Source organism: Pomacea canaliculata, linkage group LG3, assembly GCF_003073045.1.
Source record: "Pomacea canaliculata isolate SZHN2017 linkage group LG3, ASM307304v1, whole genome shotgun sequence".
NCBI lineage: Eukaryota > Metazoa > Mollusca > Gastropoda > Architaenioglossa > Ampullariidae > Pomacea > Pomacea canaliculata.
Genome location: NC_037592.1, coordinates 14,676,203 through 14,748,291, shown reverse-complemented (window position 1 = coordinate 14,748,291; position 72,089 = coordinate 14,676,203). Strand labels below are relative to the sequence as shown.

Here is a 72,089-nt window from a genome sequence, read left to right as displayed (position 1 = left end):
GTTACTTCATTGTGCCATGCAAGTATGTAGAGACTGACATTAGAGTTTGGGCGAATAGAGGGAAGATGCTAAAATAAAATGTCCCACCCACGGACTTCGTAAACCACCCTAAACACTTCTCCATCATGTGAAAACCCTCGTTTCCCAAATATGTCTTACTGTGTGTATCCATTCACCTTTATCGTTACTAATCACTCTCTTGCCCTTTCCATTGGCTTGTATATCAAGTTTACAGACCTTCTCGTCGTGAGCGAATACTCGTTTGTCATCCCTAAATACTCGTGTAAACACTATCATCCTGAGCTCTCGTTTATCATCCTTAATACTTGTTTGCCTTCGTCTTGGCAACTGCTAAGCGTCTAGAACTCTTCTTACAGACTGTTAGTCTTTGGTGCTTTGATGGTGGCCACCCGCTCCCTCGCCTACTCCTTTGACAACGCGATCGCGCCAGGTAGTCGTAGTGTATGTGAGAGTGCGGTAGGTGTGTGTGTAGGGGGAGCAAAGGGGGTGAGGAATAGGTGAAGCTGCCACTCATAATACATTTTGTTTTTGCTTCATTTTTACAAAATGTGATGGTCGTCTTCCTTTATTCAATCGTACCCTCCAGATGCTCGTGATGCTGTGCCTAACGATGTCCATCTCCGTCTGCGCACCCGAAGCTCGCGGAAGTCGCGGAAGACCACAGCAAACTTTATTCCAGCTTTTCATGACCATCTGTACAATGAGACACTACAACCGAGTATTCTTGTCCCTGAACTGTCTATGGGGTGAGAGGTTCCTTTGTTCACGACATCTCTACATCTCCGGCCTGACCGGGTACCTGTCCTCCTCACTCAGGGTACATTAATAAGACATTAATCTGTCGGAGAAAGGATTCTCCATTATATCATCGCTAAATGACTCGGGCAGCAGCTGCCTTGAGGTTTATCAGATTGTATTAGAGGGAAATCATTTTCTGGGACTCGTGGAATAGCGGAATTCTCCTGCCCCTGGTTGTGTAGGATCGAACCTCTCGGGTGGCGGCAGTGCTGCACCGCCCTGGCCTAGTCCGGCAATCATTTAAGTTTATCTCCTTGCTTCTAATTTCACTCATGTCGTCCGCTCTTTTCCTCTCCATTTTCTGTCATCGGTAATAAAATATATTTGCAGTTAAATGATAATTATCCACACTGCACTGCGTTGTTGCAGAACATCTCTCAACTCCCTCCTACATGTGTGTGAGAGAGAGAGTGAAAGAAAGAGGAGTGAAGCGAGCTCACCGTTGTTTACTTTGAGGACATATCTGGATATTGCCGGGCAATTGAATTTCACGGGGATTGTGGGAAGATTCGCCAAAGAGGTCGTTGTTTCTTCTGGGCTGATGTAGCAGGCGGCGTGGAACTAATTCCAGTAACACCCGGATCCGTTACAGCCATGCTGCCAGACAGCCGCCAACCACTTCTTCTGTTAGCGCCGGCTTTGCTCGAGGCTTCGTGTGAACAAGTTCGGGGTCGATTCCTAGGACCGCACCCTTTTTGGTACCGCGCTTAACTGGACATGAAAAGGATCTGTCTATTTATCGTTCTATTTTATTTATCCTTCTTTCCATTTCATTCACGAAAATTTGCTCTTTTTCTTCCCTTTTTACTTTATTTTATTTTTTTTATATTTTATTTTATTTTATCTTATTTTATTTTATTTACTTTCGTTTCATTTTGGTTTACAGGTTCTTTTCATTCTTCGCTTCTTGTTTTCGTGTTTTTCTTTCTAAAATAATAAATTGATGAATGAACGAAGATTCATAGCAGCTTAGTAATTCGAAACTGCATGAAAAAAATTTATTCTTATGCTGACCATTACATGAAGGAAATGTTTTAGCCAATTTAACACTTTTCCATATCTTAAGTGCGATTATTAAAAATAATCAACTAGTCGGGTTTCGTTAGATTATAGTTGCTATTGTACTTTTAAGATGTCACAATATTTAGCTGTGTCAAGTGTTATTATTCATAGAGAAAAGTACATCGTGGTTAGAGGGCAGGTTGTTTTATCAGATAACAGATTTTGAGCTTGACTGATACGTTGTCATTATTCTTTTGATAATAAACTGGTATCATGTGCTGATAATCCCAATCAACAAAATAAGAACTCTGTAACCTGTGATAGGAGAGAATAAATAGAGATATTGAGTGAATAACACGAAAAAAAGACGATTAAAGGTCATGAACTGTAAACTTGTGCCAAAGCGATGGGTCAGTCATCTGAGATGTGAAGATCGATGAGGAGGAAGACTGGGAGCAGGCAGGCGGCAGATGAAGTTTCGGCTTGCCGAGCACTTCATACATCAGCAGCTAATGAAACATCTTTACACTGATTGAAACCAGCGCAGGAGAGATCGGAGAAAGAAATACCAAACACCAGCTGTGTATCGGGAATCACACTGGTGAGCAGTGCTCAGTGGCTTCTAGTGCAACATCGCAAACCACAGTCCACTCAGTCAACATGTTGATTTTATTTATTTGTCGTCCATAATCTTTTCCTGGAATGAAACATATTTCTGTCTGACATAAGTCTCAGTTATTGTATGTCGAGTTCTATTTCTAACAGACGATCTTGTTACAATGCTTTTACCTTTATTCGCCAGATGAGAAACATTGGCCTTGGGAAACTGGTCACGTGATAGTTGTTACCGTTCATGTTAACATAATCCTGCAGGGAAACTACAATATTCAAACATCATCACTTCAAATCTCTCCCAACGGCTCACGAACCCCAAACCCTGCTTTTCTCTGTACATGTATACAAGTTGGCTCATCTAAAAGGGCTCCCAGTCCTATTTTATAGTATATTTCAGTGCTGTTAACTCCCGATCAAACCACGAACTTTTATTACTTGACTGCTGGCAGACGATTTTTTTTTTCGAGTTAACTACTAAATTTGAGGCAGTTGTGTACAAAGCTTCCGGTTTATTCACATTTCAGTTAACTACTAAAACGAGGCATGTTTGTACAAAGCTTCCGGTTTAGTCACATTCTTTGTGCACTCCAGCCTAACTCTGGTTTGAATGTTGCTGCCGTCTGCACATTCTTTCCCCGTCTCAGTCTCTTCATTATACAGGTGTACTCTCGTGATGAGGTGAGTAGCAAGTCGGACACCGACAATACCCCTTCCTACGGTCTGTCGTCACTTCCTCATTCGGTCCGCCAGCCATGTTGAGATTTTAGCTTGAACGATTTCCCTGCCCCAATTAAAGTTACCACGTGTTATGTCATTTATTTGTTGTTGTTTATTTTTAATTCGTTATAGATATTTGTTAAATTTTTTGTCAAGGTGACGGACATCTAAGGCTCCAACATTAATAATTTGTCCCCAAACCTATTTTTGAACATTTATCAAAACCTGCATGGTATAAAAGAAAAAATGGTGACCAGGTTTTCCACCTTCTAGTATAGCTGTTGTTGAAGATGCTAGATACTAGATGATCCACATGCTGCTACATTTGTCTAAACACAGCTAACTGCCTGTTTTGGATTTTTTAAAATAATACTATAGTGAGCACATATTATGTTAAAGACTTCCGAGTTATACTCAACCAATTTTTTTCTGAGAAGCTGGTCATGACTGCCTTCAGAAGCACGAGGGTGACCTAGCTAAACAAAAGCACTGAACTAAGCACTGTACAAAAAACATGAAGACACATTGTCTCAACAGCACTATAATCAGAGGATGTAGCTGGGGATAGCATCCAAATCAACTCCAGATGAAATGACAGCAACAAAACCTTTGGTTCAAAATTACTTGTTTTCGTGATGCTCTGAAAATAGCTTAGTGCTTAACAACCTAATCAAAACAACAACACGTATTGACTAGAGAACATTTTAGATATCTTAAAAAATTATTTTTTTGTATTTTAGTAGGGTTTCAACTGAGAGGCGCATGTTGTTTTGTAATCGAACAAATGAGATCAGCTGCAACCAATGGCTTGCAAATTAAAAAAAAAACAGTTTAAACATTTAACGCGCGCGCACAAACACACAAACACAAACATGCATCACAGTCAAATAAGCAAGCAGACATAGGCACAGATTCACTTGCACAACCTGTTAACAGTTTCCTTACTCGTGTGTGCTTCAGCCTCCTCAAAATAAGACTTCCCACACAAGAAAAAAAAAAGGGCTGCTCGAGGGAAACCTGAAGGGACACAGCTCTGCCTTCTTCGCTTCCCATTTCGTTCTTCCCCTAGATAGTTTCCTGAACGCTTGCGTCGGGCCTTCGATTGTCAGTGGGGGGCCAGTGAAGCAGCAAGCTTTAAGCGGAAATGAGTGCGAGATGGGCTGTAAAAAGGACAGAGCCAGGAGAGTCGCTCAGGGGAAACAACCCGCGCCCTGGAGGCGGCCTGTACAGATCGATTACAAAATACCGATACGGCCTAGGACCATTCCAGCTGGTCTACTACCATCTCCCCATCCAGCCACACACCCAGCCACCCAGCCACACATCCACCACCCGCCACGCTGCCGGCGGTCGTAGGAGGTTTCATTACAGCAGAGCCTGACTTGCCAACAAGTTCGGTGGCGAAGGGTTTCCCCTCCTGGTGTCGGGTCTTAAACCCTCGTTGCCAACTGCCAATCAACGTTTTCGACTCACGGCCTCTTCAATCATTCCTCGGTAACGTCACAGCCTCCACGAAGAAACAGAAATGATCTGTCACGTAATTAAGGCAACGTAGTCACCAGCGCTGTGCACTACTGTGACGTAACCTGTGGCCGTGACGCACAGCGAGTGTGACGGAACTGGCAGCCATGTTGTCTTCCTAAAGTCAGGCACTGTCTTAGTCGGTCCCTTTGTCCGCTTGGGGATACTTTCCTGCTTAAAGTACAGGTGTGCCGGGTATGTAGGAGTAGGTGTAGACCAGGTATGCAGAGCTACCGATGTACAAGGTATGCAGGGTTGTATAAATGCCTGGTATGCAGGTGTACACGCTGAGTCGTATGCAGAAGTGTGCACTAAATGTACACACGGACCTGCGAGTAGGATTTTGTCCTTTACTTTTATTTTCTGTTTGTTTTTGTTTTTACTTAGTTTATCTTCCTTCTTGCTTCTTATCCATCTTCTAAATTTATTCTTCGCTGTTTTCCTCCCTCCACAAAATATTTTTGTTTTGTGAAGTCTCTGATCCTCTACGGTTCTAGTCGACAGTTTCCTGGATTATTCTTTATACATGCACTCAACAGTTATTAATGTACATGCACTAGAAATGCTGATCTCCATGGTTTTACTCAGTTCATCTTCTTTCTTGTTTCTTATTCATCTCCTAAACTTACTCTTTCCTAGCTACTGATGCCATCCTTGTATTGTAACCTTCCTTCTCCCCATCCTTCCCTTATTGTTTTGCGAAGTCTCTGTTCGTCGACAGTTTCCTTGATTTTTTCGGGGTACACGCACTCAACAGTTATTAATGTGCCCTCACTAAAAAGGCTGATCTTTGCAAGGATTCATTTTCTGGACACTCAATTAGTTGTCATAAAAAGAATCACAGTTACTACCAGTGCCTTGAGGGGAAAAAGATGCACAGGAAATTAGAGTGGGGGAGAGAGATACACAATAAGAGATAAACAGAAAGATATGACGAATAGAGGAGGGTAGACGAAGAAGAAGGAACTTTGTTGATTAGGCCATCGGGTAATTTCAAAGAGGAGGAGATTTTACAGGTACGTAAACAGATGAACATGAATAGCATAGAAACACCAATAAATACAGAAACAATCTGACAACAGTTACATCAACAATCTTTCAAAGTGATAGTAAGATAGTAGGGAGGGAGAGAGAAAATGAGAAAAACAGAATCATGAGACCGTCGAAAGCCCTCGAGTGATGACTTACAATCACACAAACTGTTCACTGGTTCATACACTCTGCACACTTCCATGTTCAAGTCTCTTTAATTCCTGGTCTAGCTCTGACTCCACTGCAGTCTTTACCACTCAGCCTTCACCGTTACTTATCTGCCTCTTATCAGTTCCGATATTAACTTTGTGATGCACTTATTTGTCCTTATTTGTGCTTCGTGTTATCTGAGATCATTTTGATATCAAACCCAATCAACTTAAAACAAATTATCTACCAGCCTCAGTCGTGCTGATTCTTGGACTGAAGTTTAAACTTCTGACTTTTAATATTTTTTCAAACTCAATGACACAACCCTTCAGGGCAAGACTGTGACTGTCATAATGTGTCTTATTTACTGTGGTAAGTCTGTTAGACGAATACAAGTGTGTATAGCCTGCAAGTTTATTTAGGATTGGTTTGATTGTTCGCTGAATTCAATACTGTTTCTTTTGGAGTGTCACCAGATAGTATATTCCAGTTTATCGTCACACCATCTCTTTTATATAGTAAATATAATTATCAGAAAATAGGAAAGAGAAACAAGGACAAAGAGAAATAGAAATGAAGGGTGAAGAAAGACATACAGAGAAAGAGAGACGAAGAAAGGAAGAGATAAGAAGAGAGTGAGTAGGATCTCCAAAAATGAGACATAACAAGAAAGAGAAACAAAATGTCAAGTAACTAAAGAGAGAGAGAGAACAAGAGAACAAGAGAACAAAAAATTAAAACGAGAAGACATATTTAAAGATAGAGGGAGAGATAAAATAACGCTTTATTTTTCCCAGAGGGCAATTCGGGGAAGGTCCATAAGAAGGCACAAAAGTACCAAAACATGGTATCACAACATATTCATAAACACTCATACATTCACGATTTTGACAGCTCCATTCATTTACACACAGTAACATTCAGAAGTCGCCCGGCATGAACAACAAAGGACAGCCCCGGTCCTACGGGTAGGTGCACAATCGACGACCCCATGGTAGCTGGAAACATTCTGACGATGTCTGTCATCTTGAAGGATTTCAGAAACTTTCAGAAGTGTCTGCCTGTTGTATAGAGTCTGAAGCACTCTGGACTGTCCCAGGTGGATACAACACGATGTAAGCTGCTCTTGTCCTTCACCAATAGAGAAAGGGTGAATAAGACAGACAGAGAGATGAATTAGAAAAATGAGAGATGTCAGGTGGAAGAGAGGATGAGAGAGTAGAGAAATGATTTATCGATATAAAAATGTCAGATTAACAGCCATCAAGCAGTGCCTTGGTCAAACCCTTCCAAGTCTTCAGGGACCATTACTTGGCGTTTGTCTATTTTTGACTAGCCGCTAGAGGAAAGACATCCTCTGTTCTCAGGCCTAGCTTGCTAGTACAGGGCTCTATACTGCTTCCTTGTGGAAGTCAGAGGCCAGCCTTTCAGGGATCAGATGATTTGTGGAAGTCTAAAGAAAACCATTCGGGAAGTAGGCCATGTGATGTCTATGTAATTTAAAATGAACCCTTCAAGGCTCAAGCGATGTGATGCTGACACATTGCTCATTCCAACAGGGAGACAGTGACGGACAAAAAAAAAAAAAAAGAACAAAGTCTGACACTTCTTTAAAAACATAAGGGAAAATATAAAGGTCGGCAGCTGATTTTGCAACTACAGTCGCACGAGCAAATGAGCACTAGACTAGAGAAGTACAGCTACTTCTTGGTCCCTAAGAACCCGTTTCCTTTTATCAAACTTGTCATCATCGTCAACAGCAGTCTCTAGCAGAAGCCTCCTACTCATCGTCATCTAATTCATCAAAGCATCATCAGTGCATGGATCCGCTTGGTTTGCATGTCTACAGGTCAGTAGATGCATGTCTCACTGCAGGTCAGTCAGTGCGCACGTATTAACTATTTATTTCCAGTCGTGAAGACAATAGAAGCTTTTTTATATATATCATGTACGTGATAAATGCGTTTTGTTGTTCTTTGTATTCTTCGGCTGTCGTCAAAAGTCTTTTATCCAGGTGCGGACCTGCATAAGGATTCTTTAACGCAAAAAAAATAAAATATATAAAAATTAAAAAAAAAAAAAAAAAAAAAGCGAAATCCCTGTCGTCTGGACAGACAAGTTAAGAAAGACAACTCCTTGAACTCATTACATAGATAAGGGGAGAGAATCATCCTCCGTCAGCCTTGATGGATGCCGTATTTCCCGATCCATCAGCGACCCCCATTTCCCGTAATGTTTATGGCCACAAGCTTACATCGATCCAAACAGACGACAGGTTCCACCCCGCGATGAGGCATCGAGTATTAATGACGAGAGTGTACTCCCAAACCACTGTTGCCAGCATCCGGATGTCATCTTTGGTTTATTTCGTCTTTCCTCTCCATTAGGGTTGTTAACACAGAGGGATGGAAACAGTCAAGGTACCCTCGATGGTACTCGATGGAGCAGTGCCCACAGAAAGAACTGACTTACGAAAGTCAGACTGGACCTTGTCAGCTGCCGCATCTCTCCATGTGTCCAAACGTCAGGTATCGGTCAACGACAACTGACTGACCTCGTCACGTGCCCAATCGGTCACCATCTGAGCCTTCTGAATGAAAGAGAAGACCGAAGGGTCACAATTACATTGGTTTTCTCCTTTTGCTCCTTAAGGGCAATCTTTTCCACGTTGTTTCTCGGTAAGCAGTGTGTGAGAGAGAGACTATTGGAGAACACAAGGGAAGTAATCCACAAAATGGATACGACCGAGTTACTTTGACTTCGTGTTGCTTCCCTTTAATCGTTGTTCCTTGTCTCTCAGCGATGTGCATGTCGATTATTTTTCGGTTTCTGTCTGAGAATGTTGATAACAGCGAGCAGTCCCTGTTCGTATTTCATTATAATCACAATCAACACACGTTGTCCTTCGAATTATTTTCCTTTTTAGTAATGGCATCCAAAAACATTTAACAGGTCTTTTTTATGGTAACACACGTCGAAAGAAACAGAAGCAAACGCCATTTTTTTGTTGAGGAATATCACGACACATAAATAAAAACCGACAGTCGTTTCCGCTCCACGAGGGCGATATGGTGCATAAGATGGAGAATCTGCCCCCTTATAGATATTTCTAGACTTCTAATAGTGAGATGCTTGTCTGGACCAATAGCACACGTATCAGTGCACGTGCAGACATCAGCCCTTATTGGAGAAAAAGCGTTAATCGGAAAACCATCGACGTACTTCTAATGAATAGTCTGCAAGCACTGCACGCCACTGAAATTTCAAATTGCAGCTTCTGCAGCTGAAACACTTAGCAGCGCCGCTCGATGATAAAAGTTTTCCAGTGATTTTTACGATCTTAAGAAAGCAACGTGTTCGAGTCGCCCGTTGTAGTGGCAATAACCCGGGATCTTTGCCACTATTTTATAACTACAATCGTAAGACTACTGAGACATCTTTGCCCTACATCTGTGGTGTCTGGAGAGGACGAACGTACTTGAGTTTCCCTTTTTGCCCGAGAGCAAGGACTTGCCCTCGCTTCATAACTACGGTCCTGTCCTACCAGAAATTATCGTCTACATCGTTGTGTATATCGTTGTATTATTGTCTCGTGCAGTTGACGAAAAGCAGGCAGAAGACCTCAGGGCAGAAGTCGCTGCTCGTATCGATGCATCGTTACACGAGTGATAAGTGCACGCGAATTTCACTTTAACATTTTCCATTCATGTAACGAGACAACCAAATAATAGACGCTAATAATAATAATAACAGCAACAAACAATTAAGAATGTAGCAGAGTGTTATAATGAGGTTATCGCCAAGCATATTGTCTGAAGCTATTTTAAACTCAGAGCAACGACCTTGAAATATGAACCCTTCGCACGTTTCTGCCCTTGCCTTGACCCCCTAACTGCTTCCCCTCCCTCATCCTCATCCTCGCACCACCATCGAATACAATCAGTACTCGAACACGCACGTGCACTGTCGGCTACTCTCAGGTCTTCTGATCAACACGAAAATCCATAATTACCAAAAATCTTTCATCACGTGAATTTTCGGGGGTCGAGGGCGGAACCAACGACCACGCGCACCCCCCGGCCTGTCGCATGACGAGCGCTCGTAATGCTCGCGAACGTTGTCACGCATATAATGGGCTTTTGACTGAGGTATGTCTGGAATGCCACGAACTGCAACTGTTATGGCTCTGTGCCAGTGCAGTGTGTCACGTGACCCTGAAAACCCAGCTTAGCGACGAATTGTGCATAGAAGCCTGCTAGCGAATAACACCCGGGGTGGACACCTCCCCGACGTCAGGAATCGTTGCCTTTTATTTGTCGTGACCCGGGCGGCTACACACATTTCTAGACTGTTATGAGCTACCTGGGTGATTAGGCAGATTTAGATGATCGACGTACACAAGCTGATGGAGGGCTCTGCTGTCGTCATCGTCACAAAAGGCTACCAAGGGTTGGTTTTTTTTTTTTTTTTGCAGACAGGAGTGAAGGTCGTGCAATGGCAGGCAAAAAGTGGCAATAACCGTTGAGGAATGTTGACATTTTTAAACTGAAAGGAAGTGTGTGACACGACTGCGTGTTTTTATGATGTTTATCTGCTTGTTGACGCCTCTGTTTATCATGTAGTTGTCTGCTGCTTCGCCTGTTGTCTCTCGTGTGCAGGGCATTGATTTTGTATCCAAATGCGCTTCACAAATCATAATCATCATTGTTTTCAATCATTTTGTTTACAAATCGATTGACTAATTATGTTTCGCTTCAAATTGTCTATTTTGTGCGAACTGATATGCTTAAATGATACAACTGTGCGAATGTACAATTTATATGAATAAATTCAGCGTGACCTAATGTTAGCTGAGGATTCATCACTGCAGAGAAGGGTCAAGGGTTCAGATCTCGTGTCCGGACATTGTTCTTACGGCCAGCTGTTGGTATTTATCTCCGGGTACTCCGGTTTCCTACCCTCTTTCTACCCTCATAGTGCTAAATTACCTTTGAGTCACTGTCCCGCCAAAACAAGCAACCAACCAGTTAGTTTTGGGTGAAACATTCAGAAGATGAGGGAAACCCCAGACCTGAGGAGCAGAAATAAAGCCGGGAAATGCAGGCCTGGTGGTGCTTCCTTCACAGGGATGAGACAGGTAAGCCCGGCTTGTAAGCAAAGGCCGCCTTACCTGCCAGAAATCGCAGTTGACATGCAATAACATCTTCGTAGAACGGATGGCAGCTAGGACGATTCACTAACAAAAAGTCTACAAAAGTTAACAACGTGGATTCTGTGCTGTCACATAGGTCAAGGTAAAGGTCGTCCCCTAACCTTTTATTTAAGGGAGTGAAGTCATAGGAACCACACTTTTTTCAAGACCATTTTTTTTGGTGAGACCTCTCTAGCTGCTTCACCTTCCACAACACTCTGTGGAGTCAGGTACCCCTTCCCGACAGCTGGGTCGACTGAATAAAAATCATTGCGCCAGACGGGTGTCGAACAGTGCGCTCTTCGTTGTGGATCTCAATGCTCTTACAACTCGGATATACGCTTCCCCACAATTTTCACATACTTTTTTTCAGGCTTAGCCAAATATATAGACTTGGTAATGTATAACAGCGGTGTGATACATTCATGTGTAGGGTAGAGAAGGCTATCACTACTTTCAAACAAAACAAGTATTTTTAGATTAGCAAATCAATCTTGGCGACAACGACACTTTTCGTAAAATATAGTTCATACAAATTATTGAAAAGTGTGTGTTTACAATGAATATTTGCAATTTTTATTTCTTGTCACTTCACTGGCCCATGAACTGCAAGGGGCTAGAACTCTATGAGAGGAAGGGAGGCAATTACCGTCACACGCTAGCGCCACCACGCTAAGTGTCACCAGCGGTCGCCTAAGCCTGTCGGTGAAATGTTATCTACCAGTCAGGTGCTGAAACCGAGTCCGGGCTTGTGTTGTATCTCACCTTACCATCCTGATGGATTGACAACTAAAGGTGAAAAGGGTGTAGCTATCGGGTATCATCAGGGGAGAGAAAAAGTAGCCGAGGGGAGGTCATCACGCTGAAAGGGACGCGAGATATTCTCACGACAAATGACAAATTTGTTAATAATGTTGACCAGCTAGTGCAAAGTATTTTCCTTGATAATAATTAATAGCTAGGTAATTAGACTTGATTTTTGTGTGGTAACATGTGAAAATTTTAACTGTGACTAGGTGTTCAGATTTAAGTGCAGTTGTGTCTGTAGTAAAGCTGTATCTACCAGTAAAGATAGCAAAGCTCCAAGTGTAAACATGAGCGTGAAACATGAGTGCAAAGGTAGTCATGTGTGAAGTTTCCTCTAAGCTTATTAAGCCTTATTTAAATCTTATCTGGTGAAGCGTCCAAGCGAAACACTTGAGTGTGGCTGTATCTGAGGGGAAACATTTGAGTAGCTGTGTCTATATCTAAAGGTAAATGAGAAGCTATGTCTAGCTGTAAACATCAGACCATGTCCATTGCCGCTGTTGCTGTTGCCGTCCCTGGAGACAGTTGCTCCTTTGAGCATCTTTGTGTCCAATTCACTGTAACCAGATTGAAGTTCGTCTCTAAAGTTCACCTTCAGCCCTAAACTTTGGATAAAACACTCAGCTGCGGTTACTTCAAGAAGAAATACCAACGGTGATGCACTTACAGCAGTAGCCAGTATTGATGACAGAACAACGATGACAGAGCAGGAGACGGCAACGATGAGGAATAAGGAAGCAAGGCCGACGAATTAGAGAAAAAGTCTTTTGTACTCGACCATGCTTCGTGTTGTCGAAGCCAAAGACTGATGAGGGAGGCCTTGCTGTCCCGCTGTATTTATTATCCACGTTCCCGCTGGCTGATTTATGATCGCGACAGGGTCATGAACTCTCGCGTCAGGATCAGTCTTGCGGGGAAAAAATGTGGTCGTGTTTTTTTGCAGTAACGTGAGTGGCTAACCCAAACACTGTTACAAAATGATGAATGTCAGGGGATTCTTTTTATTACTGAAGGTCTGAATTGCTGCTAAACTTAGACTTGCTGCGTCGGTGGACGAGAAAAGGGTGAAACATGCTGAGATCAGCACAATACGATGCGAAAGTTTCTGAAAATGGCTCTTGTTCCGACTTCATCACATCGTCCACCAGCTCATCCCAAGGCAGTGTTTTATCCCCGCATCTGTTTATTCTGTATAATCACAGTTGTCGCAGTAACCACGAGGTAAATATCTCGTCAAATTCTCGGATGATATTGCACTGCTCTTATTAGAGGGTCAGTAGATGCCCCTGGTGTGACGTTGAATTAATTTATTGCCTGGTGCGATGGCATGTTTCTTAGAACATGTAATTTTTGACATTAGTCAGACCAAAGAGATTATCAAGGACAAGAGCTTGCATCTTCTTGTATTCACCTGGTCAAAAGTTATTAGGACAGCCCAGAGTTTCAAACTGTATTTAACAGAAATACATTTAGTGGATCGATGTGGATGTGTTATTATTTTGTCGTGGCTCAAGGTGGCGCTCTGGGATAAATAAATACTTATAAATACTTATCTCATTCCCTTTTTTCTTCCCCATTTCTTTCTCTCTCTTTTTCAATGTTTGCGATTGAAGTTCACACAATACAAAAAGAAACCTTTCAGTATTTATAACTTTATTTCAGTAAATTAAGTTGGAACATGAACATAAACGTTATGCAGCAGATATCACGACCAGTGACACGTACAGACAAACGGAATACGCTTGTTGCGGGGAAGGGTGGAGGTGGGGGCATTCAACAGTAAATGCATGCAACCAGTATAATTGAAAAACGACAGTTCACCCAGATCTGGTATGAAGAAACCGAAATGAAACTTTGCTGATTGTGACGAAGAAAAGAACTTTAGGAAGACTGATAGCTGAGTAACAAAGTCTGGGTTGCGGTGTGTCTGCTGGGGTGGTGGTGGTGAGGGAGACTGAAACCTAAATAAACTAAGTTTTTTAAGTAAAGCAAGGTTTCAGCTGAGCATTTAAAACCAAAAACTAAGTTCAAAATAATTATGATTGGGATCCTCTCTTGTTGAAACCCTTCATGACAGTGTGTAGTTTCGTCTGTAACTGTAGTCCTGTAACAAAAGTAATAACAAAGTAAAGCAGGGCGGGAGGAGATGGGCGGCTACATCGTCAGAAATTTTCTGGCTGCTCCCCCTACTCGCAACACCACCTCCGTCCTCTTGGTGCAACAAACTGAGGCGGTTTTTATTTTTCTCACAACATCGCCAACACTACAAACAATGCCAACACAACACCGCTAAGGTTGCCTTATAATTCGGTCGGCAAGAATACAAAGCAATAACATGGCTGGAAACTAACCACCTATGAAATTAAAAGGGAAGGAACTACTTAAGACATTAAGAAATGTGTTTTGTGAGGAGTCAACAAGCTAATGTTGCGCCATGGCAACGCTGCCGGAGCTGAACAGGTGTAACACAGAACAGCGTGCCGGAGATATTCCAACAGCCGGTCCTCCCTGTCGGTAACGACAAGTGTTGCGCCAGCACTACCTGCCTACATGTAGGGGTAGGACATTCTTACCACTCATATTCCACTTACTTCCTGCCTTCTCCGTTTTTGTAGCCAAAAGAAAGGTACAGATGACGGGAGAGTTATTATTTCTTGTATTCAAATTAAAGGCACACACTGTCAGTACTTGCTAACAGCCATTTTCAAAACTGTTGGTCAACAATTTCGTTAACTTCGGATGTTTTTACTCGCTGCATTATTAATGTATCGAACAACTATCCAGTAAAAACAAAGAAGTTTCCTTCCTTCTCTCTCTCTCCATGTCGGTTTTCTTCCCCTCCCTGTGTTTTGACGCGAGATTCAAGATGGAAGTCAAGATGATTTCGCATGTGTATAATGACGGTATTACGAAATAAATATGTGAAAGCAATATACATCCAGTATGACATAAAATATGCGGAGATGAAGAAAAAAACAACAGGTGTTTCATCAGCAATGAGAAGTACAAATACAATAAAAGAAAACAGGTACAATTCCTTTCTGAAGTACAAGTAAACATCTTTCTCTCTTCCTCGCGCACACGTACGCGCGCGCCAGCACCCGCAATTGTTCGCACGAGAAACAGTCTGTTCACCTTTAACAAACTCTAGCGTCCATATATAAAACGGTAAACAGTCTTTCCAATCACATTCAAGCTTACCAAATGATGAAATATTAATAGTAATTATGCAGAGAAAGCTTACAGCGTACATGTTTCTCTGTTCTGTTTGTAAAGCTTCTGAAACAAGAAGGCACCAGAAGTCGATGAGGTCAGAGGCTACCTGCAGGGCAAACTACATTTCCTATGTACAAAAGTCACGCAAGTCGCCCTTCCACATTTATTTTGTAAGTTCGTTTTCAGATATTAAAAAAGAGAAAAAAAAAATTGCTAAACTCTAGTTAGGAAGGATGGCTGCCGAGACTACAGTATATGTGGCACACGCACTTTCTCGCAAACATTCACGCAAGCACACACACAAACACACTAACAGAGAAAACTTGCATATGTGTTTGTCATTCTATTTCATCTAAGTGTTGCCTACATCCTCGGCTAGCGATCTAAGCCTTCCGCGTCGTTACATGAAGCAGTTCTCCATTTCTCTCTAGTTACTTCCTTCTGTCTCTCCACTTGTGTCTTGAAGACGATAAGATTTTCATTTTTATGCTAGTCTTAGACATTCTTGCAATCATGGTTAATTCTTATCACATTTTTTCATGTCTCTAGACCATTTTTCAAAAACTATTTATCGTGATCTATTACCATAATGATCATTTATCTATTTTCTTTCCGTTGTTTGTGTGTTAGCTGCATTCATTAACTTTTGGGATTCATTGTAGGACTGTTGGCACAGGGTCAGATGATGTCCTCGGTCCTAGAGCACTGGTTATAGATAAAGCTAAGGTACTGTGAGTGTTATTGGTGATGTACTAGTGATGTATAAGTGATGTACGAAGTTAAATTAGCTACCTCAAAAAACAGATTCCGACATTAATCCCCAAACACGCCCTTGTCCAAGGCAAAGACATAACAGTTAATAGTGTAACAATAAATCCCTGATATAACATTACCAAAGACAACCAACAATAATTTTGCATCACAAACAAGCACACTAGAAATTTCCATTGCCTAGTGTCAGAAAACGCATGAAAACAAACTGAAAAACAAAACAAGTACACAAAGTACAAAGTGGACTAAAATAATACAGCATATTTTGTACATGATTTCTGCGTGACACTGGCCTCTGTTTGATAACCACTTTGCTATATTAATTTACATCATTAAAATTGGTTTTAGCTGAAACAAGGGAACGGGGGGAAATATTTGTCGGGAGCCAGTGATGCAAATTTCTGACAGGAGCGACGCCCTCACAGATCATCGGAACAAAACTGTTTCTCTGGACACACACGGGTCACGTGCTCCTTAAACACCACCGTCCGAACACCTACTCGGTCCCCTCCCTCTACCACGTGGTGGGAATAGTGTTCGACCACCTGTCTCCCAGCTTCTGGTGTTCGGCTACCTCTTCTCCTGTCCAATGTTCGCTCCTCGAGTCACAACCTTGAACCTTCATCAGGTCGGCATCACGTGGCGCCATCTGCTGACGGCGGTTACCGGAGATGGACTTTATGAAAACTCGTGCCTAAACATAAATTGTCCCGCGGTAACTTATTTATTAACAGTGAGTAAAATAGGGTTTAAAAATGGTGTCGGCGGTTTTCGAGGGTTTTTGTCTCTGGAGTAACATGCGCTGGGTGGCCAGCGAGTGAAGGAAGCGGTGAGGTCGGCGTTGGAGGATATAAACCAGTAGGTTTATGTTTATGGTTTAGTATCAAAGAGTGGTGCGTCACCTCAACGCGTCACCTACAGCAATACGTGGAATACGGTTTGTAGGATGTAACTGTGCTAATTAAACATTTTGTCCGAGTCGGACTTTGAGATTTCCAACATGCATCTGAGGACTACAGTGAGTAGCATCCTCTCTGATGCCGTGCTTCTCGTTTCATCTTTAAAAAAACCGAACTGGACCAGTTATTCGCAGTCTTTTTTTTAAATGCGAGTAGGATCTATATTGGCTGGGTGAGGGAGCATGTTCCTGATCGAACTACCCATCACACCTATTTACAGAAGAGCTAACATCGCTAAGGGGAAGCTTACCGAGTCAGAAGAACTTTTTTTCGTACACTTTCTCGCAGACTTTCGTTGTGGACAGCTTCCCTGAACAATCAAGTACAGCAGCATTACAATACTGTAAGAAAACGATAGAAATGATAAGAAAACTATTTGCTGTCCAGTACGAGAGAATGTTTATGCACTTTATATAAATTATTGTTTGCGTGTCGCTTCTAAAATATGTAGGTTCGGTGGTTAGTCCACGATCCCTCTCCTCAGCACACATACGTTTGTGCGAACTCCAGTATGGCAATTGAAGGCAAAATGTTCTTAATATCCGAGATGAGACGAAAGATTAACAAGCACTGAGGGTAGGGACAGTTCTGTTTCTTGTACAAAAGTAATGAAAGATAACATGGCCCTTGTAAGAGTCCACAGTAGGCAGGGAGGTGAATGACACTCAATCTTGTTCAGTCAATGTACTCTTCCATTTCCTCCTTTGAAACATACAGAAGTCGGAGTCCTCTTATCGTTTGGTGGTCATTATCACCAATTAGTTTCCTTTTTAAATAATCAGTGCACGCGATAAGTATTTCAGCTAATTGGCTTGCGCGTCGCCTGTCCACAGAATCGGAACACAATCAATTTCTTCAAAGTCCACGTCTTCAAAGGGATGGGAAGAGTCCAAGGCCCTGGCTTAGGAGAAGACCTGGACCTCACACAACACGGCCCCGAAAAGCCTGCTCCAGCCGATCTGGCGGCCCCAGGCCTCGATGAGGACGTAGCGGCCGACTAGGGTCCGCACGCACTGCATCACCACCTTGGGCGCGAAGAGGGCGTTGTTGAGGCTGGAGATGTAGTTGCACATGTTGCCGCTGGCGTATGACTCGTCGTGTTCGTCCTCCTTCTGCTGAATCTTATCATCCACGTACACCATCAGCTTGTCCAGGTTGCTCATGTACTCGCGGAACGACGTGGCCTTTTCTATGGACATGCAAGACAGACAGAGGTCAGAGTGAAATATGCGTTTTGAACTTTTGGACAAATAGAGAAGACCCAAAGAGGGCTCGAAAGGCTCATCTTCAACTATGGTCATAAATGGTGTATGAATAGTTTGAGTGTAAATGTTAAGGATATTAAAACTTTGATCAACATGCTGAAGCAAGTCCAAAGTTGTTTGAAGGTATAGCGGGACTTCAAGTCTGGTGTCAAAGATCAGGCTTCGCCCAAAACATATTCTGTCAAATGTGTAACGATATTTAGGGAAAGGGGTGTACACCCTGTTATAAACAATGTCGAAAGTAAACATATGCCCAACAGTATCTGTCAATGTGAGATAGAGCTTTAGATGATGAAATGAGAGGATGAGAAGGTCCTACCCTGACCATCGCCTTGCCATGTGTAGATGACGACTCCTGACACCCTCTGCTTCTGACCCAGGTCGACGGTCCACAGCGGGTATTTGCCGTACAGGTTGTCCAGGATGGTGCACGACTGCAGCTGCACGTCCAGGTTGCCGTCCACGGCGCGGTCCGCATGTCCCTCGGGCAGCTTGTGACGGATGTGACGTTTGTACTGGGTCTTCTTGTTGATCCACGAGTCCTTCTTGTAGGCCAGGTTCTCGACTACAAACAAGAGTGCGGGCATTATAAAGATAGATATCAAATATTGTTAGTGCTATACTGCTAAAGTGTGAAAACTCTTGTGTATAATTCTTTACCAGAGTGAATTTAATCGTGACTTTTGTTTTAAAAAAGAATATATATATATGCAATACTTACCACAAGGTGTGTCTTCGTTCACTCGCATGAAACCTTCACCGCAGTCGCCTGAAAATGAAATAATATGATGATGTGACATGTAGTAACGACATCCTAGTAGATAACAATTGTTATAATAACAGTCAATGTCATGGTTGATGTGAGGCTCCTAGTTATCGTAGAAGGAGACAAACATATAAATTTTTAGGTTGGGTTCTGCTGGTATGTGACTCCATGCACGCCTGCCATAAGTTTCTCCAAACGTACATTATCGTACATTATGTACACATAGTGCAGCGACACGAGGTGCGAGTCGACAAAAGACAACTACGAGTGATGTCTGCCGCGGGAGCTGCAGGGGCACCCGACACAACGGTCGTCTTTGTTCATCCTCTCCATGCAAATCAACCGCGTGGCGGCATGCACAGCACCTCAGCGCCGTCAGGACGCTAGAGGTCGCGACGACGACTGGCGACAACTCCGTCAGACAGGTCCAGGTGTCGTCGCGCTCGACGTGCGCCATTCGTCTTCCGTTAGCGATGTCAGGTGTGCGCAGCTTCTACCTCCCAGGGCTGTGGTTGTTAACAACTCCTTCCCTTCCTACAGCATGCACACCAGACTCGCATCGCGTTCGTTATCGACTGGGACGGTTGGAGAAAAGCTTGAGTGACATCTCATTCTTACCTGTGTTTGTGGTACTGGGGACTTATAAAGGAAGACATCTTTCTCTGCCAACAGAGAATAGGGTCTAGGGTAACTGGGTTAATTAGGTGTGTGTTCATCAGGCGTCTGCCAAGAGAAGGAATTGGCGAGCGTTTGATCCTATGATCTGTAGTATCGTATGTGTGTATTGTGTGCTTGTATCTCTGTGGTCACCGACTCGTACTGACAAAACATTGTTAATTAACTTTCAGCCTCATCTTCTGATCACAAACGCATTCCAATGTTTAAAGACAGACAGAAAGAATGAATTGCAATCGCAAAGAATGTGAGTCCCATGATCATCGCATTTAGAACCACCAAAAACCTAAGACATCGTATCGGTCACAAAATATTGTTGTAAAAATTAAGAGAGAGATGAATGTGATGCCCTCAGCTTGTAAGAACGTCTTTGTCAACAGGCAGTAATCACAGATCACGTGACTGTTGAAGTCAGTGAGCTTCCCATCGCCAAGTCCTCTGAGAAAGAGTTTAAAGGAGTGTGTTGGGGGCGGGGTGGAGTGTAGGCGGGTGCCACAGAGTTTGTTGGAGGTTTTTGGATGACGTAAGAGGTTGCGAGGACTAGCCAAAACACTCGTGAATACCCACCGCGAACACACACACGACCACGTGTGAATGTCGACCACACTAGGTGTCCGCAGCTGGGACACACAAGGGTTGACGAGGAAGTCGCCCTCCACCATAATACACACAGGAACTTGTGCTTAAACAGCAAGAGGTCAACGGACGCCTACATGGTGGCGCCACCTGCGGTACTTTGCCAGAACAGACCTCACCCCGAGACGGACGCCGCCCTGAAGTACCGACCTGTACCTACATGATTCTCTACAACAGCTTCGGACCCACACCATGCAGTAAAACACGGTTGGGTGGGTGTGGATGTGTGTGGAGGAGAAATTCCGGTATGTACAGATGATGAGAGAATTTATTTATGTAAAGATGTGGTTGTTGGCGGGGTAAGGCAGCACAACAAACAGTTTGTAGAACCACAGACAATAGTTTTTTTTTTAAACGACTGTTGAAAGTCTGCAGCGACCAGTTCACAACCCGTCGCGAGATAAAAAGCTGTCAGGAACTTAACAAAGCTTTTGAAAGGTACATCCAGGTACATGTTAAGTAGAGGATAGATCGAAATTAATGTTGCCAGCGATATACTTACTTAAATTAATAGTTTAGTTATTTTAGTATTCATTACATATTGGCAGAAGTCATTGAGGTACAAGCCTCCTTTCATTTCTTTTCTGTGCTCTTACTTGGTCTCAAATCAGAAAACTGAACACATAACTGTCAATAAAGATTGACATGTTGCATCTCCAACGATTTTTGAAACCGGAAGATCATTTGAGAAAGCCTCGTTCTGGGAATAGTCATCTGTTATCTATCTTTATATATATAGTGCTAGTTAGAACTCACCTGTGAAAGGACACCCGAGAAGCCCGGCGCGCATGCTGATCTTCTTGCGCCATTCCACAGGTATGAAGCGCACGTAGCGAGCCACGAAAGGTGAGTTCAGGAAGTGAACTCGCTCCGTCTCTTTGTCGGAGTTGCCGCCAAACAGCTGTTGAGGACGATGACGTCACGAGCGCAGACAGGTGAGGAGGAGATGACGTCAGGAGGTCGCCAAAGAGCAGAACAGAGGAAAACAAAGACCTGTTAGCATCACTCGACACTCGCTTTCAAACAACTGCGCTCGTGCTTTTTTTTTTTTTTTTCTTTTTAGTTTTTAAACCGAGACAGCGTGCAAGACGACACACTTACGTCACAAGCCCTTCTACGCAGGCGTGGTGAGGGTGCCAACAAAATGTACTTCCGGTGACTAACCATGCCCTCTACTAGTGCCGTTCTGTTGTTGTTCGGAAATGACGAACTGCGCATGCCTACCCGTGCTGATAACGGTGCGAAGGTTCAAAGTCAAAAAAGAAAAGGTAATACAGCGAAAGCTTCAACATGACAACAATTGAAGTGATGGGGGAAGGGGTGGAATTAAAAGGGTGGAGTGCACCCGTGCCTCTCGTGCAGGGACCAAGTGCTGAGCTGAACTGCTGCTAGACCGTGCGACCTGACAGGAGGGTAACAGTAGGGATGGGGAGGTGAGGAGTGATAGAGCAGTAAGGGTGTATAGAAGGTCAGAGGTCAGCCATGCAAAACTGTTGTATGCCACATGGAGGAGAGTGAAGTGTTAGGTAAAGAACAGGGCCGGGTGGGGACAGAACACGACAGGGGAGGTAAGTCTGTTAAAAAAGGCAGGTTGGGTGGGGTCATAGGGTCGGGTGGATCAGTGTGTTTGGGCGATTAATACCACAAATATGTCGTTATTATCTTTCTCATGCAGTCAGTAAAATAAAGAGACAGATTACTCATGCATGGCATTTTCTGCTAGTGCGTTACGACAGGTAAGTAGGTAAAAAAAAAAATAATAATAAACATGCGTTGTTTACATTAATAACCTTGTAAATAACATTCAAATAGAGCGAGCAAGTCTACAGTAGTTGCATAATAACTTCATAGCATCAGTGGACTGCAAGCGTGTGAAGGCACTCAACTTTACAAAATGCAGATAGGTAAGCAGATTATGCAAATTAGCTGTGCATCAACAAATACACAATGTCTCACAGTACCTCAGGCAAAGGCTGGCTAAAGCTTCAAAAAAAAAACACGGCGAAGAAGAATTTTATCTTTAAAGGACCTCCTCATGACACAGTCTAAGGTTCTTCTCGCACCGTTGGTCTTCTAACAACTAGACCAACGGATGCTGCCGGCCTTTGCTCGAGATGCGTGGACACGGTGTTCTAACGAGCATTAATATTAATACTCCACAGTTTGCATAGTCAACTGTTCTACATCGTACGATGGGCATTAATACATCCACAGCGAGTCTGACCAACAGCCATGCTCAGTGAACACATGTAAACTGTAGCAGTCAGTAATAACACACGGTTACAATACAAACCAATATCACACGCTTGTGTCGCGTGGCCCCTGGGGTCTGACAGTGAACACTACTCACTCTACTCAACCTGGTAGATGACTACTCCTAGCTAACAATATTTTCACTCGCTATCAAACGGTCCTCGGCTCATGTCACTGGACTACTTTATTTTTAAATGTTTGGCTTTAAAAATAAAAACTGTAATAAAAAGATTAATTAAATGTCCAATATATATATATTTTCAACGCAGCAATGACATGAGCTGACAACCTCATAGCAGGACAGGTAGCTAACCAGACTAAGATTTTAAGAATGTAAACTCTTACCTCTCCTAGTCTTCAAGAGTTGTCAACATTCTCCAGAAAAAAAGTTCTTACTATGAAGGCTTGAACCGCTACACGGAAGTCTGATTTTTTTATTTTTTTTTTTTTTGGTGGTTTTGTTCTGCAAAATGTCCTCTACATACAGAAACGAAGTCTACTAAAGCAGACCTAGCTATCCACTGAGTCTCCGAGAGGTACATTGGCAGTAGAAAGCCGGGGTTACAGTCTAGCCAAGCTTTTACTCTCTACCGCGGTCAAGGTGAAAGGTCACCTCCATTGCTGCAGGACTGTTGGGTTGCCTTAAAGCCCTCCTATATGCCAGCTCATTATGATTAATGTTACACCTGAAATTACAAAGCGCAATGTGTTTTTGCATTGTGAATACAGTGGTTAATAATAACAAGGTTAGCTCTCGATACAGAAACAGTGTTAGACAACTTCTCGTGACTGGACGGACGCCATGTTGGCGATGTAGCTTTACAAGCCACCAAATACCCGAAGCTCAATACGTTCTCGGGTAAGGGTACTTGTATGAAAGAGTTCGGTTGGGGTTTTTCCCCCAACCACGGTTGTCAGGGAAGTGTTAATCCCGCAGGTGAGTGAAACGTTCTTTTTTTTAAGATACTTGATATGCGTTATAAAACAGCGTGATGGAATGGCCTCTGCTGCCATCACGTGACCTCCCGGGACTCAGTGACGTCAGACCCCGGGTAGCTTGCCTGGCGGAGAGTGTTAGTGGCTTACCAGTCCCTCCTCGGAGTATTTGTCAGGTATTAAATGCGAGGAAGTTGTATTAAGCGAGGGGCTCCACAACCATCGACTCTAGAACAAGATGAAGGAAGACAAGATTAAGACAATGTACATCACCGCCGCAACAATGTCCTGGGCGATGGTCACGTGACACATGTCCGCTCGATCACAAACTAATTTTTATCAGGAGGCTCTAGATGTCCTAAAAGAAAATGGCATCATTCAGGTAACAAGCGTAGATACCTTTAGAATATCCGCTACAAAAAAATGTACTTTTTGCTTTTCTGTACATACTCAGCTATTATATGTCAATTTTTAATGTTGTTGAGCAAATCAGTTTGAGACATTAAAGAAAAGGGGGGCACGCCAAGACCACCAGTGGGGGAAAAGTGGGGGAAGGAAGATTTGCATCACTGCAAGCAGCAACAGGTCAGGGACATCAGCTCTTTGTATTCGTCCTCCTATACAGGGAGATAAAGGGGAGACGAAGTAAAGAATGGCTCGGCTAAGGGACGAAAAAAGACATTGTGGAAGATGGGAAGGGATGGCCAACGAGTAGATAGATGCAGAAATCAACTGTACCGAATTTCAAGACACGCTGCCTTTGGGTTCGTGTTTTGGAGTAGGCTGCTGCAATCGAAACTTTTTACAATTCATTGTTTTAAGAAAACTTGCCTAGCAAGCCGCTGTTACAACATTACATTTTCTGATGGATAATATTATCATCACAGGATATGATCTTTTAGTAGCTGTGCGCCAAACAAATCACAGTTGTTAAATAAACGACAAAATAAAAAAAGTGTTTATCTTTTAAAACAAAGAATCTCCTGATTGCTTTTTTTAAAAATCTTTCGGCTTTGCGTTTGTCCAAGACGCAAAGATTTTCAATTACAATACAAAAAAGAATTTGCATAAGAAAAGGTGGCAAATGAAAACAAACTGCTGTGGGGTAAATTTGCACTGACCATAACTATAAATATTTCATCCACCTAAATTAATGTCACCTAACCCTCAACACATTTATTTAAAAAGTAGGGCATTTCCACACACACTCACTTTCATTTCACATAAGATGCATGCACTTCTGTTCATGACAAGATAATGCATTCACTGCTTTTCGTGAAGAAAAAAATGGCATTCATAGTACTGTTCACAGGAAAAAAGATTGCATAGTGTTCAAAGAAAAAAGATGGCATTCAAGAGATAGTGCAAACAAGAAGACAGAATAATACTGTCGGCATGAATGTCACAGCATTTGTCTAACATGCTCCTTTAAAATGCATATTTCTAATAAGAAAGTGGCATAAACCGTGAGAGAGAGAGAAAGGAAAAAAACAAAGAAACAATTCTCCAAGAGAACTCATTCATGCCTAAAAAGTTGAGGAATGTTTCACAGAATATAAAAGTAGTTTCATGAAATCCAATACTTCTGATGTACAAATATCAAGTTCATTCAAAAAATACATTCTTAAACTAAAGAAAGCAAACTCGACTTGGATAGTAACTTACTGTGAAAATATGTTTAAAACCATTTTAAGGTCCTAGTCATTCAATCCTAGTCATTCAATGCGTTTCAAAGTCGACTACCATTTCTGCTCATAAAAGAACCTTCCTTCGTCAAGGGAGTTCAGTTACATCAACATCGTGTGATTTTTCTCATCTTTAGTGTACTTCAAGTTTTGTAGTTTTCTCATTGTGACAAGCGCTGTTTATGTTTTCCTCACTTTGCTGCCAGAAACAGCTTAAAATCATTATAAAAATTATGTAGGCCATGCTTGGAGTATTGAGAGAAAAAAACAAAGTAATTTCTTCGTGTGCTGCTACCGTGACTTGAATTATTTTATGTTTTCATGTGTTTAACACATTAGTGTGTTTTCTTTTCTGTTATTGTTTGTTTTCCTTACAATCTTACCTTTGGGTCAAGGTGGTGAGCGTCCTTGTAGAAGTACCACACACGGGTATCGTTGGAGTACGAGATCTTGAATCGTTCCACCCAGTGCTTCCGTCGCGTGTCGCCCCGCCCTTTGGTCACCACCCCCGTGATTAGGGTCGGGGGGCCTACGTCCAGCTGCAGCCATTGGGAATCTGCCAACAGCGATGAACAGGGATGGCTTGATGATAAAATATTACATTTTAATTTAATTAATTTACATCCTTTGGCTTTTTGGGCATCGTCCGAAACAAAACAAAAGAAAAAATCTATTTCAGCACAAATTTTTTTTTTCACAAAGCAGGTTCTGTATCGTAAGGTTGATGGCAAAATTCGTCAAGCAACAAAATAAACTAAAAATAGCCTCTGTTTTCCTGTCTTTGAGAACTCGTCATGCTAACAAGTGAGAGACGTTTGGACAAGCCACTCGATCGCCTGTGGTCGTGTATAGAAGGAAGGCGTCTCCCAACTTCCCTCAACCATCACAAGCTTAGTGCGGAGGTGTAGCCGAGAGTAAATGAAGCGTATCCAGGCGAAAAATGACTCCCCCCACGTGACTGCCGGTGCGGGGCGCTGCAGGCGACGTCGGGGTGACGGCGGGAGACTATTGGCGTCCTCACCAAATGGCGGCTGGAGCCTCGGTTTCACTTCACTGGCGCGCGCCAGCCAGCCTTCGTCTTTGTCGAGCTAAGCATCTTTGTTGCCATAATCATCACCATTTTCGCGAGAGGAAAACAGCCCGACAGAGGTACCGCACTTTATCATGCGACTTAAAAAATTTTATTGATGCCACACCCTGGATTATTTATAGCAAAATGGCGAAACTTTTTATTCAATCAACATGCTATTTCTGTCATCACATAAGTGCAAGATAGTCATCAGTGTATTCCATTAATAGCTTGATTAGATCACTCAGCTCCATGTGACATACACATTACGCCCACAACAACAAACTGCAGTCAAAAGTTGTATGGAACAATTTCGGGACCTCGACATAATTCAGCAGCAAACGAGACTTCGGGAAAGATCTGTCGAGGTAAAGAAGTACGTTTGTTGGGGCATATAACTCTGCGTTTGCAAAGAAGGAAAGGGAGGCTACTGCGCGAAAAGGACAGGACGTGATGGGATAGTCAGAGTACAGGCAGCCGGCGATGAAAGTCCCCAAACCAGCTTTGAGGATAAGAATACATTCGTGAGCAAACGAATGCAGCAGACAAGAGGATAATAAAGACTCAGTGTGCAGGGGCACTGGTGCAGATAATGGCATTCTGAAAGGTGTGGGACACGTACAGTATACCTCACACCTGTGTAGTCAGACCACTCGTACAAATAAAAAAGTGCTTGTGGCAAAAAGTCCTTCCTCTCACTCTTTCTTGTGTGTGTGTAGGTACGTGTGTTCCTAACAGTTCTCCACGTCAGAGGACAATGAAGAAACAGGTCGTCTGCATTCAATTAACCTTTAGGTACAATTCCTTTTTTTTTAATTCTTGCTCCACGCGACACAAGCATGACTTTTCACCCCCACCCTACATCACACGGAGACCCATTGCCAGAGCGATCTACAACGACAGTAAGGTCACCGAGTTAAAATAAATTCCAGCCTCTACCACCTGATTAAGATTATTATTCAGATGAGATGAGCACGAGGGAACATTGCAGTTGACGTAGGATCAACTTTTTCTTGACAAAAGAAGACATGTTCTGGTCACACCCTAGCAACGGGTGTACCCCCTGACGAAGTGTCGCATAACAAACTCCAATCGTTCAGTCATCTAGGTGACCCTGCTACTCTGGCAAGGCTTTCTGTCGCTACTCTCCGAGTGTCCTCCCCTATCAATGGTCCCCACAGAATGGTCTTCCCAGCACGATCTGGGGAAACAGTTCATGGGAAAACAAAAATGTCTAAACTGCATTTCTATGAACAAAAAGCGCCGTCTGTTGACGAATGAAAGACGATTGGGCAGCTGGGCCCCAGTTTGGGGAACACGAAGCTCGGGTATTTCGGGTGTCTGATAGTGACGCCCTAGCCTCCAGACAAGAAGGGTTTTGTCGTTGTCAGAGGCAAAAATTCACAGCAGCTTTTTATGCGACTTTAATAAGCAGGGTATTGACTACCCGTCCACAAAGAGACGACGGGTGGATGGCCAATAGCTGCAGCACCCCACCTGTCGTGCTCGAAATTCCTCGTCGTCGCTGGCTGAACCGGCTCGCGACGCTCTGATAGCGACACCCCGGGTAGCTCCGGCCCGTCCAGACAAGCACTTTCTTTGCAAAGGACTTTGGCGCTACTCGAAAACGCTCGCGTGGAGTGGAACCGCGGGTGGACTACCAGTAAATAGCGAGTTGAGATGAGTGTCGGCGCCTGCTCGTGATAAACCTGTAAACTATCAGTAAACACACAATCACCAGTAGTTACAGACATTCATGTCAACCCATTTACCAGCGTTTACAGCGGTTTACACCTTTTACTTGTAGTCATAGCGATTCGTCCTCAATCCTTTTTTTTTTCTCCACGTATGGAAATTTGTGTTGGTAATTTTCAGGAAAAGTGTTTAAGGCAATATTTCGTTTATATTATAAACAAAATACACGTTCAAAGATGCACTTCTCCGTTGGCACACACTACCTGCAGTTGACGAGGTAGGGGTGTGTGAGATAGGACGGTCCAGTTTCCAGTTTATCAATACGTATAAACATTCTTGTAGGTGTCAGTAATTTATTGCAATGAATCTATTTAAATGTAATGGTTATTGTAGCTCTGCAGATGCGTAGCAAACTCAGGACATGTCTTCCTTGTTTTACTAGAGCATACAATTTTTTTTTACAGTCAAGCCTTGAAAAGAAGTTCTGGAAATATTTTTAAAAAATTCTTTTTACGTCTTCCCAAAGCAAATACGAGCACAGTTATAGTTTCCAGGTTTACCTTAGTATTAGTCTGTTCTTCCCTGAACCGTTTGCTGTCTACATTTTTTTTCTTCCTTTTCAGCAGTGTATAGAAGTCGACCTCAAAGTGAACTGGTACGTGAGAAATGTGCAAGGCCGGTCAGTTCCTGTTAGAAAGTCTCAAACCCTACTTTTTTTTTTTCTCTCTCTCAGGCACCAAGGCGCCAAGCAGCAGTCGTCACACGCGATTGTGAAAGTCGGGTGTTGTAGGCCCTCGACAACTCGCAGCGTCGACCTGCATGCGACTGAATTCTGCTCACTCCCGGCTGCACTGGTCTGGAAAGAGGAGACGTACCCGGCTTTGTCCCCTCCGTCGGCACGCCGAGCGCTCGGCATGAATTATATGCACCCTTGAAATACTGTCCTCCTCTCCATAAAGAATCAAGCAATCTTGAAATAGCTTTTCGTTTAAGAAGCTTTCCGCCTCTTCATGCCCGTACTTTATTAATTTTGCCGGAGACGCCCTTCGATTTCAAAGGCCGAAGCGGGAGGGGGACCCCCAAATACTGTTACCTGAGGCTTTAAAGATAAAAAGAACATAAGCACTAAATGGTCTGGTTACTAAGGTCTGTGTGTGTGAAAGTATCACATCCGTATTGTAAAAAAGTGATATAAGGTGATAGAAGATCACCACGTAATTCCATAAATATGTTTTACCCGTTGGTTTCCACCCGATTACAAAATGTTTTCAACTTCTTGACATTGAGACTGCAACCAGCACGTATCTCCTTACCACCGGGTCTAGGGGTAATATATTTTACTCTTATTTACACTGCTAAGCTGGATAATACTCAGCTAAAGGTGTGAGGGAAATACAACAAAAAATTTGTTAATAATTAAATTTAGAATTATTTATTGTACCGCGGTGTTTACATCCGCAATAACACAGGTACAAGTGCGTCTACGATTCCACACTTTTCTGTTTCTCCCTCATTCTGTCTATCCCCCCCCCCCTCTCTCTCTCTCATAAATTGTCTCTTTCATACAATTTTACGGAAATTTTCACTAAACTATGTTTGTGTCTATGTCATGAAATGGGACAAACGTTCCTAACTGTACATAATGGCAGTGTATCACTGCCAACCAAAAACAAACAGCACAGGTGTGCTATCATAGGATCATATCACGTTCCACTGTTCCACTGTCTCCTTCTCTTAGAATGTCATAATCCTTCTCAAGCCCCACCCTTGTCGCCCCCTCGCCCCACCCACGCGCACCTCGCGATATCTGGATCCTCTATAGCTCACTTGGTATCGTCAGAGGATCTCAGCCCATGACGCACCGCGTGCAGCACTCAAGTCAAAGATGTAACAGATTATTCACTACAGTCAAGCAGTTTCCTGTTTATTTCTCAACTCGAAAGGTTTTCTCTTATTTACTTTCTTTTAAAAAGATATCTGTCAACCAGGGCAAGGAATCTAAACAAACAAGCAACCCAGATCCACCTTGATACATACCCCGCGCGTTTGTGTGTTCGAGTGCATCTACATGAGTGCGTGGTGTTTAGAGAATAAAAGACAGAGATTGAAAGCACATGAACCAATTATTATTCACCATTGCATGCTTACTGTCTTGATGGACGGTTGATTAAGATAAACAATAAACATCCTGAACGTTTGCAAATAAAGGTTTTCAACAATCAAACAGAAGAAACCAAAAGGAAGAAGGCAAGAGGGAAATGTCACATAACACATGTTACTCACCGTTATCCGCTTTGGCACACCAGCCTTTGCTCGACAAGATGTGGCCATCTTCAGGCTGACATGTCGACCTCTTGCGGCGCCCTCTGGAGGACGAGGCTGTCAACGTGCCGTAGGGAGGTAATCCCAGAGGTTCCTTACACACTGCGCACAGACATGCACGCGAAACGTTCAATAAACTTTTATCTACTTCCATTTTATTTTATTGCTGTTTACTCATTACCTGGACCTATTTTTAGTCTCCACTCGGTTTTTAAATACGAACCAAGTTGGATATTAACCAACCTTTACCCTTCTAGAGGTCAAGATCATGCACAATCAATCTAAAAAAACAGATTTTTTATTTTTACTTCATTTCTTCGTATTTGGTTAGCAAGGCAACAAAATAAATGCAATATTCACTTTCTGAAAAACAAGACAGTTTGAATGATTACATGAAGGTAGGTCCAATTACAATCCCTCGGACAACATCAGAGGCAGAAAGGCGCAGCTGTTGGTCCACTTCCCTCCCGTCCTCCTGTGACCGTTTGTTTATCCAGCTCACGGAAGCGCCACGCCTCTTACAATAACTATACCTTGTCACAAACACTTTGCCCCCCAACCTCAGTGCATTTATCTCAGGTGTGATGTTGCACCTTTCCCACGAGCATGCGGCTCCTTTGAAGACCCCTAGCGCTCTTCACACTGCTGTGTTCATTGTTGCTGACTTTTTATTCCTCTGACATACAAGACACCACAGATCATCAGTTATTCTCACCTGTTAGTTTGTTAAAACTTCCATGCAGGGCGGACTCGTGTGACAAATAGGCTTACTAGGCAAGAACTGAGTAGGTTGTAAGTATACAGTTGAAATCATTTAGAGCGTGTCGCCTACTGTGTACTTGTGTAAAATAACTACTCTGGCCTGATGCACAAGGTGGCAGGTGAACGACATTTTCCTAATAAAGACCGAATAGAAAACAAAGATATATCACAATCAGTCACGTGATGAGACATCTTCGCCATGTGGACATTCACACCACCGTCGCGCCCCCCGTTGGGATTGTGACATCATCGACAGTCGTTGGTAGGTAATGGAAGATCATTGTCAAGCTTCTGGAGTCGGTGAGCAACTTGTAGGCAGGAATTCAGAAAGATCGGTAACCTCTCCATTCCACCCATGAAGAAAGATCCATAACCTGGTGCAGGTGCGACTTTGCCCATTGTCATCAACAGGTAGCCTTATAACCTTTATCGCAGACTAAGTGCCGACTGCAGTCATGCCAATTAATTGAAAGACACGAATAGATCGATTGTTCCTTTCTTGTTAGGATGTATTGTATGTCATCCACAGCAAGATGTTTCAGATGTTACCATTGACACCCTTACTTTGGTTTCGACCTTTTCACGAGGAGGAAGGGGGCGAGTTTAGGAGAGGGGAACGATGCTTGACTATATATCACAGACAGGCAGCCAGGCCTGTAAACAGATGCCACATGCAAAGAAAGAGCAGCGTGGCCGAGACGAGAGATGAACCCAGGACAGCAAACCCTCATTGCATTGGTGAAGCACTAACCGTTGCGCCACCGGACCGTCAGAGAAAAGGGCAAAGGTTAGATCAAGTCCGGCCGTGTAAGAGACATCCGCTGACAGGTGAAAATGAAACGAAAGGTTACGTCGACAGACAAAAGTTCTCTTTCTCCTCACTTATTTATCCAACTCTGTGTACAGACAGGCACTCATTAGATACCCACTCTCATTCACTTCTATAAGCTGAAGGCCTACGTCTTCAAAGTCCGCCATCACCGGCAATCCGACTCCGAGACATAGGAAATGTACAGCCGTCATCGGGCGATGATGATGGGGGATGGTTGACCCCAGACGTCATCTTAAACCCACCTCGGGTCTACATCTCGCACGGTTAGCCCCTGGCCCGGCCGTGACGGTATAGTCCCTAGAATCCTATTAGACAGCTTTACGAGGCTACCTGGTGGGCTCTGGGGACAGCGCAGGATCCCATTACCGTCTCCTTGTCGGGCGCCCCCGGCCCCATGACAAATTAAAAGAGCATTTTTTCTGCAGTCGTTAACCCGCACACCAACCCCCGCCCCCTGTTTTCTATCTCCCTCTACCCCTTCCCCTCTAGCGACAGGACCAACGACCAACTTCAGATTGACATCTCGCATATTTCAGGGTTGCTATGTCGGGTGGGATTACCCCGCGAACGTCCGTCGGAATACTGTCGACTGCCCCTCGCCTATCGTTCGACAGACACTGAATCTCGTCGCCATAGTTTAGTCCATAAACCGTACACACAGCTACCAGACCCCAACTAGGACTAGATTTATCATTGATTGTATTTATCTACACTCCTTTCAACTTCTATGTTTTCACCAGATATATTTTTATTATTATTCTTTAGTTTTTTTATTCTATCACTGGAAGCTGGTCCTTTGGTTTTTGTAAACAAATTTTCACATTTTTTTTCTCCGAGATTTTCTTTCTAGCTGCATTTTATTCTTAGAAACATCCCTCAAGCATTTTTTTTTCCCAAATTTGCATGAGCTATAACCTATAGGTGTTAGCTTTCATGAATTGTGTTTTATCAGACAGGTCATTGAACACAAGAATGGTTCTTGACCATTGTGTTGAAATTCAAACTTTGTATCGTCCTCAAAATAGCAAATTTAACGGTAGATATCTGCATTTTATGATAAAACCTGCTCAGTTCCCAAAGTGAACAAATCGGTGCTATTTCTTTTTTTAACTTGGGTGGGGCAGGATGGGTTGGATGGGTGAGACTTACCAGTATGCTAGCAATAAAATAAAGCCATCTCCGTGTGAGGCAGAGAGAGGACAGTGCGGTGCGAGAGACAAGTTAAGGCCATTAGAGACTAATGAATTGTAAAACAGGGCACAAATGTCAACTTACATGCAATTTGGAGGTTTAAACAACCACGGCTAAACTCTTAGACGGACAGATACAAGGAAATTTCAAGTAGCGAACTCACTTCCTCTTCAACTCGTCCGCTGAAATGAATCGAGCAAGGCTTTCTCTCCTTCCTTCATCATGTGTCTCACAAAGACTGTTGTTTGCTACAATCTGCAAGTCTCTGGTTTTTGTAAATAAAACTATCACTAAATGTATTTACACTTTGCGGAAACTCGTCCTCAAAGGCAATGTGGACAGCACAAAATTGACGACTTGTTGTTGTTTTTTTGCATATTACAACTCAACAAAGCTAACAATAAGATGTGGCAATACTCACGCTGACAACCCAGGATTTCTACCCTCATGGAGGGGTGTCTGTGCCACTGGACTGTGTGGAACTTGATGTAGCGGGCGATTATTGGCCTGTCCAGGTAGGAATGTTTCACTGTGTAGGAGTCCGTGTTGCCTTCGAAGAGCTGTGCAGTGATGAAAACAAGCAAGTCAAGTAGAAACAGTTTGAAACAGAAAGAAAGAAGATATTTGTCTGTCATTATTATAGTGGTACGACTTGTGTCCACACAGTCTTGTCCTCCGCACACTATGGACAATTATTAAGACCGTCATGCAAACACTTCTGGAAGTATTAATACAGCTCTTAACTTCGACAATCATTTGAGCAACTTTGCCAAATTTTTATATAATTTTCATGTTGAAAATTTCGCCATAATTAGTTAATCATTTGTCCATTTCGACTTTGTAAACACTGAAGACCCATATACAAGGTTCTCAGAAAAAGAGACAACCAGTAGCGCGAATGTGTGTTTTATTAAAGAAAGAGAGGGAGACATATCTACCTTTAACAACTTTTTTAAAAGTCTCTAACCGCCCTTTCCCAGCTGCAAAAATTAGGGTGCACGTGTCTTCCCCACGATGGTGCAATGATCATAACAGCTACAGAAAATCTTGTGGAAATGACAGAAAAGCTTAGACTGGCTCAGCGTGCTGTTAACACATTCCTCGTCTAACAGCTCGTATTGTGCATTTCAGGCTGCTTCCCCACCCCTCGATCCTCCGTACCCCTGGCTAAACATTATGATAAACAGTGACAGGTGGCTCATTATTACCCGGGACACACCGGAGCCAGCAAGTCTTTAACTATGCTCTCATCAATAGTGTGTGTATGTGTGTGCACGCGTGAATGCCTGCATGCATGAATGCCTGCATGCATGTTTGCTGTCACATTTCTGCTTCCTCTTCAACCTCTAGTTATGGCATTCTGTAAAGGCTGCAAAGAATGGAACTTCAGGACGTGAATGTCAAGCAGAAACTTGCGACAAACAAACGACAATGACAGGAACAGACTTTTTATTTATCGCAATGAAAAAAAGTTTGCCTCCCTATTTGTCGCAGAAGGCTGCTAGCAAGACCTGTATACCCCTTCTCCCCCACCCCGCCAAAAAAAAAAAAAAAATTCAGCAGCGGGAGATTACTTATTTATTAGTAATTACTTCCCTTTGACAGCTCCTGTGCCCGGAGCCGCGTGCATTCTGGGTGGAGAACGTCACGGGGCGCTCTACAGACGCTCGTAATGGCAGGGCATTCTACACCTAACGTGTCTCCCCGAGCAGCAGCGAGGTGACTCTTTTTTTTTTTTTATTTTGGCAAACTCACCTGGCCAAGCATTCCTACCTTTTTCCAGCTTCAAGGATCTCCGCACTCCTGCGCGCCGCTCGATCTCTTCGTTACCTCCCCTCTCGTCTCTTGTCCTTCCACCCCCTTGCCCCTCACGCCCCCCACGCCCCATTTCAAAGCCATTTTTTAACTTTCACGGTTTGTTTCCTACCCATCCTGCGGCTGTTTCGCCGACTCGCGGCGACTCACGGTCTGAAGGAAGGGTGCGAGCTCAGTACACCTGCATCGAAAAAGTCTCAGAACTGCACAGCTGCACCTCGGGAAGAAATAAAATATTTCGGAATCTGACGAGTGGCCGCGAAATTGTTCCGGAAAGTGCGATTTTAGGGTGCAGGTGATGGATGTATGATGCCTGAGGACAGCAGATGGTCATGACCGATTTTGGGACTTGCTGGTCACGTGACTGCGACCTGGGTCGTGCCCCTGTGCGCGGACTGTCACACGGACGGTACCGAACCTTTTCAAGAACAACCGTCAAGGTGTGTAAGGGAGGAATACTGTCATGGTGGCGAGTCTTAGTGCTAGCAAATTATGGTGAAGGGTGAGTACAGGTGGGTTGAACCGAAAGTTCGACTCATCAGCAAGGGGCACTAAACATCACAGAGGCTGTCACGGCTGTTTTCTTGTCACTACCATAGTCTACATTCATAAGGCACGAATGCAATGTCATCAAAATGCGTGTGCATGTACGCATTCTCGCAGGTTACTGTCGAGCACGAGATGTCCAGAAACCAACATTGAAATAAATTTAAAACAAAAAAACATTTTAATGACATGTAAATGCATAATGTCAGGAGTTTCACATTCAATTAAGTATGTTTTAAAAGCCGCCCTCCCCTGAATACGTATTAGCCGTTGCCCTCAGAAAGTGCGAGGCTAATTATGTTCTCCAGCCATGTCTGTTTACGCCCAGCCCATCTGATTTAGGGAGGTGACGAAACGATTGGTCATGTTGTCACCTACATAGCATCTCCATTCCGGAGACAGGTAGCAAGGTGTGTAGTAATGTATGAAGTGTCGCCAGAGACAAACACAACACAGGTAGTCCACAAGTTATGTGCTCTTGCCTCAAGGTGTGACAGGGTGTCTACTCTCATTTCTACCCTATCCCCGGATGCTGTCCTTTTGTCTTGGTCAGTGGCTCTGATTTGCTTAATTTTCCACAAAGCTTGCAGTCTCCTAACCTTTGGGAGGGTTTGGAGGGGAGGTCATCAAGGAATGTTTCGTTGTAAGGATGTCTGTCTTCTACAAAAATTCTTTTCAGTTCAGTTGAATGCGATCGCTAGACTTAGGAATACTGAAGAAATGTTGAATTAGGAAAAGGGGAAAGAAAGAAAGACCATGAAGTATTTATTCAGTTGCTTACTAGCTGGTCTCCATAGTTGTCGACAATGTAGTTCCAGTGGTAGGCGTCCATGCTGTAGGACACCATGAACCGTGTCACCCACTCAGTTCCGTCGCCACGACCTTGTGTCATCACTCCTGTTACCTGAGACACAGAAAACAAGGCTTGTTGACTGGTTTGTTTAATATTTCATTGTGTCACAACAGACTTGTTTAATATTTTACTGCGTCCTAATAACACTGGTTTATTGTTTATTGTTTAACATTTAATCGTGTCATTGTAACCGTGTCAAGTACTTTCCTGTCTAGGTTGACAATGCCGCTATTGAAATCAGAAACTTTTTTCTGGATCATCAAGATAAATCTCCCCAATTTTTTTTACAACACAAAAAAGAAAGACAACAAAAACAAAGCACACAAGAAGACAATGAAGACAGCTACCCAAGCCTGAGGCTGAACCTCTTGCCAGACGCAGTCAGGGTTCAAGCCAAAACCAGGTGAAAATATGAGAATTAAAATCGCAAAAATGGTACATCCTCCGCTTCCGCTATACAAAAATAACAAAGAGCCGCCCACTACCTCTCCCAAGATGAAGTTAAGGAGTTCCGTAGTACAGACGATTAAGGGGAAGCCCCTGCTTGTTGGCAACGGAAATCCACTTCCTTGACAACTGGAAGACCGCAGATCTCACGACTTTAAGAAGCCCACATTGAAGCAGATCTTTCAGAATAAGATAGTCGTAACCGGAAATCCCCAGGCTTGCCAAAGTTTTAAAAGTGAGTGGGAGACAACGACATCTTTCAAAAGACGATAAAAGCAGCAAGGAAGGGGCCAAAAACGTAAAAGGTTTGAAAACGAAAATTTGTCTGGGGTTGTGTCTTTTAAGCCATGCCAAGAACAAAGACTATATCACAGCAAGAGATTCACACTTTTTAAAATGGTGAAAAACAATGTCTTGACAGATTGATAAAACAAAGAAAACGAAAACTTCGGGGGAAAAATAAAAAAGGGCGATGAAAGGAAAAGGAAGAAACTGGAGGAGAAGGAGGTGGAGAACGATTGACAGAAAAACCAAAAAAATTGAAAATAAATTGTAGGAGAGGGTTGAACCAGGGTTTGTTCTGGGTGTAGCTCTGTGGATGAAAATGGCTTCTTAACACTTCGTTGTGCTGTCGGCGATTGTTTATGCTGACAATAGCACTTCAGCGATTAACTTCTGAAAGCCGCCGTTTGCTTCTGTTTAAATTAAAGTCACCATAGGAGAGCTCTGCGCATTCCTGCCTCGCGTACCGCACACTACGCTTCCATGTTTTATTGTCCTGATACTTTACACCCCGGCCTTTGATGGGCTTACCCTGGAACTAGATCGGCTGATAAAAATGCGGAGTTAAAAACACATTTTACAATCCAGCCTCTTCCCGCCTCGTTCGCGCCAAATACCAGCTTGACGCTCGGATGACTAATACACAGCTGGTCACGTGACCGGGGACCATTGTGTTTATCGACAGCAAACTGAGGAAAAGAGAGTCGGGATAGTGGGGTGAGAGCGCTCCACTGCATGTTTATATAAATTAAACTGCCCTAACCTTAGACAACCTTTGTAACCTTAACTTCTGACCTCCTTCTCCGGTACGAGGGTAGAAAAAAAAATTGTTACAAAAAAGCTCGGCCCATAAATCGCATTAAGTGCCGCCTCGTGTTCTTTGAATGCCAGGACCACCGTAGTTGGGACGCTCTTTACTTGATAAAGGGGGGTAACTGAATCACCACAGACACGTCATGCAGTTAGTTTAGCAAATACAATTGGAGGACGGGAGGAGGAGGAGGAGGTCACCAACACTCCTCGTGTGCCAGACATTTGTTCCTCTGTTTGTTTTGCTTGTTTCTGCATCGGCTTAGTGTTTGTTTGTGTGTTCCTTTGTTAACGCTTGTTTGATTTTGTGTGGAAGAACAAAGATGCGAACAGAAGAGGGGAGAGCACTCTGAAAGTAGGAGTGGGAGACCATCCCGATGTATATATGCCGTGAACACACAGTTTGTCACCTTTACTAAAGTTAGAAGCTGACCCATCCACCCGATATAAAGTGACCAGGACTGTGGTGTGCAAGATTCAATTCGCGATGTAAGCAGCTGCAAAGTTTGAATCGAGCTCAGGGTCAAATAAAGTCGGTTGTTCTTTCTCCTTCTCGTATCTCAATGACCTGAAAATTGTAAAGAACATCCATTGGCTGGATTTTATAGTCTTGCAGAAAGCTGTGGTGCCGGTCAGGCCGTTGGCGGCGACTGCCAGAACTCCAAAGACATAGCTCGGCGAATAATGCGACATTAGAATGACGGATGTAGCCGAAAACTTCCCAACAGTCTCATCGTCTGAGACACACACATGGACAAGACAGCACTGCTGTACAATCTTTATTCTCTGCGTGCATCATACGGTCTGTCATCCACCCTCGAGATAAGAGTCTCGGCGAATCATAAATGTACGGCGTGGCGCCCAAGGCATCTCTTTTGTTATGAAGATTATGCTCGCACTCCATTTTCTGCACGGTTTGCCTCCCTTGGGCCACCCAGTCTCTAGAATGGAGGGAGGGAGAATGACAAAAAAAAAAACAAAGAAAAAAAAATGACTGAGGTTTGGTGCACCCACACTCTAGTCAGCAAACTGAAGAGCCTGCATTGGCTTTGTGTCGAGACAGTCTTCAGAAGACAAGCATCTTTCGAAGGATAGTGGTGAAACTTTCCCTGAATTCCCTCCAACCCTTGACTACGTGTCCAACCAGTCTCTAGCCCTAAAACACGATACCTTGTATCCCAGCTTCAAGTCCCAGGATGCAATTGTCTCCCAGTACTCTTTTCGCTCTTGAGTTATCTAACCTGAACAAAGGAGGGCAGCCGATAAATCGAGTGGCGAGGTAGTCGAAGGACTTAAGAAGGCGATTTGTAAAGATAAGACTGCAGTAAAAAGTTACCCCAGCAACAAGGGGGTAGAAAGGGCGTTGCGAGTGGACTATTTCTTTTCATGATCATCTGGTCCAGCCACAAAAGTCCCGCGGAAGGATACCACAGACCGAAAAGTCGGGTCAAAGAGATTTTTGTCGGATTCTCTCGGGCTTTTGCAGCATCTACTGCTAGAAGTGGAGGTGTAAATAAGGAAGTGTAAATGAGTGGTAGTGGAAGGAGCTGGTCATGACTTTTTTAATCTGCTTCCTGTCCTTTTCCTTTACGTACTGCCGTTCACATGTTTGTTACAACCAGTCACATCTTTGTTACTATCAGTCACAAAAAAAGAGATAGTTCCTTCGGAGTCAGCCGAGGTCCCTGAAGTGCTGTTTGAATTGTTTGGTGTCTGCTGCTCTCGATATTTTCTTTTTCGCTTTATTTTCCTTACGACAGTCTGACAAGCAGTGCTCACTTTACACTTTATCATAATTTCTTTAATCAGTCACGATTACTAGTCTGTATCTCGAATGCAATGGATGTTTCCCTATGGAAGTATTCCAATTCTGCATACGACCCCTGTCTGGTTCCCCTAGTAAAGAAAGAAAGTGTTGAAACGGCCTCACTGGCTCCCCCTAGCACAGCACACAACAGCATCGCCTCCTTGGAGCTGAAATCCTGTAGGAAGCCAGCATCTACATGAACCCTCTACCGCTGTGCTCAGAAGACAAATGGCGGAGCTGAAGAGGGTCAGACAGTGTCACCAGCTGCACGCAAACCGTCGCCTACCTCAGGGCTAAAATCATATACAAAACCATCTTTAAACTACAGCATCCAGCATCTCCCTCCCGTGCTCCCAGAAGACATATGCCGAGGCTGAAGAGGGTCAGAGGGTCAGAGGGTGTCGCTACCTGCACGCACTGCGCCTGCTGCCTACACAGGGAAGCCCTTTCCCAGGGTCCCTCACGGCCTCTTCTCTGTATTTTTCACGTGTTTCCTTGCGTGTCTGCCGCTGAAATTACAGTCGGCTACACCTCAGAAGTTTTAAGAACATGCTTTTGGGGACATGTGATAGCTCCACCATGGCACGATCCTCCGCCAACTGCTCTGCCTTCAGCGACCTAAGTAATTCCTGCGCTGCTCTGGGTAAATAAATCTACTCAAGAAAACTCAGACAATGGCTTCTTTCACCTGACAAGGTCGTTTAAGGCGAGGCCCAGTAGTCGCACATTTTTTTACCAGGGTTTTTACCTGGTTTTTTGTTACCTGTCTCTTCAGAAACATATTGGGGCTGTCCCAGAGAAAGGCCCAGAAACTAGCGGCTGTAGTAATGACTGTAATCACAGGCCAAAGATGCATCTTCTCGTTGTCTTGACAACAGTTTTTTATCTGTTGAAAAATAACACTTACCTGCAGAAGTAAGTACACCGTTAGAGGCAGTGCATTATTAAGGCTTACTTAACAAGTATCATCAAAGTACAGAACCTTTTGTAGCATTGTTGCTTCGGGGCATAAAAATACTGGGGTGTTGACCTGTCCTCGGGATTTTCTACATGGTTGAGGACAGAGTGAAAGAAAAGGGTGTGTTGTCTGGATGAGACCTACACACATACTTCCTCGCAAAGGTTTACTTTCACATGAACCTTCAACGCTATTTTACATTGTGTAAGTATGTTCTTTCTCCTATAGCACCACCTTTATCTCTCCTCCATCTACCACCAGTCTCTCTCTCCTCCATCTACCTCCAATCGTGTCCACACAACTGCTTGTTACAGTATACGTCCGCTACTCTCGGCGTAAAATTGGACTTGACACAAGGTGTCAACAGAAATTAGTCAACTCATTCGTACAACTCTTGTCAAAACAGGTTTTTTTAAAGGTAATTTTGCACGGTTCAAAGTTCATGTTGCTGGTAGGAGCTTAAAAACAAAACAAAGAAAAATGGGGAAAGATCCGTGTGAGCAAAACAGACATGTCTCTGAAACAAAAATGCTGAGTAACGCTGCCTCGCTTTAGTTTCAAGTGTAACAGAATCTGTCGCCATACGCGCTGACCCCTCAACCTTCTATCGCAACCTTCAGGGGTTACATTTCTCTTACTCAGCCTTTTACGACCCCTTAAAAATGCGCATAAATACTTTTGTCAAAGTACATTAGCCAAAGTTTTGTCCAGACCGATTGTTACAGCTTGTAACAATCTCTTGTCTCTCTGTGTGCGCGCATGCGTGAGAGATAAAAAGAGGCAGAAAGGGAGTACTAGAAAGCGACAGGGATGAAGATGATGACTTGCACAAGTGCAAGCTCATCCTAGAAAGTAAATGGTGAACCATCAGTTTGGCGGCGGTTCAGTGACAGTTAAGACCCAAGCCCTGAATACCTTCTGATGTCCAGAAGCGCACAATGGAGGCTGGACCGGTCTTCAACCCTACAGGGCTCAATCAACTCTAAAAGGTGTAGAATGTGGAAACACGGGTACTCATGTCCTTAGACTACTGCTACCCCTTCCCATACCCCTATCGTAAATTGAACCTGCGCCAGAAATGTCATCGCTACCCGGAATCAACCTCGAAGGGTGTTTTATGACACTCCCGGTGGAAACTCCTACGTCACCTTAGGTAGTCGATCCAGTTTGGTTTACACAAGTATGCAATGAAATGTTGAGATCGCAATGACTCTAGAGCTCTGCTTACACAGGAATGTTTATGAAGCTGTCCTTAATAGGTTTTCAAGCCAAATATAACATACTAGGCTTAACTGGACACAAGACCTATTGTTAATTTTTTTAAAAATAGTTCACGTGATGAATCTTCTGTTACTTGTAAATTCTGAGATTCTGCAACAATTCTTTTATCTTAATCAGATAAAAGTGTGAGTCCGACCACACTCATCCAAACCTCAGTATGGACTTGTGTGATGTCTTGGTTTTGTGAAGATCGCGATCAGTAAAATCAGATTACACTTGTAGATGATGGTAATCACGGGACTAATGAACTACATTTTTATCAGAAAAAAACACTATAGTAGAAAGACTAATGAAAAGCCTGGCAGACACAAAACCCTGCAAATGATGGGGTGGGGGTTGGGAAGGTTCTACGTGTTATCTCCCTAGTCACCGAGCTTACAGGGAGTAACCGTCAACTGCAGGAAGCCACGTAATTTGAGCGAGAAGCCATCTTGCGCACGTTGTTGAGCTTTCTAGAGACAGTCTCTAAGTTCCTCCCGGAGCCCGGAGCGACAATGCGCGTGACTGGTTTTATTGGCCACATCTTGACATCTAGGTGTAAACCACCAGTGTCCCGGGAAAGTTGATATCACGGCCATGAAGGCCATCTGATAGTGATGGTGGTATGCTGGGTCTGTTGATGTCAGTGTTCGCTGACAAAGACTAGAGGGTGGATGCTTCCAAAGGGTTCCTGTGCACCGTGGCTTAGCTTAGCAACAGTTTTGGGTCTTCTTCGCCTTTTCCTTCCATCTTCAGTTTGGGTCTCACTTACTGTAGGCCGCACAACGTCCTGGAGTTGCTGCTCTAAACAGCAACACGTGCGGCAAAATCATATGACAGGTGCAACCACGTGACCTAATACCTTGCTAGTCTGAGATATGTCAGCAGCAGCAGCTATGAGAAGGAAATGGTAAAATGTTGGAGAGAGGAAGAAGCAAAGGAGGATTGTTGTTTACCCTGGCGGCGACTCCCAGGTCCACCTGCAGCCACTCAGATGACGACTTGTACTTGGCGCACCACCCGTACTTGTTGGGTAGGTAGACGCGGGCATACTTCTCGTGACAGCGCCGATCCCACTCCTGCGGGTACGTGGAGGAAGAAGTGATCTGCCAGTCTCTGATGGTACCCGTTATCATTCCAAGAGGACCATTCGTTTTGCACACTGGGTATCAAAGACAAGAAGCCGTGGTTACTGACTGTGCATTTTAGAAGACAAACATAAGTGAATTTTTTCATGACGATACAAAATAATTTCACAATTATCCAACAAATGTCAAAAGGCCATTATGGCAATTAATATTCAAGCACTCATTGACCTTGTCTATGAATAACATGAAATGATTGATTCAGATATAGTAATCCACGATCGTAAAAAAAAAACAAAAAAAAAACACTAACGATAATATTTTTTCGTATACTTTAAAGTAGGTACAATGGACATAAAGGTATATCAAAGTAAAATATATAAATATATATTCAAAATTAATATAGCATACACATAATTATAGACAAAAACTAATACATAGAATATACATGGCATCAGTATTGAATGAGTTTAGGAAGGTAGGTAAATGGGTGAGCGATCACCAAGAGAGAAAGTTCCTTCAGCCAGCAACCTTGGCACGTGCATTAACTTTGACCTCGTGCTTGTCCAGCCATGTTTGAGCAGCACTGCTGTACCAACATGCATTCAAACAGCTGTACAGACAGACTTTGCACGGGAACTAAGCCGGAACTGTGTGGACGGCTGACTATTTGCGTCTGGCAAGAAGGTGCGCATGGCAGGGAGCCCGGGGTCGTGTAGATAATGTTTGCACAGCACTACTCCAGCTTCAAACCATCTTGCCCTGACAGCAACCAGTATTGGCACGTGGGATGAAGCTAAGCAGCTTGGGCAACAGGGACTGCAACAGCGCTCGGCAATATTGCGTCAACATCTTCCCCATTCACTCAACATTCCTCGCCAGTGTTGTGCAACGAGACCAGGAGGGCGTACTATGGAGGCAAAGACCTCGAGGGTTGAGCGTGGTGTTATGACAAGTTACCTGTACTTCAAACGCAGTTCAGAAACACCTGAGTTTTGATATTTATTTCACGATCCTCTAAAATGCCTTTGCCTGTTTTTTTTCTTTTTGTTTGTTTGGTTTTTTTGTTGTTGTTTTTTTGTTTGTTTTTTTGTTTTTGGTTTTTTTTTTGTTTTTGTTTTTTTTTGTTTGTTTTTGTTGTTGGTTTTTTTGGTTGAGTTTGTTTCGTTTTTTTTTTTTTTTTTTTTTTTTTTTTTGGGTAGGGGTGTAGATGCAGCCCAGTTGTTGACATATCTAGGTTAAAACGTCACGGCCAATGAAAAAAAAAAGCAGACAGGTGACCGAGATGATTGGGCAGCGCATTTGGGACATACATTAACCAAGTTCGGACTTTGCTTGAGAACACTAAATAACAGGTTCTGATGGAGATTTTCCCAAGATCTTCAAAAGGTGTTGTACTTACAGTGTGGCACATTTTTTTTAACGGTTTTTAAAGAACATATTACATACGGGACACAGACGGGATACAAATCTCCACCTAATTTCGCATCATTTGTTTTATGACTTCCCCACTCTCGTGACTCCCCACCATATTATAGCCGTGTCATTAAATACTTTAGTCCAACATTCCATCTCTTCGATTGCCTAGGTTTAGCGCATCGCACACTTTAGCTCTCTTTGCTCGCGAGAACTTGTCAACCAGACCTTTACAAGGTTTACATAAGCGCTGCCGCTCTGTCTGGACACGACAAGCCACTCGTGTCTCCATCAGCAGGCAATGGTGATGATACCCAGATACCACCCCGACAATGGCTGTCCTCTGAATCTGTCACCGAGGCTAGGAGATGATTTGCGAGGTCTCAAATGCCCACTCCAAGGAAGTGTTTCTAGCGCCGACGTCACAAGTATCTACAAACCTCCTCCTTTCATCTCTCCTCGACACGAGCGCTTTTCCAAGCGAGAGAACTCGTGCGTACTACAGTACAAAGCCAGACAATCATCTTCACGCCTGGCGCAAGCTGAAGTATATATTGCGAGAAGGCGGAGGAATTTTACCGACTCGGCGAATTCTCGAAATGTAGATTCGGGTGTAAGACCCTTTTCTGGGTGTTCACCCTACTTCAGGTCACCCATTTTTAAGAACGGAAAGCTGGGAGATACGTTTTGGGGAAGGGGAACAATTTGTTTCGAAAGGTTTGGTTACTCGCGATTCCTCCCAGTCTTAAGTCGGGTGGATTAAGATTTGGCAACGGGTGCTGGGTAGGCCCTGTATCGATGCACCCTTCTCTCTCCCAGCTGTCCACCCACTCCATCAAGTTCAATATTGGATTTCTTGCGGCAATGCAAATGGGTAATGCATACACTCTCAGAAAATGCAAACGGATTACAGCAGCTGAGCGGCTGACACTCGGGGACAGGGGTGCATGTATCAAGCCGATTAAGTGCACGTCAAACAGGCTGTGGCCACACGGCCCGGGTATGTGCAGGTGACAACCTCAACAGTCTTTCTATCCAACTGGCCTTTTACAAGCCGCACCACTGGTCCGATGAGATCGCAAGAGGATGTAAGTGTAATAAACGTGCTGCGAACAAATAAAACACAGTGTGCGACAAACCAATGTCTGACAATCTGATGTTCTTCATGAGAAGGTAGGAGGAGGAGAAGAGGGGAGTAGAATAAAACTTTCACAACAGCAACTGTAGCTTACTTATCCTGTATGCACTGGAATGGACAAAAAGAGGTTGAATGAAGAAAACGGGAGATGAATAGGCGCAAAGATTTGTAGAAGTCTTCAAGTTGATGACCACCCAAGAAAAGAATCCCGATCAGAGAAACGAACCGATCTCTTACAGAATGGTTTCAATAACCAGAACACTGAGGTTCTCCATGGACAGGTCCAGAACAATGATGGAGGACATTATTCTTTGTCTTTTATTCATCAACCTCTACGGAAGAACTCACAAAAAAGGATCAAACAAATGTTTTCGACTAAAATTGTAAATCATGAATGAAGTAGAACCATCAATGAGTGCAGGAGCATAAACCAACCTTCTTTCATTCTTTTCGTGGGAATGTATCCAAGGCTGTGGCTACATAAAACCTGTCCAGCTGTGCATCCACAATACCGGGTATGTCTGTGTGTTTTTATAAGCGTGTGCGCGCGCGTAACGGTAAATACCCGAGGAACACATAAAGTGGCCTCATGCAGTCTTCGCGCTACTTCCTTCTCTCTCTCTCGGCTGAATTACACGGTATGTGCCAACATCTCAGAAAACCAGTTTGATGACATCGCACTCGGGTTGGCGGGGGCTGTGCGTCTCTCTTGTCTTGCACTCAGCCTGTCCTACCTGGCAGCACCTGCAACTCGCCGGCATCAGCATCTCGTCTTTATTTCCCAGAAGCCTTTACAGTTCAGCGGAGTCGGGGAGCCGAGAGCAAATACCGCGGCACACGAGACGGTGCGAATAAATATCTTCATCCTTTCGGGTTCTGAACCAGTGCAGGTTTATTGCTGTTTGTGCTTCCTGTGCTGCTTGTGTCGGGGATGACTGGTTTCTATCCCCCCTACCCCTCACCTCCCACTTGAAATAGTTACGCAGGAGGGCAAGGGAGAATTCAACGGTGAACACAGTTGTTGTACCAGTTCCGTGATGTGAGATCCAAGGTAATAATTATAGATTGTTACATGAGTTCTAGTGTCCCTCCCTGCAGCACATGGAAAGAGAGGGAGTTGGGGTTGGCAAGGCAGGCTGGTTGGCTGGCTAGCTGATTAGATCGGACAATTCTTTTCTATTCTATTGGGATTTCGCCCCCTCATCCCATCCGCCAAAAGCGTGGAGGTGTAAAGTGATACATGGGGAAAAAGTCGGGGTATCCTCTCCCCCAACCTGTCAACAACTATCACTGAAAGAAGTTGTTAGTGTGCCGAGACAAAATCTGAACCGGGGCATCAGACTCTCACTGCAGAGACAAGTTTACCACTGCGCCACAGGTGCACCCCACAGGGGCGCGAACAACTACAGTCGGGTGGCGAGAGAAAAAAAAAAAATCCAAGCACATGCTTCATGTTCTTGTTTATGTCAGGGTTCAGAGGTTCAAACTGCACTCATGCATTTGGTGCACAAAACGGCAGATTTACCACATAATGCGTTACACCAATTACAAAAGTATGAAGCCGAAACCATCTGACATTGTTTTCCTTCTCTTGTGTGCACGTGTGATTTATTTACATTGGAAAAAAAACGCCCCTCCCCCCTTTTCTTCCACCAAAAAAAAAAATGCACGGCATGAAGAGGTTTGAAGGGTCGGCGCCAGACAACAATGTTGATGCAAAACTTGTTCACTTCGCCGTGCACTGCGCGCACTCCTCAAAACAAACATGCGCGAAGATAGCTTCCGGTTCTGCTCACTTTTGAGCTCGCGATGTAACATCTGAGGGATGACGGGGGCCGGGGCGGAGCGGAGGGGAACCTTTGCCGTCAGCGGAAGTGATGCGCAGTCGCAGTGAGGGCCCTTTAGCCAAGCTAAATTACTTCCCCTGGCACAACGCCATCAGTGCAGTTTCGGGGGTGGTGGTGGCTGTGGTGGGCTGAAATGTCAAACTTAATCGGATGCCTAGAAAGAAAAAGGAGGAAAAAACATTATCCGACATAAAGGTGTCACCAATGAAATTTTTTTGCAGGAGATTTTTACATTGAGCGTGATGTTTATGAGCTGCGATCACTGTATTCAGTCCGTATCTAAAGTATAATGCTTCCACTATGCCTTGTTTTGTTGTTGTTTTATTGCGGTTTGTTATTGTTGTTTTTTAATACCGTGTCAGCAGCTATCTCGGTGAGGCTTCCAACAGGAAGCAGTAATTGTTTTCAGCACATAAGAACAAGGCTATGAAACCTGTTTGACACAAGAATCACAAACGAGAGGTGGGCAGTTCGGGTCTGGCAGAGGGTGTTAAATCTGGCGACTGTGGTCAGAATGCAGTCACATGTAGTGTCGTCAACACCGACACTCTGCTGCCTGCTGCTGACATTCTCTCGGCCACCGTTTGCCGACAGGTTTCAAAGGTAGCGTGACCCAGGCAGGTATTTTGCATCGTGTGACCTTTGATATTTACAGAGTGCGTGCGGACACCACACTTCAAGTGGTTGTTTGACAGTACGATAGTGTGTACCTTTCCTGTCTCTCTTTCTGTCTTTCCATCTCTTTTACCATCTTTCTCTTGTCTCTTTCTCTATACTGTATATTCTCCGTTGTAAAAAAAAAAAGTTCTTTCTCTCTTTCCACCTCTTTTGCCATCTTTCTCTTGTCTCTCTCTCAAAATATACATTCTTCGTCGTAAAAAAAAGCCAACCTATTTTATAGCTCAGAAATGAAATTAAAAATAAAATTAGTTAAAAAGAAGTAGAGGATGAAACCTTTAACATAATCTTTCGTTAAAGGCCTATCTCGGCGCTTTTGTGTCGTTAAAAAAAAAAAAAGGTTTAGCTAAGGTTTGTTTAACAGATGTCAACAGCAAGGTGTTCGTCTAGCACACCACAGTTTGTACAAAACATGACACAGATATTTTTAATGCATTGTAAAGACGAAGTAAATATTGTGCGAAGAGTGCTTTCTACTGTTCTCACTGGGGAGGTGTCGGGCATATCTGGTGACGAAGGCGCCTCTCGACCTTTGTGACATGGCACTTAGGAGTGCAACGAACCTCCAGGGATTACAGAGCTGAAGGGTGGGACAGCAGTAGTTGACAAACATCAGGCTTGCAGGGACAATGTGTTTATTGGGAGACTTTGGAATGAAGATGGCGAAGAGTAGACTCTTTGGTCCAAGAATTTCCGTGTTTTGTGAAAAGTGTGGTGAGCACTTGCACCTCCATCTTGGTACAGGACACATAACCGTGAACACCTTTCTCTCACACACACATCGTTATCTGTTGCTGCGATTCCCTTGAATTTTTTTCTGTAATAAACCAGTCAAGCTGTGTACACCGTGACACGACCTTCCTAGCCCCCAGGTGTTTAGGACAGTCTCGCGAACATCTGTAGTGTCTCCAAACTGTCACGGTGACAGGGTGGTGTGCACCGAGCGCCACTACCTACATCCACACACCATCTACATTGCCTGTAGATACGCTGCCATGACAAGAGTGGTCTGGCAAAGATGTCAAATAATATCTGTCGTCACGAGACACAAGTACATGCCGCGGCGGACGAGCTAACCTGTGCTGCAGAGCGAGTAGCGCTCAGCCCTCAGCCACTCATTAAGTGCGAGCATGACGGCAACGAGTGTTAGCCGCGTGTCTCGTTAATTCGTCAGCGACGTTGACTGCCACACAAGCGACGCCCAGATTCACGACAATAAATGTCAGCCATCGCCTTCCTCGCTTCTTTCATCATTTGTTACTCTTTCTCTCTCTCTTCCCCCTCTCCAGCTCACCAACACACTACTCCCCCTCTCCACGAGTTGCTCAGCGTCCTATAACAGGACCTGCTTCCGCAGAACAAAACAGTTGAAAATTTTAAAAAAAAACTTTAAACATCGGCTTTTCTTTTCGTCAGTGCAAGTCTTTGCTGTGTGGTGCAAAGCGGGACTAAGTTAAGATATGAATACTAAGATACTGTAAATAAAGGTGTTGGCTGAAGAGGACTGCCCAAAACCGAGTCCGCTTCTCAAGGGAGCAACAAGGAATAAACTAAAAACTTTCTACTTTTTTTACGGTTTATAGATCTTTCGAGAATACCTCCAGAAAAGAAGGAATTTGACACTAGCACTTTGGGTAATGGTAACTTTTAAACGCCGACTGAAGACAATGTTTGCGACATTAAAGCACCTCCAATAACAGTTCATCTGCCACATGTCGGCTTTTTGGTTGTCCAGCTTCTCCGATGGCGACAGTGGCTGGCTGTCATGTTCCTCTGATATCGACCATCATCGTGTCGTGATGTCAAGGAGTCAACTGACCAAGAAGAATATTCCTGCGCCTCGGTCACATGACAAGAGTGTGTAAACCACGGTTGGCCAACTTTGGATGTCAGTGCTTTAAATAATGTTTGTCCTCTATGCCGAGTTTCACAGACCATTTGCACCATCAGCTCAGGCAAATCCTGACACCTCATTTCCGGCTTATACGTGGCTGAGAATCCATCCTCCTGTTTTTTTATCCCCACATGATTGATAACAACAAGCCTTTCTTTTCACAGCTTCGACAACCGTCCTCGTCATCTTCTTCACTGACATCGATTTGTCTGTATTACCTTCGGCTTAAAAACTTCCGACTATTCATAATGTTTGTACTGAAACTATTTACGTTGTCAGACTAAGATGATGTGTGCTGCAGGAGCTACTTCAGAGGAATGACCCTGTGGGTGAAGTGTGGTTTCAGAGTATATGTGTGTCTGTGTTTTGGAAAGGAAAAAGAGACAAAGAAGCCACCAAGGGACGTGATCATGTCTTCTTCCGGAAAACAACCATCTGGAAGCTTGTCGGGAGGTCGATGTCCAACAAGCCCTCTAGTTCAAGGCAAACATCCAGACCTCGAGACAGCGCTGTCTGAGTTTTCCAATATAATAGCGATTGTTCAAGCTGGCGCGTGAGGCGGAGACCTCGTCCTTCTCGATGGCGAGCATACCAGGGGTACATCACGTACGACTCTATACCCAGACGCCCTCTACAAGGGCGCCGAGCGTAAACAAAAGCTTATGTTTTTGCCTGTTAACGCCAGGATAGCGAAAGCCTTCTGTAAACTAGACACGTTGGTATGACACACACCAGCATGTGTGGTGACAACATGCTGACCTGACATGCAGGCGTTGCGTCAAGCTCCTAAAAAACACCCAGGTATTCCGAGCACGCGCAGGTGGAGATTGTAAAAGCACCGCTAGGAGGCGCGGAAACACCTGTAGCGCTCCTACGGTCAGTACTTCATCGTCAGTTCTCAACCAAGGCCGCGTGCACCCGTCAAAGCGCGGGAGGTTTTAATCTGACGTCGTGGCGAGAGCTAAGGAGGAGGTATTTGACGAGGGCGGAGTAGTGAAGACAAGAGGCACTCGAGTTGTAATCGGCACCCAGAGAATTGTTATTTAAAGGGTACTACTTCGGTGTTAACCGGCTGCAAACTTTGCCCGTCAAGAACGCGACCAGATAGGTTGGGAGTCTCAGGGTGGGGTAGCTTGCTATCGACGGTGTACCCGTTTAGGTGGGGCCTCCACCTCAACTGTTCCTGTTCTCCAAGCATTTCTCGAATAGTAGGACAAAAACACCTGTTCTCGAACCCTGAAGGCGAGCTTCCGTGATTCCTATGTGTTGAAGTTAACAACCGAACTTTCTCGCACCTTCCCACCCTGTTGACCCAATAATCGGGAGTGAGTACCCGACAGCAGAGGGTTGAAGAAGGAGAATGGAGAGGAGATGGGCGCCGTCCTCGCAAAGGGCTGGACCCCTAGAAAAGAGCGTTTCTAGCACCTCAATCTAAATAACCAAAAGGTTTGGAGAATGATGTGACTTTAAAAAATAGTTTGTTGATATAATGTCACAAATTTCCTTTAACAAACACGGCGGTTAGGTATATTTAAATAAACTGCCGCGGCCTCGTTATAAAGCATATCTCTCCGTTTCTCACCTTCTTGTTGATTCGGTACGTGACCTCAGGTGTATTTATGGGCGGGACTATGACACGAACAATCACGAACTTGTATTACTGGACTGCTTGCATACGATTTTGCCAGTTAACTACTAGAGTGAGGCTGGTGTGCACAAAGCTTCCGGTTTAGTCACATTTATTGTTAGGCTCACCGAGACTAACAGCGGAGAACTTCGCAAGATTCTAAGCGTTGGTCTCTGCAGACAGACAGCAGTCCACATATACACGTCCGTGGAATGATGGTGTGACGAAGCCAAGTATCTGATAAACCTATTTTTAAAGGTCTAAACTGTCGATGTGAAAATGAAAACTGTCAACGTTCTCTCTGCAAAAACCGTTTTTAACCGGACGAAGAACTATATCTCCGAAATGACTCCTCTAAATCTTTGACACAATCTTCCCATCACCAGCTAATTTCCAGAACTGTTTATGTTTTCTCTACACTAGTTAATTTTAATTTCTTTCCACAAACTCCGACAATAACCTGACAGTCTAGCGTTCGCTACGACTATAAAAAAAACACTCACCACGACAAGCAAATCTAAAACATTTTTTTGTTTCTCGAATTTTATGAAGTCGTAAAACTCACTTCAGTCACCTGGTCAGGTAAGTATTACCTGTGAAGAGGCTCGACTAGCACCAGGCTCACATGTCAGTAGGTCAAAGCGACCTGTTGCCTACCGAGACCAATGAAGGCTCGCGATAAAGTCGCTCGATCATCTGAGGTCCCCACTTGTACGAGTGCAGTACAGCGAGACCATGACGTCATAGAGGGACCGCAATGCGTCACACATAAAGTACCTACGTACACGGCGCCAGGTGCGCTAGGACGGCCGATAACCTAACGGCCATTAGGGCGGGATAACTCTAGATTAGGCGGCTTTGATCTTGTCATTCCGTTTTCATCTCAGGAACAACCCTGGTTTTGATCGCAGTCACATATTTCTTGGTTATAACGGATCTTTCTTGTTCACTTATTCATTCATCGGTTATAAATCTTTTTTTTCAGTTATTTATTTTTCCGCCTTAATGACACCGCCTCGTCGTTTTTGACGAATGCTCTAGAAGGTTGGCAGACAGGCAAGGGTGATAAGATAGGACAAGGAGACTGAACTGCCCGAAGGTGCTTTCCACGGTGATCGATGTCCAGTATCGCCGTCAGCCATCATCACCACCACTTTAAGTACTCGACAGTCTCCACCAAGCGGAACGAAAAATGTTAAAAAGCTTAAACGATGTCGAGAATTCGCAGCTATGCCTGTATTTTACGAGTGTCTGCTAGCTAACCCTACATCAGTATTTACGAGCCACTGCGTCAATGATTTATCTACAAGATTTATGAAGTCCGGGCGATACCTGTTAGCTACTGCCAGGAGAAAAAAAAAAGAAATAAGTGACCACCAAACCACCATCCATAAGGTCGCCGAGGGCGATGTATGCTGGCTACCGTCGTGACTTTGAAAACATGCTTTTACGACTGCATTTCTCGAGTGCTTGTCTGCATGTTCCGACCTTTGACCCTAGACGTAGGCTATTTCTGATCCGTGCGAACAAGTGGATAATTATTCGTGCAGGGTTATTTTCTATGTATTTATGCGTGTGTTTACACACGTAGACACCCTTGGTGAAGAGCCCGGGCAATCTCTCCTATCAGTACTTCATGCAAATCGTCACCACCCTATCTGTCCTGCCTGTGGTACCCACTAACCAAGATGCTGTGGGCGACTGTACCTACATCGTTATATTTCTCCTCACGTCTTACATGCTGTTTAGCGAGGCGAGGACATCGTCGAGATATGAACCGCTGGGTCACATAAGCCCAGCAGGGGGTCGGTCCCCCATACCATGTGCTGTAAGATCAGACCAGCGAAACTTTGCTAGAGATATTTATGAAAGCTCTTCACATTTTTTAGAAGAAAACACCATGGAACGCTCGAGACAAGGAAAGCTACAGCAGTAAGGTGATCCGGGTCTCGCGCTCCACGCCTGAGCGGTCACGTGTCTATGTTGACTGTACTGAAGAAGCTCCGACGCAAACAGGCGAGGGTCGTGTATTCTTCCCCCCTATCCCCTATCCTCCATAACACATGTCTGTCTACCCGTAGTAATACCCGCGACAGCACGTCTGGGGTATATATATATTCAATCATTTCCCCGTAAACATCTCGTCAGAGGCCTTACGGGATATGGGAGGTGATTGTGTGTGTGGGTAGGAATCATTTTAAAAATCTTTGGCTGACTTTCTAGTCGGAGTATTGTCAACGACTTGTCGTATGCTCGTTTTTAACCCCTTGCAGGAAAAGGGCAAAACACTCATTCGTATCCTTATCTCACATTAGAGCAAGGTGGCAGGGACTAGTCATATGACCAAAAGGTTTGGAGACTAGTGGATGTGACTTTTAAAAAAACCTCAATACCCCCTAGACTGCCAATCACCATGTTGGATCCTCCAATCTCTTGTGTTCAGAAATTTCAAGCCAAAAGCAACCTGTCCTAGTCAGTAATGTACAGGCCACGTGAATGTTCACTGTTTGTGCGAACGGTGAGATCAGCCCAAAATCCATATCAAGTATAATTTTTTCAGATTAATTCCAGATAATAATTTTCTGAGCCACCTCCATTTAAAACACGAATGTCTTTACAGTATGAAGTAAGTGAGTACAATTCGCAAGTGTATCTGAATTTAAAGGTTAGGATTAGGTGTGAGAACACGCTGGACGAACAAGTATGACTTCCATAAACGTGTCAAGAGTAAATGTCAGGTTGAGAATTAAAAACAAAGCGATGCTTGGCTGATATAAACGTGTCAGGGGTTAATGTAAGGATCGGCGTCTGGAACACTGAGGATATAATTTTATATATACTGTGACATTTGCTGAACGTGGCAACCAGAACAGGGGAGACCAGTCATAGCACACACGTGATAAGGGGAGGTAAGCACAGCACGCACCATTAACTCGTGGCCAGATTTCCACAATGTGGCAAGAAAAGCTCTCAGTCAGGAGTGACAACGAAAGGTTTAAAAGGCCGGGTCGAAGGAGACGGTGGTGGTGGTGAGGGATAGGGGAAGTAAGAAGTAGTCGTTGGAGTTGAAGGGGTTGGTGGTGGTGTTGGGGGATAAGGGAGGGTAGAAGTAGTCGCTCTCGCGTGTGTGTGTGCTCGGTAAGACCGTACAACAGCTTAGGCCGACGACGGAACAGCTGCACACAGGTGTCTAATTACACCCATCAAATCCCTGGTGGCGGTGCGACGCCGAGCCGATAGCGAGGGCCCCGAAGGACCGTCTTTGCTTTCAAACCGTCCAACGTCTTTGATACCTGGGGCTGTCTTGGCTAACAATTCTAGACACCCTTGTAGCGGATGGTGACTGCACAGCTAGACCTGTCACTTTAATATCCATTGCTGTGTCTGGCCAGGTGTTTGTAGGTCAACAGTCTCAGGTAAGATTTCCATTTAAAAGGTGAGAGCTGGTGGCAAACTTTGTGTGATGTGCACAAAAGATGGCTGTGCACTCACAATGGGTTTTTTTGGGGTGGCAGACACAAAAAAAGATTCCCACTTGCAACATTTAATGTGCGACATGTCTGTTAGCGTGCTTGCGTGTGCTAAGATTTACTAACGAACGATAATGTTGTGTGTGTGGTCGCTTGCCTCTCTGGTTACAACTCTGATTAACAAATTTTCCGCATTGCTGATAAAGTGATTTATTGAGTAAAGAAGGAAGTGTCAAGTTTACCATGTTTCACGTGCCAGCTCTAACAAACAAAAAAGAAGGAGTGCACTGGGCGCACTTTTTTCCCTGCACTTGAAGATCTCCAAAACAAACAAAAAGAACATGTTGGGATGAAAAGCTATTTTTAGAATACCTCCACTGCTTCAGACGATAAGGCGGATTTCTCTAACGTCTCCTGCATGAAAAGAGGGGAAAAAAGAGAAAGAAAGAAAGAAAAACACTGTGGGTGGGGTTCAGGTTCTTTGCCATCACAAACTTTTTTACTCAGTCTAAAGGGGTCAAAATCCGATACACACCTGTGTGAAAAGCTGTAGAGTATTTCTCTTTGTCAGACTCAGGTAAATATGAGCACTCTCGAAAAAAAAGTGTTTAAGGTGTAAAGCAGCAAATAAAAAGGTATTGACCATCCAGGCTGATTCGCATGCAATCTAAATTTATCCTGTGGGAACTTGTGTGCACCTGAGGTCATGTCACAAGTTGACCTGAGAAAGCAGAAGGTTCAAAATCCACCGACGGAATGGTTTTTGCAAATTATTAAAGAAAGATTTAGACAAGCTATTCTCCAGAGACTACTTAATAAGACTAGCAAAGCATTCAAGGCCGGACCTTTAGTGGACAAAGGTGTCCATGGGGTCGTGTTTAATTTTGCTGAAATATGCGGTTCACGAGGGTGAAGAGGGTGTTTCGTGTGTGTTTATAGGGTACTTTTTCTCCTTTGTTGTCATACTTTCAATACATATTTGAAAATATGCGAAAGCACGGGTGTGTCAATTAAATACCTCTCATTCTAAATCTTTCACCTGTACAGTGACCTTTGCAGACCGGGGAGATCATCCCAGCCTTGCATGTTCACCTGCAAGGTCCTGGATTCTAGCAACACAGATGCTGGTGGTTGCAGAAGAGAGAAGATGTAAATCTTTACACCTCTGGTTGCTGTAAGTTTCAGGTGTAGCTAAACCCTTGCTGAAGCTTTCATTCGTCTTTAATAAGCAGTTCAGGAAGGAGAGCATCCACGCACCTTGTGTACACCGTTAGTGAAGACGGCGGGCCGGACCTGTGACCTCCGACCCCTCGCGACGTCGCACAGCGTGTCGGCTGCTGTCGTCGCTCGTTGCCTCGTTTTTTTTGTTTTTTGTTGTTTTTTTTTTTTTAAGGGAGGGAGGAGGTGGAGAGGTCCTTCGGTGAAAGCGTCGCCTACCGCAGCAGGCAGCACAAGTCCTTCCTCGCTCCTCGCCCAGGAACAGGGCCAACTGTGGGTCTGGGACAACTGACCCTGTGATGGCTGAGGTCAACTCAGGAAAATCCCCTTAAGCCCGTTTCGCACTGTGCGATTTCGTGAACAGCAGAGGGTCGTCAAGCACTCGCCCGGACATTAGCACCAACATTTTCAGTCGACATGCTCGTCGTTGAGCAAGAATGATTCCTGCACCACGAGAAAGAGAAGTTGCGGACAAGAGGGGAGAAAAAAAAAAAAACTATCCGCTGAAGATAGACTTTCACACACTTGAAAATGGTCAGACTAGTAGCAGAGGAAGTGTTTATTTTGACGTGGCGAATGTTGGATGACATTCTTGCGAAATATGTGCCTGACTTATTTACATGACTAAAAAGTTCATGACTGACTATTTGTTTAAAAGACTACGTCGCATACGTGAGAAAGAGTGGTGGGTGCATACAAGGGTGTACGTGGTTCTCTCTTTCACACAGACGCGGGGGAAGATGGGTGAGAGAGAGAGAGTGTGTATCAGCTTAACACGAAAACTTCTATACTGTCAAAAGCTAACATTATTGAAAATAGTGGGTGGGTCATGGGAACAGCGAACGTTCGCAAGCTGCGTGCTGAAATACGAACTACGTCTGCTGAGGAACGTACAACGTAGACGTAGGTCGTGCGGCCCTCCACAAGCATGCACATTGTCTGCGCCGTCTCCGATGGATGGCAGCCTGTAGGTAAGACCTTCCCGCGGACAATCATGATTAGCATGATAATTTATGTGATCACGCGCACAAAGGACCGCCAGAATGGTGGGTGTCGTGAAGGCGGGGTCCCGCCACGTCTTGGAGATGGGTCGAGCCCAGGGAGGATGACACCTTCATTAGCATTCAGCCGGCTACGCCCGAGCCTTCTTGCCACGATTAACCACATAATTTGAGGCCCTCGCTGCACTCGATAGCCTCGGTTGTGTGAGTGTGGAAATAGCGAAGCTGTGTTGTGGAATTCCACGCAGCTTCTACTAGCATCTGTCTTTGAAGACGACATGACAAGAAGGAACAAACGGGTTCTTGAATCTCTTTAACCCACAGAGGTCATCTTCCCCTCAATAAAAGTGTGGTGGTGGTGGGAAGGGGAGCAGTAAGGGATTCTGATCACATGATCCACCTGCCGCCAGTTTTTTTTGTTTCTCAAACAGATGAATATTTTCCACGAAGGCAGCACCGGGACGGACCACCCATGATCTGACGAGTTTCGTAAGAGCACTACACACTTCAACAGGAATTTTTAAAAAAATTGTAGATAATCCCATAATCACTTGACAGGCCGTCAGCGTGTATAACATTGATAAAAACGAATCTCTGATTATATTTTTTAGGATAAAGAACTGCTACTTAAACAAATAACGATCCTCGACAAAACTATCCCTTTTTCCAGAATTGCAAGCTCCTAGAATCACGTGTCCACAAAAGTAACATTGCACACAAATTGCACAACTCGATGCGGCATAAAATGGCCACCAAAGGCTTGGCAACCTCTCCTGACTGGTCGGCAAGATTAATATCTACTTGCATGTGCGGTCGATCTTTCTCGTGGTCGTAGAAAAAAAAAAAAAGTCGTGGATATAAGCACGAGCTCCGAGGGTAGAAACCGCGGAATGTTCAGCCAGTTACATGTGGAGTCCCGGTGTTTTCAGTTCTGTACTGTCGTCACTTCTCTGTCACGGCCAGGAACATTGGAGCACGCCAGGTCTTCACGTACGAGCGAGCAGCAGACCTGAAGTCCATGAAGGAAAACAGCGGATCGTGTGTGCCGTTATCGCTACGTCATCCCGTAAGGTTGGACGTAGCAGCACGTGCACACCGACCCATGGCGACATATATCAACAAACTTAATTAACTTAAACAAACTTCTGTAAGGTTTCGAAGTAAACGAACGATCCCATATCCTATGGGTTGTTGGGAGTAAGTGGTCCACTGTGTCAAGGCGGAAGGCTGTCTCTTTCCTTCCGCTGCCTTCTTTATTTTAACCTTTACTCATCAATCAGGTATCCATTAACTGACTGGTCGTGGTTGGGAAAGGGATGTGGTTTCCAGTCACATGCTCAAGATTCGGTGACCTGCGCTGTAGAACATTCTCGCCACGGCGCCTCCCTGAAAGGGATTAAGTTTTTGTCTGTTTTTACTTAACGAAGACAGATTGCTGTCGCCAACCTCAGGTGCCGTCGAGGTGAGCATGAGTACAAATAGTTCTTGCTCATGTCCCTCCCGTCGTCATCCAGTCGCACGCAGACACGCGTGCACGCACGCGCATTCAATCAAAGCGCACGCTCCGCGGGTTTAAGCTCTCTCCTCCCAACCCACTCACCTCCATGTCTGGTGCCGCGGATCTTAAAGAGTCAGGGTTAGTATATTTTGGGGAATTATTATTTTAAAATTATCTTAACAAAACCATACAGAAAATATGTTGCCCTCGTGTTGCACTTTAAGGGTCAAAGTCCGCCACAGATGTCGGCAATTACTCCCCCTTGTAAATAATTGAGTCTGTCGCTTAACTCCCTTGGCTGCGGGCTTTGTCCACGTGCGGACATCCAAGATGATGCAAGAGGTAACTTCTTACTCTTCTTATCAGGCTCAGGGAAGTGGTTGCTGTCTCGCCATATGCAGCAATCCAGTCACGTGTCGATGGCGTGTGTCCCTATGAGAGAGAGAGAGCCTACGATTTCTATCCAGGTTTTGCTTCGGGACTGAGAGATAAGTAACTTCCTGGAATCTACTACAACTCTGGATTTTATTCTGTTGGAATTATTTTAATGAATTTTATCCAATTTTCTTAAATATTTATTTTAGAATTAGAAATAGGAGATATTTATATAGGTAAACAGTATTATTACAGGAGCACGACAAGGACCTGTAGCCTCCTCCCTCGTACAAAATATCACTGTCATCTCTGCCTCAACATGAGACAGCTTTCAACATGTAGATGCACCAGCGTACAGCACACGTGACCCGACACCCAGTCCTGCGAGTGGTCAATGGGCGAGGCTGGAACGGCACCCGGTACTTACATCGTGGCTGGATTTTCAAAACCGTTGGAGCGTGACGGAGGTCTTTGTCGCCTCTTCTCTCTAACTGCACTTTGCACGCGAACGACCGCCGAACCTTAACTGCAATTAACTCGAGGTGTTTGTACTGAGGGGGGGGGGGGGAGGCCAGGAAGGGGGAAGTGTTCCAACAGGACCTGAGGTCGAGAAGCACAGATTTGAACGCTGTTGCGCTCGTGAAGGGTCGAGCACGACGACAAGAACGAATGACAAAGCAGTTCGTGTAAATCAGATTGCTGTCAAGCTCTCGGCACTTTTTGGACAGGTTTTGTTGTGACCCTGGGTACTGGCCTCTCTCACACACGCACGCACATACCCACACCCTGAATATTCACTTGTTCTTATTAAAGTAACACTTTTCTGTGCGCAGGTTTCCGTCTACAAATGGATGCTCGGTGTACTCTCCCATTTCAGTAACGACAAGCACCTGGTCCTGAATACAAAAAATCTGCGATTGCCTGTTACTTAGCGTCCTGTAGTTCCACATATATTTACTAAACTTCCAGTACGTGTCACTTTTAGATTGCTTACATGCTGGCCAATATGTTGCCAGGCGGAACCAGCCCCACGGTCACCCGGAAGTACGGATGTTTGCGCGGTTAGCAACTGCGCACAGACCTCGGTTTCGACCCCAACACAAACCCTGATGTTGCAGAGTTTGTGACGTGGGTAACATCAGCTTTCGGCGACGCCTACCTATCGTAAACGGTCTGCTGGTCCGTTTCATGTAGATGTAGGTGTGTTTCTGTTGGCCTGACCTTGTGGCAAGAGGGGAGGAGGGGAGGAGAGTGAGGGAGGAGAGAGAAGCCACGGGCATTTTACTAGATGGTCTGCCGGCGCCTCGTGCTCGTAAAATATTATATTAACTTCTGGCGTGCATAGTGCGCCGTATTTACTCTCTCTCTCTCTCTCGGTATATTGGAGGGCGGGGTCGGGGTTGATTTTCTGAGGATGGGGGTCTCTTTTTAATATTTTGTCTTGTCGCCGACGTGGTGTAGATGGGACTGCTTTCCTCGCCCTTGACATCTGTGACGTGGGATAATACATATCTTAATCTCGAATCTCGCGCGTTCCACGTTAGCTAGCCGAGAGTAATTAAAATAACAACTGTGCGAGCAAGAAATGTCCAGGAACCCATTTTGCTATCGTTTCGTTTTGCGGCAGTTTTTTTTTGTTGTTTTTTTTGTTGTTGTTGTTGTTTTTTGTATATATATATATTTTTTTTTGCAAGCATCATGCAGATGTCGATTTATGTCCAATCTCCATTCGCCAGTTTTGTCGCTTGAAGCGCCTCCTAGCGTCGTCTGACGTCGCCGAGACTGACGAGTGCAGCTGCACGCGTACTTGTGTTGCCTCGTGCAACAATGGATAAGCGGTCACGGCATTTTCACGAGTCATTACCAGCTCAAGTCAGAATACGAACACTGCCATTACACTCATTAGGTTTGTACTCACTCACTCACCTCAACTTTGTAACCAAGCGTCTGTAGTGGTGGAGATAAAACATAAACATCATGCTCGGAGTGATTGCATCAGAAGGGTAGCGTCTACTTGTAATGTGTAAAAGGGTGGCAGACAGGAATGATCTGTGACATTCAATGCATTACCTGAAGATACATTTCCGGTGGATCTTTAAATGTAATTTCTAAAAGTAGAGCCATTCCCAGCCTTTGCGAGGTAGGGTGCAGGCGCTAGGGTCATCAAAGTGCGGAAGTGTAGATTGGTCATGGTCGGAGCGGGGAGCGCAAACATTACATGGAGGTCACTGTGGACCTTAGCCCCCAACGTGACGATGCATCCAGTCCAATACTTCATGATAATGCATGCAGTCCATATGTATATTTTAGGACAACGCATCAGTCTGTGTGAACACTTTGTAACTGAGGCAGGACGTCCCCACCAAAAAGAAAAAAAAAAAAGACAACAAAATAATTTCTGTAATAAATTTGGCGACGCCATCATGGATCATTTGAATAACGTATCCTTTCCAGTCTTTATCAAAAGTATGTAGTTCTAATCAACAAGCTTATTGTTTTTATTTCCAATTAAAACCAATGTCACTTTCCTGACAGCCAGTAGATGTGACTAAGTGCTTAGCAACATCTACAATAGCAATTTCAGGGCACAAATACGCAGACGTTTACATCCCCATTTTTTTTTTTTTTTCTATTTATGAAACTGTTTGTAAATTCCTGTTGCAAATGGACAATCTATTCACTCCATGTTCAGCTACAGATGGTTCACGAGATAGTCCGAGACTCTGTCGAGACTCAGCAAAGTCACGTGAGCATCTGACGCCTTCAGAACACTATTTTCGCAACAGCCACTGACGTTTCCTCCGCTATGAGTGATTGTGTTGCAAAACGTGTTTGGCGATGAGCACCAGCCTTTACACATTTGAACTGTCATAGCCTTGAGAAAAAGTCGTAAAAACCAGCAATTAACAGCATCAGTAACAGTTCAGCAAGAAATATTGTGAGTAGTGCTCGCCTACAGGAGCCGACTACGATACATCTGAAGGCTGTACCCACCAGCCACCAAGTTCCATATTATTGTTTCAAGTATATGCATCCAGCACAGTGAGCGAAATGCTTAGCTTTAACTGTGCCAAGATTACAATTTGCGATGTCTCGCCAGGTCTCGCTGGGTGCGAGATACACATGAATCGAGACCGAGGCCGTGAGACAGGGGGATTAGTGTCACACAAGGAATCCTGTATTGTGGCAACATGTAATTGTCACTGGTTATAAGAATGTGCTGTTTGCGAGATTACAACCAGTCGAGATTTTAACGATAACATGGTGCGCCCCCTAGGAAACATAACTGTGCACACACACACACAGACGTACACAGTGGGAGGAAGAAGAATATTAAGGGAGGAGGCGGGGGAGTCCCAGACGAAACACTGTAGGAAGAGGAAGCTGGCCATCCGGTTGCCACGTCGCGAGCGCTGGCGGTGTCGAGGGAGTAATCTGATAACACAATTGAGACCGGCACAGGGATGGGGTTACAGAAGGAAAACAAACAAGGGGGAGAGGCAGTGCTGCACCTTGGGCTCCTCCATCGTCTGCTTGCTGCACTGAACGGAGCTCACTCTAACACGCACCACTATCTCTAGCTGTTACTACATGCTTGTTGACAACAGGAAGGTCCCAGAATTCACTTTGGCCAACGTTCGCTCTGTCCACGCACATCCAAGCAACAGGGGGCGTGTCCACGAGAAGGGCAATCTGTATAGGTTAACGACATTTCTTTAGTCTTTTTCAGGGCCTTGTACAAATACTGACTCTCCAGGAGCCGTAGTTATGAAACGAGGGGAAGTCGTTGCCCTGGGGCAAGGTCAAGAACTCAAGGATAAGTGTGTTGTTTCCAAAGTTATAAAGTGGTGTGCAGACCCCATCAGGTGTTTTATCCTGCAGCCGTAGTTATAAAGAGGAGGCAATGGTGCCCAGGGGTCAACAAACATGTAGTGTCCACTGGATTTAGATATACTGCTTTATACCTTCGCAAAACAAGGAGCTTTGTCTTGAGGTCCCCTATTTTGCCCTGTGAAAACGACCAGCCCTCGCTTCATCTCCACGGTCCCACAGACAGAAAAACGAATGGCAAGGGTGAAAGGGCAAGCAAATGAAAAGATGGATGACATTTGATTAATTAGCGCGACATCAGCACACGACTGCTGCAGCAGAGTGGCGGAACCAGAGCCCGGATGTTGATTAAGACAGAACGGGGAAGATGGCGCCAGGCGTGAAGATGCATCCGACGCGTGGCTGCGGAGGCGCCGAGGACGAGGCGAGAGGCTGAGTGAACCTGTTGTAACACGGAGTCAGGAGACAACGGGGCGAGGGGAGGTAGGGGCTGTCTCTAGTCGGAGACGACCGCCGTGGGTGGCCCCTCACTACAGTAATGATTGCAGAGCAGCGTTCCTCGACCCTCCGACACCTTTCCTCTTGGCCGTGCCAGAGGTGACAGCGAAAAGGTAGAAGGAGGGATAAAAAAAGACAGAACGGGGATTGGGGGTCTTCGCTGAACTTTCTCTTGCCTCGATTGTCGCCTCTAGAAATAAGAGTGACTTCCCATCCGGGTGACTTGGTGACTTGCCTGATCTGTCTTGATGATACAGTTTACAGCCTCTTTGTTTTTCTTTCCATGAAAAGAAAACTCGTCTTTTTTTTCTGTGTACTGTCAAGCTTCAGGCCCAGTGTAATCCCCGCATCATCGAAATCTTGTTTTATCATTTGCATCTCCGCTGTCACCATGGCGTGGGCTCAAAGGGTTTCGTCCCAAACCCTTGAAACAAGTATGGAAAGTGCATTCCGCAATTCAGACGACCTCAGATTGGTTGATAGGAAGGGTGGGCTTACGCCTTAGCACTACACACCGTCCCACTTTCCATTAACCTTTTGCCATATAACCTAACCTCAGATACTGAAAGAAAACTTCAGGTAGAAAAGGTTAACATCGGTATTTGAATCCGGCAAGAAGCCAGCTAACAGTGACTTACTTGTTCGAGAGTATTTTTTGAAGGCGTGACTTTTTTCAACGAGTGTTGTAAACTGTCGCATTCCCAGCCACCAATAAATACTCTCAGACCTATGATTACCGTTGCCCTCGTTGAAGTTGCCATGAAGCAAATCCTTTGTGCGACAAAGAAATGGCGGTCAGACTGACAGAGAGAAGAACCCTGTCTTCTAATTTCCAACTAGTGCTTCGTATTTTATAAACTGAATGTTGCAAGTCTGGCTCGCTACTATTTATCTGCTGTCATTGGTCCTCCCCTCTTCGTCACAAATTTATCGCCATCCTCGTGTACTCGAGAAGACCGCCATGAAAACCACTTGCAGCATGAAGTAACACACCTACACTAACACCTGTGACACTGCTTTTATGGAGCGGCTTTACTTTCCCCTGAAATCCGGTAACACAGACCAGCCCTTAATAAACTTGTTCGGAGCAGGGTCTGCTTCTAAAGTTCCCGTAAATCAAAAAGCTCGTTAAATAATGGCACCGGTAGACTCTCTTTACAAGCCGGGTATGTACAGACGAGGGTAGACTGAATCCTGGGCAGGGTGGATATATTTCATGAGGAGAAAATGCAGTGTTCCACGGGCTTGAAGAAACCTGGAGTTTCTGGGTCCTTACAGTTCTCGACACTGCAGGTCAAGGAACAAGAATGTTTGAAGTGTTACCCGACAAAGATTGCAATGCAAAATCAAACATGAGCGTCAGCGTCAGAGTCGGGTGGGCTTAGGGAGAAATATGGCAATGATAAATTATTGATCTCTCCTGTGTCGCGCTGACCCGGGTAGGAGAAGAATGTGGCCACAAGCACGTATTGAAATCGCTGGGCGAAATTGTAGAGGTTCACTTCACTACCTACCATACCTGGCTTTACATTTTCTGGAATTTTGCAACACACAAGGGACAGCAGGGAGAAAGGCGATGCACGGCCGTTTGAAAGGGTTAATCTGCTGTGTCACGGTGCCTGCGGCAAGGTGACAAACATAAAAGACGGCGATACCGCAAGAACACCGCGTATGACATAAAAAAAAAAAGTTTATCGCACCTGGTCATGAATCAACGCGCCACATCAAACAGTGTACAAGGACGCCTCAACAAACCAGAAACAGAAACAGCACGTGTGCACAGACACGCAGCACGCACAACAGCTGATACAGCAAGAAAAAGCACACAGGTACAAATATTGAGAACAGGTCACATCTGGTCACCGATGTTAGTAAAAGACAAAACATGGAAGTGACTAAGTCACCACGCAGTACCTACCTGTTGTCCAGCACACCTGCAGGTCCAGAAGAAAAATCAAAAGCGAGAATAACCAGTACTTCCACATGACGTCAGTCAATCAAGAGTATATCCACGCACAAAAAAAAGTCGTTGTGATCCTCTAAACGGTGTAGGACCAGGACAGAATGGAGGCAAATGTAAACGTTGCAGTCTCAGGTACCAGAGGGAGCAAGTCCCGGTGTGTGTAGCGACTCTGTCGGCGCTGACTTCACAGAAATGACAAGAATCCAATCACACAAGTCAGTGAATGCAGGGCTCAGTCGGCTAATCCACGTGCAGTCCTCGTCACCTGGCTACATACAGCTGTGACGTCACGCAGCCACCTCCCTCCTCTTTAGACCTCCCCCTTCGAGCCGGGCCGGACATCCGTCAGAGTGGGCAGTACCTATGGCAACAAGAATAAACATATTTTAATACGTGGACTACACCTACACAATAAAATAACACTCCGCGGTGACTGTGAGAACACGGAAGCACTTAAGATGTCTGTAAGATGTTTCCGAAAGTTTTCACAGTCCCACAGCCAAGTAACACTTCTGAGTCGAGCTTACAAAGTGTATCGACACAATTACACAAAAATTGTAAATAAAATGTAAAATACTTAACTGTACACGTGTCAATACAACCTTTTCTTTACTGCTAACCCACAAATGTTGCTAGTACCTACCATACAAAATCAAACACCAATCTCTAAACAAGTAAACATTGAGATAAAAAGAACAGTTCATAAACTAGATATGTATGAACAGTATGGTTCGTGCCATCCGACTCATCCTTGGCGCATGCGCAGCCCATGTTTTCTGGCAGGCACGCAATTCTGCCCTCGTGTCGTCAGGGCGGCTAAAAATGGCGGCACACGTCACAAAGCCGTTGAAGGGCCGGCCATTTGTCGACAGTCTGACTCTAAAAGTTAAAAGCCCGGCAATAACGCATTTTAAAGTACCCCATACTTTTATATATAGTGGGAGGTGCCGGTGCTGAAGGGGTGAAGGGGAGTTGGGAGGGGGAGTACTGAAGCCACAAGTATTTGAAAAGCTCCACCTATATGCCTGCGGTGTCGTCAGGTAGTTGTCCCCCACCCCATCCACCCTTATATGTGTGGTGTAGCCTCAAAAGCCTGCAGCAGACGTAGCGGTTGTATCTACACTACACCTAGCGGTACATACTCGCAACGAGTCGTCTAGCGTGTGTGTGAGTGTGATTGTTTGCATGGCACACGCACGTCCTCCACCTCCACGTCACGTGACGAAGTAGGGTCACGTTCCTGACGAGGGCCAACGTGCATTTCCGCCATGTAGGTGCTTGATTTATCAGCAGATGACGCCAGCGCTCACGGCGCGAAGAAACACGCGATCGGTCGGGTTGCATGTCGCCGTTGATGCCCGAGAGGACTGGAAGACATGGCCGTCTCCACGCGCACCGGCGGTTAGAGGTGTACGTCATACGCGCCCCCGACTAATGCTTGTCACTGGCGACTGGTAAAACACGAAACTCGCAGTTAAGGCCAATAAATTTCTGGGGCTGCGAGCATTTAGCTCGAGGATAGCGATGTCCCCAGCCTACTCATGTGACTATGAAGGCTTGCTTTTTTTTCTGTTACAGTTTGATGGCCTCATTATACCTCGAGATTCCTTCTCTCTCACGCACACACATACACACGCTCGCAAACACATGAGCTTGCATACAGTCTCCATTTTTATATGCATGTCCATAAAAATATATACAGAGATCGCCTAAGCTCTAAAACAAAGCGAAGGAAAGAAAAATTATCGTAGGGGATGTAGGGATGGTGGTAGAGAGAGACTACCATGTCATCTCAGCCACATCTGTCACTGAAGTCCACTAATCGTTAGCCGGTACCCGCAAATCTCTGCTGACTCGTCCCGGCCCCGACCTGTGGCAGGTATCAAAAGCCGTAACTCGAGCCGCCGTTGCTCTCAGCACACGTAAGCGACCCATGCATGACTGGATTCCTGGCATTCCGCTCCACTCCAGTGACAGCCGCGCAGAAGACATCTGCTGGGTACGACAGCCGCTCGAGCACTGCTCACGCGGAACCGCGAGTAAAGCTTTGCTGCGTAAGCGCTCGCGTGCATAGACACCATGGACAGGGAAGAGACAGAGACAGCGAGACAGAGAAAGATCAGCCGTGACGTTCAGTTATTTTTATACCTTAAGTACACAAGTACCACACTATTTCTCTTTTGACAAACCTTCCGACATTTTTTTTCTATTTTTATCGCTGTCTTCATTAGTCCACAATCATACCTACATTTTCATTACAGCAAACTCAAATATTTTGTAATATTAATTACTAATTTAATCCAATTTTCGATAATGTCATCAAACATTGGGAAGATTCAAAAATCAAGGTAAGCATCATTTGGAGTTGTCTTCACGTGTTGACGAAAGTCGCCGCGTGCCTGGCGAGTGTTTGGACCGCGAAACGCGAGGGAGAAGATACAGGTGTTACAGGTGTTGAACGTCGGCCTCGTGCACTCCAGTCCCACCTGTACCACGCGACACGGACCCTTGAAGGAGAAGCGACGTCACCAGCAGGTAAAACGAGGGCACATGATCACCAAAGGGGACGAAAACATTGGAGGAAGGAATTACGCAGCAGTTACAACGAATCCACTTCTCCACCGTTCCCACAAACACAGAAATGACAACTTTTACCGTCGTTTTGTATTCATCCCTACTTTCTGTCTTTGACCATGTGACCGCCGTTTCAATCGCTATCTTATTTCTCGTTTCGCTTTATGTGGAAAAAATATTTGAATGTTTGCAAGTCAGCGAAATGTGTAAATCGTTTTATCTGAAGCACTTGTCGCCCGAGTTGCTTGTTCGCGCTATCTAAAGTGCCGGCGGAAAGAAAGGCACACACGTGGTTGCATAAAGTAAATATTCGAAAATAAAGTTCATGCACTGTTTTTTTGTTTACTGACTTTCCCTCTCTCTTTCACTCACTCGAGCGCACACAAACACAAAAGGAAAGAAGGAAAGAAAGACAGAAAGGGGGAAGGGAGAAACAGTGACAACTTGTTTATTCCTTAGGTCAGTGGCCTTTTGGAAGGATTCTACATACACTTACCTACATTTCCAACTATCAACATTATAAAATTCAGTCTCACTTTAGTGAGTTAATAATAAAAGCTCTAATAAAAAGTCAATGAGTGAGAGATTGAGTGAGAGATGTCAAGAAGGAAGACAAGGGAGAAAAATATCTTACGCTTTTCCCAGGGCGAGTTCCCAAACTTAATCCAAGTTTGTTCGTTTTTAAAGTCCACTGGATTAATCCAAACGAGAGAATAAAGGGGATAATTCCAACTGAAAACAATAACTCCAGAAGTGAACTCCGCGAGAAAAAAAACCTGGCTGGCTTCCACCACTTGCTAACCGTGAAGTAGACACGTTAAGCCAGTTCCCTCCACATCCAGCGACGAGCCGGCGGCGGGCGAGTCTCACGAGGGTTGTGTAGAGAGGCCCCGTAGGTAAAGCTAGTTGTAGCAAAGGGGCGCTCATTCCTGTCTCACCCCGTCCTACCTGTGCGTGTGTGCGTGCGTGTGTGTGTTTGTGGGACGCGCGCAGCCAGCTGTGTGGAGCGAGAGAAGGCGGACAGTGGCGGGGAGAGGCAGGCAGGAGCGTGGTTGGTAGAGAGAGAAGTACTACCAGCCGCCTGTTGGACGTGGGGACAGCGCGCGAGTCAGCGGCGGCGGTGGTGGTGGTGGTAGTAGCTAAGCTACCCGCGGCCACAGCCACCACAGATCCCAACAACACAGTCTTGACTTCACACACCCGTCAAGTCGGTCTTGTGATTAAAACCGTGGCTTCTGCGGGTGACCAAGGCATGTTGCTAGGCAACTGCGGTCTTCTGGAGGTCAGCGGGTCGGGGTGGAGGGGTATTGGTTCGCTTTCTGGGGTCAGGGTGGGGCAGCTGCTGCATCCAAGAGTCATCAGGGTGTGGACAGCTGGACATTTGTTTAATGTGGGCAGCTGTCAAAATATTCCGTTTACATCTCTACAAACCTTGACTTCCTGCTTTCCCTTGGTCTCCTGTCCATGGTTTACAAAGAAAGACTTGGTCACATGGCAACAATATCCATATAAAATGTGCCACATGATGGAAAGTATTTGAGGTATTTTCGCCAGAGGGTTTGCAAAGTTCGCTAAAAGGTTTTGGCGTCAATCCAGATTGACGGCATTGAGAAGAAGGAAGTTTCAATGACATACAAGACATACAAGACTTCAAATGTCGATTCTGCAAGAAATATTTCACAGATCGTTTGCTTCGACTGGAAGAAAAACTTTCCTGTTATGATTAAGAAGTAAATGTGTTTAATGTGTGTCACGTGCGTTTAATTGCTTATAGTCATTCGTGTCCTACGTCCATGAACTATTGACATGGTCCTTGTCACAACAGCCATCCATCATCACCTTTCTTTCATCATCAGCAGACTATAATCGTCTGCCTGCGGCACATGTCGAGAACTCATTGCTTTTCGTCGGCGCCAGCAATGTCAAAATAGTGTGTGTACGTCGTCGTCGTCGTTGTCGTCTTCTTCTTCGTCTGCTTCTTATATTTGTGTCAGTCTTTTAACATGAAATGTGGATGAAGTAGATGGACCCCTCCTCTCCCTACCCCTAATCTTCCAATTTTGCCAAGTGTATCTAGATGTCGGAGATTCACCTTTCACCTGGTCTATGTATCAGAGTGAGCAGACTTTTCCATCAGAGTGCACGATGACACCGGACAAAAGAAAAACTGTTTCGGTCTTATTTCTTCTGCCTTCTGTTCAGAAAAAAACTGTCTTCTCAGCCTTGCTGTGTGGCCGCCGTCCATACTATACATCCCGGACTTTAAGCCGGACAAGGCGAGAGACTAAACCCACATGCCACTCCACCCATACAACAAGTCCTAGTCGGATGTGCGGAGGACGTTTCACACCTTTGATTGTCAGAGAACACAGACCTGATTATGCTAAAGGTATTATGTTTCACCTTTTCTACAGCGGTCAGTTCGGCTTCCCCCGTCCACCAGTGGCGATCCTATTGTCCGTTTGAACGACACCTCGATTGGGGGGCGGGATGCGAACTGGAGGGTTACTGTCTGCTATCATCCGCCGACCTGCCTGACGACACCATCGCCTTGGTTATTGCTACAAATACACTGGGCGGGGTGTACTCGGTGACCACTGGTGGCGCTGTCTGTGATGTACTCACCTCCAACCGCGTGACGGCCCTCCTGTCAGAAGGGATGACACTAAACATGTGTTTATCATGCGAAACTGCAAAACTTTCTTCTATCGGGCAAAGTGACCTTCCGAGCTCTGCACGAGGTGCACGAGCAGGTCAAAGAAATGACGTGACGTCATTGAAGTACTGTTTACACGAACACATCGTCTCTGTCCAACAGGTTCGACTTTTGTCTCTACTAATTAATTAAAGTTGGAGAAAATTCGGCCTGGTAGCAAACCGATGGAAGAAAAGCATCACTTTACAAATATTGTAGAAGAGGGGAGAGAATGCACAGACGCGTCGGGCGATTACTCTGTAGACAAACTGATGAAGGGAAATATCAAAGGATGCCTGATGCGCCGCCTCACAATTAACGAGCTCCTTGTCAGTGTCGGCGACGCTGGCCGAGAAAAAGAGACACGACAGTCTTGTTAACGAGGTGAAAAGGTCAGCTATGTAAACTTTGAACAACTTGAAATCTTTTTCAACTCAAACCCAAATGTTCGTCGAGGACGGTCGCGCAGACTGCTCGCGAAAGGTGCTTAGGGACAGAGGGGAGGCGGATGCCGTGGATCCACATCGAAGAAGTCCATGTGAAGTGGTGGTATGTGGGATAGGAGGGTCCCTGTAATTCCCCTGGGTACACAGGCGACATCTTGTCTGATGCTCATTAGCTGCACTTCAAGCGTCAAAAGGTACATTACTCTTCCCACACTTCCTGCACCCTGGTGATGTGGAGGTCGGGTGGCTTGAAAGTAAGTGGTGGGTAACTTACCCCACAATGTTTGCACGTGCACAATCCATGGATTCTCATACAAGCAGATGCACATTCCCTTAGGTTCACGTTTGAAAAAAAGTCGTTGAGGGTTAGTCAAGCTGTGGCCTATCAGTGTCCAGCATCTGTGTATACGTTTGTAATGTCAAACAATCTGTGAACAGCTCTGTGTCCAGTTTCTAGGGATGCTGAGTATGTCTTTGATGACTGCAGGGACAGCGAAAGTTTACTTTCTTAATGATGTAGCAAAGGTCATCAAGTGCAATCTAGGGCAAGACACTCGCCTGGCATTGCTATAGAGAAGATCTGAGAGCACCAGACTCACATTTCGCCTCACGGTACAGGAAGGTCTTCCCGGAAACGACATTTCTTTGGATTTTATTTTCCAGGATATCTCGGTCTTTTCTCGCCTTTTATCATCGCTTTCACAAGTACGACTCTACCTACAGGTCTGAGCACGTTTCTAACAAGTAAACCAGTCAATGAACCAGCAAACCAGCCAGCCAGCTTCCACATTTAGAGAAATCACTAGGAAATAAACAGGAAGCAGTTTGTGCCAAACAAAAAGGAGGAGTGGCTATTATTGGAGGTGCTTCAAGTCCATTGACTGAATCGGTTTGAAAAGAAATTTGCAGAACACGGAGAAAAGAGGAAATTATATTAGGCTTACGTGTCATGTTGTAGTTCGACTTTTAGAGACTCAAGAGGAAATATAACAGACCTGGGCCTGCAATCACGAAGTAGATTAACATTTTATTCTGGTTCATACCTAGGCCGCTGGGGAACACTCGGTATAGCCAGGTATAACTAATAACCAAAGCAAAATAATAGGGACCCCTTGCTATGTGAAAGTTGTCTTTTACACCTTCAGTATCTAAGACAGTATCATGACAAAG

At 44.6% G+C, this 72,089-nt stretch overlaps 1 protein-coding gene across 3 annotated transcripts; it reads right to left on the bottom strand.

Annotated features, from left to right (window-relative positions):
• Window positions 1-13,490: 13,490 nt before the first annotated feature.
• LOC112559403 (lactadherin-like) lies at window positions 13,491-68,780 on the bottom strand. Of its 3 annotated transcripts, none has more exons than XM_025230630.1 (12): window positions 68,413-68,780; window positions 65,160-65,565; window positions 42,622-42,827; window positions 36,030-36,152; window positions 33,309-33,447; window positions 30,064-30,204; window positions 25,400-25,572; window positions 23,482-23,559; window positions 20,899-21,043; window positions 18,787-18,834; window positions 18,391-18,630; window positions 13,491-17,989 (listed from the first exon to the last, which is right to left on the bottom strand). In XM_025230630.1, the coding sequence occupies exons 2-12, from the start codon at window positions 65,224-65,226 to the stop codon at window positions 17,703-17,705; spliced, it is 1,647 nt and encodes a 548-aa protein (XP_025086415.1). In that variant the 5' UTR covers window positions 65,227-65,565; window positions 68,413-68,780; the 3' UTR covers window positions 13,491-17,702. The 3 variants fall into 3 exon arrangements, with proteins under 3 accessions (XP_025086415.1, XP_025086414.1, XP_025086416.1); XM_025230629.1 differs by having other exon boundaries at window positions 18,385-18,630; window positions 68,413-68,772; XM_025230631.1 differs by lacking the exon at window positions 23,482-23,559 and having other exon boundaries at window positions 18,385-18,630; window positions 68,413-68,756.
• Window positions 68,781-72,089: the final 3,309 nt, after the last annotated feature.

Coding starts and splice junctions, on each gene's coding strand:
- LOC112559403 (XM_025230629.1), bottom strand. CDS start 65,226: ATGTGGAAGTACTGGTTATTCTCGCTTTTGATTTTTCTTCTGGACCTG. Junction 42,828..65,159: donor GCAGGTGTGCTGGACAACAG/GTAGGTACTGCG, acceptor TTTGATACCCAG/TGTGCAAAACGAATGGTCCT. Junction 25,573..30,063: donor GTGTGCCAAAGCGGATAACG/GTGAGTAACATG, acceptor CGCTGTTGGCAG/ATTCCCAATGGCTGCAGCTG.